At 55.6% G+C, this 68,555-nt stretch overlaps 3 protein-coding genes across 5 annotated transcripts in view; 2 read left to right on the top strand and 1 right to left on the bottom strand.

The window, feature by feature from the left end:
* Positions 1 to 8,106: 8,106 nt before the first annotated feature.
* On the top strand, positions 8,107 to 50,094 carry PAK4 (p21 (RAC1) activated kinase 4). Of its 3 annotated transcripts, none has more exons than XM_082712167.1 (10): positions 8,107 to 8,264; positions 39,360 to 39,433; positions 40,581 to 40,842; positions 43,658 to 44,107; positions 44,322 to 44,768; positions 46,132 to 46,265; positions 46,396 to 46,522; positions 47,622 to 47,747; positions 48,501 to 48,635; positions 49,073 to 50,094. In XM_082712167.1, the coding sequence occupies exons 3-10, from the start codon at positions 40,639 to 40,641 to the stop codon at positions 49,226 to 49,228; spliced, it is 1,779 nt and encodes a 592-aa protein (XP_082568293.1). In that variant the 5' UTR covers positions 8,107 to 8,264; positions 39,360 to 39,433; positions 40,581 to 40,638; the 3' UTR covers positions 49,229 to 50,094. The 3 variants fall into 3 exon arrangements, with proteins under 3 accessions (XP_082568293.1, XP_082568295.1, XP_082568294.1); XM_082712169.1 differs by having other exon boundaries at positions 8,132 to 8,204; XM_082712168.1 differs by lacking the exon at positions 8,107 to 8,264 and adding an exon at positions 30,602 to 30,794.
* A 12,556-nt stretch (positions 50,095 to 62,650) lies between these two features.
* On the top strand, positions 62,651 to 66,674 carry NCCRP1 (NCCRP1, F-box associated domain containing). The gene is made up of 6 exons (XM_082711229.1): positions 62,651 to 63,185; positions 63,827 to 63,889; positions 63,975 to 64,026; positions 64,618 to 64,713; positions 65,307 to 65,445; positions 65,570 to 66,674. Exons 1-6 carry the CDS (start codon positions 62,888 to 62,890, stop codon positions 65,708 to 65,710), a joined length of 789 nt encoding a protein of 262 aa, XP_082567355.1. The 5' UTR covers positions 62,651 to 62,887; the 3' UTR covers positions 65,711 to 66,674.
* Positions 66,675 to 67,118: 444 nt separating this feature from the next.
* The window catches only part of SYCN (syncollin), a 1,592-nt gene continuing 155 nt past the window's right edge, over positions 67,119 to 68,555 (bottom strand). The window contains exons 2-3 of the mRNA XM_082711230.1: positions 68,128 to 68,555; positions 67,119 to 67,287 (exon numbers count right to left, since the gene is read on the bottom strand). The exon at positions 68,128 to 68,555 is cut by the window's right edge and continues 9 nt beyond it. Coding sequence (XP_082567356.1) covers positions 67,278 to 67,287; positions 68,128 to 68,522 — 405 coding nt within the window. The 5' untranslated portion in view covers positions 68,523 to 68,555 and the 3' untranslated portion in view covers positions 67,119 to 67,277. The remainder of the gene's footprint in view (positions 67,288 to 68,127) is intronic.

Genomic DNA, 68,555 nt, shown 5'->3' on the forward strand with positions numbered 1-68,555 from the left:
CTGGACAAGGCCAGGGACACGCCAGGGACAGCGATGAATCAGCCCTAGCCAGGCCCTGTAGGAGTTCATGGGCGAGCAGAGCAACGTGGTTACCTAACTCAGGTGACCGGCAATGAGGGCATGCCTCACTGAGGCACCCTGCCTGTGAGGTCGCCAGCCGCGGAGTCCTGCATCGCTCACGGCAGCCAAAGCCTGAGCTGGTCCCCACGTGCACCTGGCATATTCCCTCCCAGGCCGGGGAGGCTGCGAACAAGCCTGGGCCTGGGGGAGGGGGTCCACAGAGAGCAAAGGCCTGGCACTGGGGCTGGACAGAAATGGGGTTTGAATCTCAGCTCTGCCACTTACTGTGGGATGTGGAGTTGGCGGCCTGCTCTGAATGTCAGTTTCATCATCTGTCACAAAAGAATGATCATCCTTTATGGCATGGCCTTGGGATTAAATGAGGCTGAAAGCCTTGATGTTGTCCTTGACTCTTCTTTTGCTCACATCCTGCATTTAATCAGCTAGCAAATTCTGTTGACTTTGTAAAGTCTATCTAGAAGCTGTCCCCTTCTCCCATCTCCAAGGCCTCCTATCCTGGTCCTGTCGACCTGTCCCTGGCCTCCTACCTGGTGTCCCTTCTGCGCTCCCTCCCCCCCATCCCCAGTCTGCTCTCTACATGTAGCCCAAGGGACTGGTGGACACTTGTGTCAGATCGTGTCCCTCTTCTGCCTCAGCTTTCCTGGGGCTGCATCTCCCCTGGGGAGACAGCCAGCGTCTTCCCCGCAGCCCACCCCACAGGATCTGCCCCCGTCACCTCCCTGTCCTCATCTCCCACTGCTTGTCTCTGCACACTCTGCTCCAGCCACACTGGCCTCAATGGTATCAAACAACTGGCTGTTTCCTCTGCCTGGGACACTGCCTCCGGGTACCTGCATGGCGCTCTCCCTCCCCTTCTCCAAGCCTCCGCAGGAAGCCCTCCCCTGACCAACCCGTTTGAAATAGCATCCCACCCCCGACCTCCCATCACCTTTCCCTGCTTTATTTTCCTTCAGGTCACTTCCACGTTGTGGCCTGCTAAGAAAAGACATGTTTCATGATGTATTCTGTATCTCCTCCATCAGAAAGTGAGCTCTGGGGGTGTGGGGGTTCCTGGGGGTTTTGCCCGTTCTGTTTAGCCCCTAGTTCCAGAACCCGGAACATGGTGGTTGCCCAATAAACACTGGTTGAATGGATGAGGGGAGGCGGAAGAAATTCAGACAAAATGCTTAAAACAGGGGCGCCTGGGTGGCTCAGTGGGTTAAAGCCTCTGCCTTCAGCTCGGGTCATGATCCTGGAGTCTTGGGATCGAGCCCCGCGTCGGGCTCTCTGCTCGGCAGGGAGCCTGCTTCTTCCTCTCTCTCTGCCTGCCTCTCTGCCTACTTGTGATCTCTGTCTTTCAAATAAATAAATAAAATCTTTATTTTAAAAAAATGCTTAAAACAGCACCTGCGTCAAAGGAGCAGGTCAGAAAAAGTAGGAATGATGGTAATTTGGGTGAATCAGATAAAAGCCCAGCCCCTGGGGCTCCCCCTGCTGAGCACGCAGGAGACAGGCTTGTCCGGCTGACTGCAACACCTATGATGCGTGACAGGCTCAGGAAGTGACGGGTTGCTGGACTGAAGACCGTACAGCTTCTGGGAGGCAGAGCCGAGCACGGCTTTAGAAGGCTACACAGATAGCTGCCTGGTAGGCTGGTATGATTGCTCCTGGGAGGGGCAGCTGGGTCCCTGGGATGGCCTTGGAGGCCGTTTGCGGTCTATGGAGAGACCAGAAGAGGGGAGCTGTGGGTCTCAGGATTCATTCATTAACAAATTTTTTTTTTACTGAAATCCTTCATTGCTCAGATCAGCCAGAAACAGGTTTTGCTGGCAGCAGGTAAGAACCAGGAAAGAACAAGGCACCCAACTATGATCCACCTGTTATAGGTACTGTGGTGGCCAAGATGACATTTTGGCCTTTGTGAGGCTGATATTCTACTGGGGGAGACAGAGAAGGAACGGTGAAAACGAAAATACTATCACCTGAGAATCCCGGGTGGTGATCAGAAGTGTGGAGAAAATGCAGAGGGAATTCAAGGTGGGAAGGCAAAGAATGCTATCAGTATGGCGCCAAGGAAGGGCCTCTCAGAGGAGGTGACATTTATGCCAAAGGGCAGGGAGCTGGTCAAAAAAAAGACCTCTAAGAGTGATCCAGGTAGGGAAACAAGCAGGTGCAAAGGCCCTGAGGCAGGACTGAGGCTGCCTGTCTGAGAGACCGCCATGAGGCCAAAGTGACTGGTGTGGAGTGAGAAGGATTATCAGATAAAATACAATGCCCAATTACATTTGAATTTCAGATACAGTATATACATGTTTAGTCTAAATATGTCCCAAATATTACGTAGGGACACGCCTATACTAAAAAATGACTCGAGGTTTATCCGAAATTCAACACTAGCTGGGCATGCGGTATTTTCATTGCCCAAATTTTTGTTGTAACTGTAGGAATGAGCAAGACAGGATGTGGAGGAGATGAGGACACAGAAAGGACAAAAAGTTCCTTTCTGAGTCCTGCGCACATGCCTGAGGAAGACAGGATGTTCTTGGAGTTCTTCGGTGGACCTCTGTTACTTGGCATCCCTATTCCCTGGTGCATCCTCTCAGTCTTCCTTCCCCATCCTCTCTCCAGATCTCTGTTGCTGCTTTTCAGCAAATTTAAAAAAATAATAATATTGTCCTTTTACTTCAGGGGAGAAAGTTATTATTAAAAAAAAAAAGATCAGGGGCGCCTGGCTGGCTTGGACAGTGGAGTGTACAACTCTTGATCTCGGGGTTGTAGGTTTGAGCCCCACATTGGGCGTAGAGATTACTTAAAAATAAATTCTTTTTAAAAAAAGAAACTCAGGGGCGCCTCGGTGGCTCAGTTGGGGTAAGTGTACGACTCTTAGTTTCAGCTCAGGTCATGATTCAGTGTCCTGAGATCAAGCCCCAGCATGGAGCCTGCTTAAGATTCTCTCTCTCTCCCTCTGCCCCTCCTACTTTCTCTTGGCTATAAATAAATAAATAAATAAATAAAATCTTAAAAAAAGAAAAAGAAGAAATTCAAACCATGCAATAAAGAATAAAGTTGAAGAGTAGAACCAGAAATTTCCTAGCTGTCCCATTCCTAACAGCTTGTAACTTTCAGTATTTTCCTTTTTCCCTCATAACCCCTGATTTCTTTTCTTTTCTTTTTTTTTTTTAATGAAAATACTATCATATGATATGGGTAGTTTGTACCTTGGTTTTTCTTTCCCGTATAAATTAACATTGGCATAATATCTTCTCTGGTCTCTCTCTCTTCCATTTTTAAAAGTAAACTTCAGGGTGCCTTCAGTAGGTTGAGCACCTGCCTTCTGCTTGGGTCATGAGCTCAGGATCCTGGGATCAAGCCCTGCATTGGGCTCTCTGCTCAGCAGGGAGCCGGCTTCCTCCTCTCTCTCTCTGCCTGCCTCTCTGCCTGCTCGTGCTCTCTTTCTCTCTGTCAAATAAATAAATAAAATCTTTAAAAAAAAAAAAAAAAAGTAAACTTAAGTTGACAGTTGGGAATTTCCAGAAGAATTGCAAAGACAGTATAGACTTCTCAAAAACTCCATGCCCAGTCTCCCTTATTATTAAAATTTTACCTAAACCTGCTACATTTCTCACAGCTAACGAACCAATATTGACAGAGTATTATTAACTAAAGTCCATATCCATTCTACTGCATTTAAAAAACGTTTAAGTTGGGGCGTCTGGGCGGCTTAGTCAGTTGAGCATCTGCCTTCAGTTCAGGTCCTGATCCCTGGGTCCCAAGATGAAGCTGAGTCAGGCTCCTGCTCTGTGGGAATTCTGCTTCTCCCTCTCCCTCTGCCCCTTCCCCCTGCTCCCTCTCTCTCTCAAGTAAAAAAAAATATATATATTTTTAAACTTTTATTTATTTATTTATTTATTTTAAGGATTTATTTCTTTGACAGACAGAGATCACAAGTAGGCAGAGAGGCAGGGAGAGAGAGACAGAGGCTTTAACCCACTGAGCCACCCAGGCGTCCCATTAAAAACTTTTAAATATAATTCCAATTAATACAATTACCTGGACCCTTTTGAAGTGTATAATTTCATGAGTCTTGACCCATGTATATTCGCACGAAACCACAACCACAACCACAGTCAAGAAATGGAACATTTCTACCACCCAAATTTCCCTCCTGTCCCTTTGCAATGCACCTTCCCCTCTGTCCCCGAGCTTCAGGCAACAACTAAATGGCCCTCTGTCACCATAGATTAGATTTACCTTTCCCAGAATGCTAGGCAGGGAACCACAGGAGACTGGCTTCTTTCTTGCAGCCTAATACATTTGCAATTCATCCACGAGGCCCCGCTTATCAAGAATTCCTTCCTTTTTATGCTAAGTAGTGTTCCTTGGAATGCTTATACTGCTATCTATTTATCTTTTCACTAGTTGATGGACATTTTGGTTGTTTCCAGCTTCTGATGATTGTGAAAAAAAGTGCTGTAGCAAAAAACCCCACAAAAAACAAAACAAACAAAACCACACCTACACCCACACCTCAAAAATAAAAAACAAGCTTTATGGACATTCCTGTACAGGTCGTGGTGGGAATATATGTTTTCATTTCTCTGGAGTAAATACTTAGGAGTGGGATCACTGGGTCCTGTGTCTTCCGCATTCTCTCTACGACTGCATAGCTGTATTCTGTGACACACTTCGAGCTCTGCTCATCACCTTATCTTATATTATTTATTTATTCATGTGTTTATTGGCTATCTCCTAAGCATTTGTTCTCTCAAAAAGAAGAGAAATGGTTAGAAGCCTAGACCTTGAAGCCAGGCTGCCTGTGTGACTTTGGAGAAGTTACTTAACCTCTCTGTTTCTCTCTTTGCACACTTGCAGAAGGGGACTAACAGTAGTGATTGGGTGGTTGTGGGGATTAAATGAGGTTGTAGAGGGGTGGCTCAGTCAGTTGAGGCCTCCTGATTCTTGATGTAGACTCGGGTCATGGTCTCAGGTTTGTGGGACCTAGCAGCTTCTGGATCCGTGCCCAGTGGGGAGTCTTCTTGAGATTTTCTTTTTCCCTCTTTGTCTGCCCCCACCCATGCTCGAGCTCTCTCTCTCTCTCTCTAAAATAAAATACATAAATAAATATTTTAAACTTTTGATTTCCTTAAAACTTAGCTACTCATAGCCTTGTGTGACCAGAAGTCTAACCAGTAACATAAATAGTAGATAATGCATATTTCATATGTATATGTATTATAGACTGTATTCTTACAATAAAGTAACCTGGAGAAAAGATGTTATTAAAGAAAGATCATGGAGAAGAGAAAATACACTTGTAGTACTGTACTGAATTTACTGAAAAATATCTGTTTATTAGAGGACTGATGCCATTCAAACCCGTATTGTTCACCTACACGCTTACACCATTGTCTTTTTTTTTCCCTTTAAGAACAAGTCCTGGGTGCCTTGGTGGTTCAGTGGGTTAAGCCACTGCCTTTGGCTCAGGTCATGATCTCAGGGTTGTGGGATGGAGGCCGGCATCGGGCTCTCTGCTCAGTGGGGAGCCTGCTTCCTTCTCTCTCTCTAGTTGTAATCTCTCTCTGAAAAATAAATAATTAAAATCTTTAAAAAAAAAAAAAAAAGAACAAGTCCTAGGGGTGGGCGCCTGGGTGGCTCCGTTGCTTAAGCAACTGCCTTCAGCTCAGGTCATGACCCCAGAAACCCTGGATGGTGTGCCGCATCGGGCTCCCCATCTCCGTGGGGAGTCACCTTCTCCCCCCCACAAGTAGATAAATAAAATCTTAAAAAAAAAAATAATTACTGGGTGCCTGGGTGGCTCAGTGGGTTAAGCCGCTGCCTTCGGCTCAGGTCATGATCTCAGGGTCCTGGGATCGAGTCCCGCATTGGGCTCTCTGCTCGGCAGGGAGCCTGCTTCCTCCTCTCTCTCTGCCTGCCTCTCTGCCTACTTGTGATCTCTCTCTGTCAAATAAATAAATAAAATCTTTAAAAAAAAGTAATTACTAAAGAACAATTCCTAGGGTGCCTGGGTATCTTGGTCAGCAAAGGCTGCTCTTGGCCCTCCTCCCATCACCGGGACCTGAATAAAGTGCTGTCATCTCAGCTACTGGAGTTGCTTTTTAAACCAACAAGACTCTGTGAAGCATACAGATTTCAAAAGAGCACAAAAACAAGAACGTTTAATGCTGGCGAAGATACTTTAAAAGTGCCTGTTCCCCGGAAAGGTGGGGAGTGTGAACTGGATCTGCGTAGCACAATTGGGCAATGTGCGTCCCAGGCCGCTGGGAGGCAGCAGAGGGCAGTTAGCGAGAGCCTTGCCTAGGAGTCAAAACTGGGGATGAGCCCGGGCTCTGCCCTATCGGCTTGTGCGCCTTGAGCAAATAAAGTTACTTCTCTAATCTTTGGTTTCCTCTGCGAAGCCGGAATAATCATAGCCCTTGTTAAAATTACACAGCTTAGCTCCCTGCATGGGAACTGTTACTATTATTAAATCTTAAAGTTGTACACATATACCCATTTCCTTTGACCTAGCAGTTCCATTTGTGGTAATCTATTTAAAGAAAATAATTAGAGGTGTGCACAAATATTTAACTGCTTGAATTTGTGGGGCAGGGGGAGGTATTATTTATAATAGCAAAATGTTTATCACAGCTTAGATGGTCAATAAGAAACGGTAGTTAAACTAGAGTTCATTGCTAGAATGGCATCTATGCAGTGGTGAAAACTAATGTTCTTGAAGAAAATGACGTGCAGGGATATTGGTGAGATTTCTGACCTTGTTTTTAGAAACATGTAAAATTCTTTATAAATGTGTGCCCCTCGGTTAAAAAACAAAAAAGGAAGGTAAATGTACAGGAAAAAAAGGACTCATCACTCATTCATTCATTGCTTCCCCAGACATTAATTAAATGGCTACTATGTCTTAGACACTGTGCTAGGGAGCGGCATGGGGGGTGGGGATGCACTTAGCATTTAACAGTATCTTTGAGGAGGTGGAATTAGGCCTCATCCCAACCATCCATTCAACAAATGTTTGTTGGCCATCTACATGCCAGTAGTGCAAGGGCACTGGGCACGCACAGTGAACAAGACAGACAAAAACCCATGCTCTCATGGAGCTGACATTTCAGTAGAGGAAACAACCAAAAAAACAAATTACAATGAGCTAATCATCTAGTTTGTTAGAAGGTGATCAGAGCAGGAAAATATGAAAAAAACGATAAGGGGTGGGGGGAGTTAGTAACTTGCAAGAGGGACGTTTGCCTCTGTAGTTCAAGTGGGAAGGAATAAACTCACTGATAAGGTGCTAGTTGAGTAAAACCCCCGAGGGAAGGGAGGAGCCCTGAGGATCCAAGAAGGAAGAATCTGTCCCAGACAGAAAGAACAGCCAAAGACCTTAAGAGGTGGGAGAGCTCCGGATATTTTTTCTGGATGAACAAGGTAGCTGGGACCCAGCGAGTGAAATCATAGGAGAGGATGTCTGGGTTTCATTTATGGATTTTGTTGTTTCCTTTTTTTTTTTTTTTTTTAAACGAATTAATTACTTTTTAAAAAACTTACAGAAAGGATTAAGATCAAATAGTGTCTTGGTTCCAGGTCAAGTTCCTGGACTCAGACTGTTGTTCAAAACTCATTTCGACTTCCTGTAATCCTGAGGCAGCCAGTTCATGCCTTTGAGCCTCAGTTCCTTTATCTGTAAAGTGGGTATTGATAATACGATAGAGTTTTAGTGAGTACTTAGTGAGACAATGCAAAGAAAGCATTTGGCCAGGTGAGCGGCACGTACCCCACAAACTCGTTTTGGGGTAAGGTGGGACTCCTACACGAGGATAGTCATTTCCCCTTTAAGAACCCGATTGGGCGGGGAGCCAGCGTCCCCCCGCACCCTTTCCAAATTTTCCAATCCCCGCTTGGCATTTTCTACCCGAAGGTCTCCGATTGGACAATCTGCGCCAATCAGACGCTGGAGCGGGCTCTGCCAATGGCCCAGCTCCGCCCCTGAGCGGGCCCTGCCCCCTGCCCGGTCAGCCCCGTTGCTATGGGGACTGGTGGGCGGCGAGGGGGGAAAGCCCCGGATGTTCGTTGGGGATTTAACATGGCGGCGGCAGTGGCCGCGGTGGCGGCGGCGCAAGAGAGCTGAGGGCGGTGTGAGTGTTTGGAATTCCCGGTCAAGCAGCTAGGCCGCGAGCGACTGCAGCGCCGAGCCGGTAGGATCACCGGTCTCGCCAGGGGATTGGGGAGGGCCGGGAGACGGCGGTGGGAGAGCGTTCACGCAAGTAGGGGGCGGGGTCGGTGGGGTCAAAGTTCACTCGCAGAGGGAAGGGTCGCCTCGGAAAGGTCAGAGGTTAGTGCTGCTGGGGACGGTGGTGTAGAGGAGATCCGGAGGTCAAACTAGCGAAGGGGGGCGTGGCGAAGGGGACCACAAAGTTCGAAATTTGAAGTGGGGCCCGTTCGAGGGGGTCGGGGCGAGTGTCAGAAAAGGGAGTCAAAATTAATTATTTGAAGGGAGGGTGCACTTCCTAGAGTCAGAGTTCGAAACCGTGGGGGCGGTGGTATGGAGGTTTACCGAAGGCAGCCAGCGGAGCAGATGCATGAGATTTGGGGGTGGGGGTGTACCTTTTGAAGGGATCAGATGTGGGGCGTGGCCAAAGGGGGCAAAGGTCCCAATCTGACAGACGTTATACTTGAGGGGTCAATAGTTAAAACCTTAGCGGGAGACTTTGCTGCGGAGGACGGGAGGGATGCCCCAGAGAGAGATCAAGGGTGCTTCCTGGCGGGGCAAAGGGGAGCCCTCTCCCACACATAGTGGAAATAATGGCAAACACTGATAAATCACTGTGTCAGGTCATTTCAATGCTTTACATATATTTAATCCTCATTGCAACCTTATGCGGTTGGTCCAGGATCATCTAATGAGTAAGTTGTGGGGTTAGGATTCAGAATCGAGTTCTGGTCCCAGAGACGTACTATGCTCTACTGCCCCTCAAATAATCACAATTCTGGCTAATACTTAATGAGGGCTAACGTTGCACTCAGCGCTCTTGTTTCATTATACCACAAGTTTGTGAAGTGGGTACTGGGTAGACCCACTTCACAGACAGGAAAACTGAGGCTCAGGTCTATCTGCAGAGTAACACAATTTCCAACCTGGGTCTGACGGATTCCCGAGCTTCTAACCCCCTGTTGTTACACTGTAGCCTGGAAGATCTGTTCCTGGAAGCAGGGGCCTTGGGCAAGGCCGAGCCACTCCCTGGACTGGAATGGATTGTCTTTGGGCTCCATGGAAGGGTGTGATCTGGGACCCATGGGAGTAGGGTGTTTGTGGGTGGCCCAGAGTCCAAGTGAGTCTGATGGGCTTCTGACTGGGAAGAGTGTCCCTGAGTGGGATCCAGTACAAAGCCTAGTGTTCTCTGTACTTAAGACCCCAGTCTCTACTGATGGTCCCAGATTGCTCCCACCTCATTTCCTACAGCTCTCCTTGTCGCTTCTCAAGTTTCAGCCCCACCGGCCTGTTTGCTGTTCTTCAACTCTGCAGGCATATACCACCCTCTAGGTCTTTGACCTTCCTCTTAACTCTGCCTGGAATCCTCTCCCTGGCCCCAGCCCCATACTCACCATCACCCACGTGCAGCACTTCTAGCATCACCTGCCTCTCACTGTCCCTCACACACTCTTTATCTCCCTGTCTGGTTTTCTCCCCAGGCCCTTGTGCTTACCTTGTTTGTCAGGGCACCATGTGTTGTCTGCCTCCCCCCACCCCAAGAATGTTGACCCCATATGGCAGGAATTTCTCCATGTTATTTCTTCCCCGAATCCCCCCTGGAGCACTGTGGGGCCAGTGGAGGGTGTTTGGTGGTTGAATGTTGGACACTGGGCTGGGCGCTGAGACTCCGGCAGCAGATAAGACACAGAGCTGCCAGGCCTCCAGGGGCTCTTGGTGTCCCTTGGTGGGAGCAGACTGGAACCAGACCCCCAGCCAGTGATCCACAGCTACATATGGACCCCTAGGGTGGCCGGCCTGGGGGTGGGGAGAGCCTGGGGAGTCGGAGCTGAGGGGTAGCTGCCCATATCGGTGGGGCAGTGCTAGGGACTGGTTCAGACCCAGCTCCGTCACTCCCGGGCGGTGTGACCATGGGCCAGTTTCTTTACTTCCTGGGTCTCCATTTCTTCCTCTGCAAAATGGATATGACAGTGACCCCAGACTGGCCCCCGCTCTGTGCTATGTTGGCATTAGTCCTGCCGCCTGGGGAAGACCTCAGAGATGGAGGAGGGCCCGTCTCCACCTGCTTCCTGGTGCTCCCAGGCAGCCACACCACCCCCTGCCACCTCTGGCAGGGTCACCGGGTGGGCACACTGCCAGGCAGTTCTGTGAGGCCGGCCCAGCCTCCTCCTCGTGGTGCCAGCTTGCTCAGCATCCCGGGCTTGGTGCAGATAAGCACAGCTACGGCTTTGCCATCGGAAACCCGAATTCAGGTCCCTGCCCTGTCCCCAGCCTTGGGACCTCAGGCAAGTGCTTTCTTACTTGCCACTTGTGTTCCTTAGCATACATTTTAGATCGGGGGAAAAGTAAAGCCTTCAGTGAACAGGACCCCCCCCCCCCCCACACCACGCCTCCAGCATCTGGCCCAGGATGGGACTCGGGGTGGATGGCATTCAAGGCCCGGCTCCCTGCCTGCTCGCCCCGGTGCTGGATTTGGATTTGGTGTGTCTGTCTCTCTGCAGGTCTTCCTACCGTTTGGACCTCTGAATTCATTCACAGATGATAGAGCCATAGCACTCAGTCCCGGCTCCCCGCTGCTGTCAGAACTTTTCAAAACTGCTCCAGCCCAGGCCCGCTAGGGAGCTTCTGACTTGGTCGGGGGTAGGGCGGGCCTCAGTACATGGTTCGTGGTTCTCGGGGGCCAGCCAGGCAGGACCACCGCTGTTTGACAGTTTGATGGGTGATGGAAGCGGTGTCTTGGGAGACAACTTGCTCTTTTCCGCTCAGCATTCGAGTTTGCATTTCTCTCTGTGAGGACGTGTGTGTAGCTCTAGGATTCAGTGTCTCTGCTGTGAGTATGTCTTTTTGTGCTTGCGCCACATAGGACTTATTTGGTCACCTTTTGGTGGACATTGGGGTGGTTTCCCATTGAGACACTGTGACAAGGCCACATTGAGCATCTTAGAGCATGTCTCCTTGTATACTGTGGCCAGAGTCTGTCTTGGGCCTGTGGCTCACTGTGGACATGCCGGGCCTTCCAGATTGTTCTCCTAGGCAGTGGTACCAGTCTGCTGTCCCACAAGGCTCCAGGGCTCCCCTCACTCCATGTCCTGCTTTGGGGCAAATCCATAGGCCTTGCTGAAGTGTTCTACTCAGCCATGAGATGGTGGGCTTATGGCCCCTCCAGACTGGCTGGGAGCGACTGGGAAGATGGTTCATGTGTTGGGCTTGGCGGAGACCTGACACCCACAGAGAGCCCACACCCAGGCTTCTGCCCTCAAGGACATGTAGGACAGTGACCACAGCTTTGACCCAGCTTTCCTTAGGAGGCATCTCTCAGCACTGACAGTGGGTAAGGAAACTGTACTGACTTGAAGTAGGTACCGAGGCCTGCCCCACCCCTGACCAAGTCAGAAGCTCCCTGGTGGGCCTGGGCTTGAACCTCCTCAGGAAGGGGGCAGGAAGGAGGTGGAATGTGGAAAGGGAGGGGCAGAGTCTTGTTATACTCTTTTCGTGTGTGACCACTGGTCCCATGGGTGACCCACACAGCCCCAGCCCTGCCTGCATGGATTTAGTATACAAAGGCAACAGACCCGTCCTGAGACAATGACAGCCCAGCAGTGAGCCAGGCCTAAGAAAAGGAGGTGGAAAGAATAGAGCAGTGCAAAGTGGGAAGTGCAAAGGTCCTGAGGTCCAATTGAGCTTGGGATGGTCAAGTACTATCAAGGAGGCCCATGTGGCAGAGTAGGCAGCGAGGTTGGGAAGGTGGGGAAGATGTGGCAGATAGGCCAAAGGCTGATAGGCTGAGGTAAGGAGCGTGGATTGTGTTCCATGTATAATGGGGAATCACTAGAAGGCTTTCAGCAACATCTCGTTTCCTTTTCATAAGGATCACCCATGTTGCCATGTGGAGAGCAGATCATGGGGGCAGCAGCAGGGAGACCCATAGGGAGGCTGCTCCAGCGGTCCAAGCAGGAGACGAAGGTGGATAGGATGACGGGGGCAGTGATGGAAAACAGATCTGTGTGCTGCCAAGATTGTGAGGTCTTAACCTATAGATTTTTTTTTAGGATTTTATTATTTTTATTTGAGAGAAAGCATGCACGCGTGTACATGGTGGTGAGGGGCAGGAGAGAGAGCATCTTAAGCAGGCTCCATGCCCAGTGCAGAGCCCAGCAATGGGGCTTGACCTCACAACCCTGAGATCATGACCTCGGCCACAATCAGGAGTGGGACGCTTAACCAGCTGAGCCACCCAGGCGCCCCAGCTTTACCTGTATTAACCCATTTGATCTCCACAACAACCTACAAGGTGGGTACTGTTGTTATCCCCATTTCAGAGATGAGAAAACTGAGACCCACAGGTATGTGACGCGTCTAAGGTTACAAAGCAGGCGAGCAGGAGAGGTAGGACTTAAACTCCAGGCTTTCGGATTCTAGAGTCACTGTCTGTGGTGGCTGCCCCCAGTGATTTGGAAATGGTTTGGATAAGACAAGGCCACTTCCTGTCCAGTTGGTTCTGACCCAGGCTCCTCTTTTAGACAGAAGCTCCTTGGATGTCTGGTCAACCTGGGGTGTTTCTGGGCGCTGGGTCCTCCCCTCCCTTGGGTGCCCCCCCCAACAGCCCCTTCACTTTCTTCTCCACAGCCTCACCCCTCCTTGTCCGGCTGGCTCACAGTAAACCAGACTTCCTGGCCAGACGCCGGTCGGGGTGTCCCCAGCAGCTGTTTGTCCCATCACCCGAGCCAGGAGGCCACAGATGCTGCCAGCAGGAAACAGTCTCCTTCCAAGTCACAGCCGGGGAAATGGGACCCTTCCCGCCCCCGCCACCCTTTCCGGGGCTGGGGCTTGTTTTCTGCCAGATGCCTGGGCCCAGAGGAAGGTGTTGGGGGGGGGGGGCGGGCAAGAAGGGTCAGAGGGGAGCTTTCCCAGGTCCCCGGGGGAGCCGGCGATGGCAGATGTGACGGAAGCCACTACTCACAGCAGCCTGTCTTCCAGGGCCCTCTAGTCCTGCCCTGCCTTTCCCTGGGTGCTGCTGCCATCCTTAGGGGCAGTGGTGAATTCTCTGCAGGGGCCACGCAGCCTACTCATGTCCCCAACCCACTAGCTGGGGTCCATGGGGTGGAACCAGAGCCTCCATGGGTTCACATTCCTCACCTGTTAAATGGGCCGTCCAGAGGATCTTAGATTGTGCAGGGAAGAGCTCCCCGAGTCGCCTGGCACACAGTAAGCTTGTGGTAACAATTTAATAATTCAACAATTTTAACAATTTCCATTTTCTCGTGCCATATCCCCCCTGGGCTGCAACCTTCCCTTCGCCAGCTCCCAGCCTCTAGTGATACTGTACTCACCCGTGGCTCACGGCCTGCCAGGCGTGGGCTGTGTGCCCCGTGAGCATCAGCTTGGTGGCTCTGCCCAGAGACCCTGAGGAGAAGGTGTTATTAACCTCATTTCTCTTTCCCAGCATTTTCGTTTCAGGAAGGCACATTTTTGCTCTGTGCGCATGCATTACCTAGTCCCCTAAATGATAATTGCGCACAGCACAGAAGGTAGTATCCAGCGACAAGGACATCCCTTCCCCAAGACAGCCATTGTTCCTGGCCTCTCTTCTGTTTGTCCCCACGCTCTGCCTCCTTTTGTTTCTACCCAGATGGAGCCCAACTTCCCATATTTGAGCCTTCGCCTTTGCTGGCCACGGAAGATTCTCCCAGTGGGGAAGTGGAGCAGCTTTGTGGTGTGGAAAGCCCCCTGGGCTTCCTTTCACCGGAGCTGGCCATCTGTGGGATTTGTACTTGCCCCAAGAAGGGGAAACCGGGGAAACCAGGGAACGGGCTGGAAGCCCCTCAGGCAATAAGGGGCAGATCCAGGCCTGGGACCCAGGCCTGCAGGGCTCCAGACTGGGGTTCCTAACCTGTGTGACACCGTGGAGGCCTTGCACTGGGCTCTGGGGCCAGCTGTGTGGCTCCAGACCAGTCAACGTCACTGCTCTGTGCTCTGGTGTCCTCATCCACAGGATGGAGATGCTAATGGTGCCTCCTCAGGGTGGCTTTGAGGCTATATGGCATCATCTTCAGGCAAAATGCATAGTAAGTGCTGACACTGCCTTATTCTGTGTAGTAGCATTTAACAGGCCACCTCCTGTGAGCTAATCCTCCAGCACCCCAGAATGTAGGTGTTACTATGATTCCTCTTTCGTGCAGGGAGGGGGGCAGATTGCAACCCTGGGTGTCTTGCCTGGGGTCACTCCCTCTGCCACTCCCAAACTAGCCTGAGGAATTAGAAGGCTCTCCCTCCCCACGTCGCCCCATTGTCTTCCTTCCAGGCTTTGGTAGGGAGCACCTGACAGGTGGGGGTGTCAGGGCTGGGTCCCAGGACAGAGAGCTCCCTCGAAGGCCCTCCCTGCCCCCAACCCCAGGTGGCCTGCCTGGCCCTGGAAACTCCTGATAAAGGAGCATTGTGCTTCCAGCAGGCTTCCCCAGGCTGGTTTCAGCCACTCCTACAGGATGGGAAGGCCCCTCCTCCTGCTTGCCTCCAGCCCTCCCCTCTCCTCACTCCCCTCTCTGTCCTGCCTTGTGAAGAAGAGGGAGAAAGTAGGACATGCGGGAAGGCAGGGCGTTTCAGCATATCTCCCCCAGGGTGGACCCCAGGCACTTGTGCCTCCTCTCTCCCTAGGTTCCCCTCTGTGGCCCACTAGGGCGTCCACAGCTTAGTCCTCTTGTGAATCTTCCATGGGCAGCCTCCCCCCAGATGATCTGACTCTGAGATGCCCTATTGTGTATATATGGTTGTGTACACTGATGATTCTTCTACTTTTAAACCTTTATTAACTGCGGAGTGTAACGTACCTCCAGAAATGGGCCTAAGTGCACTTGTTGGTTTAACATCAGTGTGGGATGAACAAACACTCGCCCCGCTTAGGGGAAGAGCAAACACTGCATGCACCCTGGGAGTTGCATTCCCCCCCTCCCCACCACCCTCTTGATCTTGGCCCCAATAGTGATCACGACCCTGACCTTGGGGGTCACCGTGTCCCTGCCTTTCTGGAGAGTCCCTGCCAGGCGTCCATCCTTGGTTTACAGAATACCACCTTGCCTGCTTTTGAACTTCACAGAAATGGCTGTCTTCTTTGATCCCTGGTCTGTGGGGTCCAACCACATGGCCGAGGGTGTCCGTAGTCTGTCCCCCCTCGTTGCTGTGTACTCTTCTAGTGTGAAAACAACCCAGAGCTGATCTCTCTGTCTCTTGCTGTGCGGGTGTCAGTGTCCTTGAATGTCCTGGCCGTGTATGCATACATTTCTCCAGGGAAGCCGGGGTGGGGCACACAGGTGCCCTTCTGTGAGCTCTATCAGGCAGGAGACCGAGACCCTGCTCCCAGATCCACACGCATATAGGTAAAATGAGCCGGACTCCCAAGCCCCCATCCCCCCCCACTGCCTGTGACCCTTTCTCATTAACAGGCACCATCCATCCTCTCAGTGGGGCCAGCAGTCCCGTGGCATCCTGACTCCTCTTGTCCTCTTCCTTCACAGCCACCATGTCAGGAAAGCCACCTGTTCTACCTACAGAGCTCCTCTGGTGGCAGCCACTGTTTAAGCCAGCCTCCTGTCTGTCCAGCCTGGACTGTCTCCCCACTCATCCCCCCCCCCGCCCCGGTTGCCTCCCCCCTCACCCCAGCCTGCAGTCTGTCCTCTTATGAAGCCAGAGGGAGCTGGGGTCAGATCGCATTGCTGCACTGCTGGGACCCTCCTGTGGCTTCATCTCCCTCAGGGATGGGTCATGAGATCCTGGCCCAGCTTTCCTGCCAGCTTCCCCTCCTCTCCTGCCATGCTGTTCTTGGAACATTCCAGGCTGGGGCCTGCCTCAGGGCCTTTGGTTCATGCTACCTGGTCTGGGACTGGTCACTCTCCGCTTTCCACCTTCCCAGACTTGATTTTCTTTGTGGCTCTTACCATTGCTACTTACATTATGTTAAAATTTGTGGGTCAGTTGGCTTCTTGTCGTCCCTGCCCCTCATAACTTGGCTCCATGGGGTGGTGGGTAGGGGGGGCCCTTACTGTGTTCCTTGGTATAACCTCAGCTTGATCTATATGCTCCAGGGTAGCCCAATAAACACTGGCAGACTGAACGTGACGGGGAGGGGGTATGAATGAGCCCGTAAAAGCCCTGAGTGTCGCTGCCACGGTGCATGGTAGGGGACCTGCCCCGAGTGAGGAGGGATGCCACTGGAAGGGTAAGCAGGAGTTGGCTGAGGGAGAGGAGGGGAGAGTGCAGGGGCCTCTGCAGAACTGAAGGGTAGCTAGCATCGCCCTCGACGCTGTGGTTCTGTGGTCTGGATTTGAACGCAGACAGCCGCTTGGGGCCTCTCCATGTCTTGCTTGTCCTTCTCTAGAATCGAGGCCACTCCGGTGTTCTAGGGCATCTCTAAAGCTCTGCTCCTAACATACTTACACCAGGGCCTGCGGTATAAACATGAACGTGATTGTTTTCGTTTTTCTCCTCTGCACACTCCGGAGTGCCTGGCCCTTCGTGGCCTCTGGGGACACAGCGGTTGGTGGGTAAACAGATCCAGTTGCTACCCATTTGGTGTCTGTCTCCTGGACTCTCGGCCTTCTGGGGCATCCCTGCTCCGAGGAAGGGGAAGACCTGAAATGACCTTGGGTCTGGGGAGTGATTATTCCTTAGGCTGATTAGTAGGGAAAACTAATGGAAGGTTTGTACCTTGCCAGGCCCAGTGCCCCACATAGCACTCCCCTGTGTCTGCCCAGTCCCACCTGGGATCCCAGAAGGGGGCTCTGAGCATTCAGCCCATTTCACAGACAGGGAACAGTAGCACCCGTGGTGAGTGGTGAGTGCTAGCCTGGGCCTGGTGAGAGCAGATCTGGCCAGATGTCCTCAGGATGCCATTTGTATTTCGCTGGTGGCCAGGTGGTCACTGTCATGTGGAGCAGCTTTTCCCATCTTCCTGGAACATCTGGAGCTCCTCCCGAAGATGAGAGCCCTTTCAAGTCACTTGCCTATTTCCCATCGGGCTGTTTGCATTTTTACTTGTTACTTCGAGTTAAATCCTAGGTTCTGCGTGAGAGCCTTTGTTTCGAAGCTGCTGTCATTCTCCCTGTCTGCTGCTCGTCTTTTCAGTTCCTTTATGGTGGCTTTTGATGAATAGAAGCACTTAATTTTAATGTGGTCAAATATATCACTCATATCCTGTAGAGGTTTATAATTCTGCCTCTCACCTTGCTTTATTCTAGAATAGTGTGTGTGTGTGTATGTATGTGTGTGTGGTGTGAGGTAGGCATCCAATTTCATATTTGTCACCTGGATCCCCAGTCATCCAAGGACCATGTAATGAAAACAGACTGACTTTTCTCCATGGCTACCCTTATCATAGACCTCATGTCTGTGTAAGTGGTTCTGGTGCTGGATGCCCCGTCGGTTTCTTTCTCTTCGGGCATGTTCACGTACCACCCCGCTCTCGCTTCTGTCCTTGATACGAAGCTTTGATCTTGGGGAGAGCAAACACTCCTGCTTATTCTTCTTCCTGAGTGTCCTGGCCATTCTTGGCTCTTTCAGTTCTACTTCAATATTAGACATGTATCTCGTCATGTGCCCAGAGCAACACTGAGTCTCCCAGTTGATGGACATGGTGTCCCGGTCGATGGACATGGTCCATCTCTCCATTTATTTGTCTTTTCTGATGTCTCAGGAGAGTGCCACACTTTTCCAGTATCTTCCTTGCCCACTTGTTGGTGGCTTAGTGGCTTTATTCTGAGGTAGTTTGTGACGAGGCCGGCGTGGATTCTGTGCCTTCTCTTCTCACGAGGCGCCTTGCTCCCTGGGTTGCCTTTGCCGGGTAAGGCTCACATGAGGGGCAGGAGCCCCCCACCCTCCCCCCCCAGCTCTGCTTCCTCTTTGGCACCACTCCTAGTCCCTGGCAGAGGGTGGGCAGGGTGCCCGGAGAGGAGGTTGTAATTTTCCTGAATGATTTCAAGGGCTAATTAAAGGTTTTCCTTGACTAATCAGCTTACGGTTTAATTATCGGGGAACAGGCTCAGGGCTGCAGGAAGCAACTCTGGTGGGGTCTCCCCACAGCGTGGCAGGGAGGAGCCAGGGCCAGGCCCTACCCCACGGGGGTGGCAGGACCTGGGGATCCCCGGCACTTTTCAGTGGGCCAGCTGGTGTTCTCCATCCCCGTGAAAGAGGAAGGGTGGAGGGCAGCATGTGTGGCCAGAGTCAGCACATGTGGGGTGGGGGCCCCTTCTCTGCTTGAAATCCTCCCATATTCCCCACTGCCTGGGGAGAGGACCCAAACCTGGTCCCTCCCCTGCGAGACTCGGCCCTGTCCCGGTGGTCTGTTTGCACTTTAGCCTCGCTGACCTTCGTTAAGTGTTCTTCTCTCATGTTTGCGTCTTGATCCTAAGGGTCACCTCCTCTGAGAAGCCTTCTTGGGTCATCCCTGCCCACCGGAGCAGGTGGTAAGCTCTGCGGGCTCCTTGTGGGCTGGCAGGGTCACTCACTCCACCACTGGTAAGCATTCAGTGAAGGGGACCCCTGGGCAGGGCCCTGTGGTCCAGCATTTGAGGTGGAGGGGACCCAAAAGGAGAAGGGGTTCAGGACTGGCACTTGGAGGAAAAGGCTAGGAGTGGGGATTTAGGACTGGGAGACCTCAGCCAGCTGATGCCTTCCCAGGGGAGGCTTCTGCCTGGACCAGACACAGGATGGGCTCCTGGGAATTTGTGAAGGGGGAGGGGACCCAGAGATGGCTGTGCCAGGCCCAGGCTTCATTCCTTGGATTCCTCAGCAGCCCCAGACTCCTGGTGGCCCGAGGTGGGGGAGGGTAGGCAGGCAGAGGGGCCCCTGCCCCTCCCCGTGGTGGGGACCACCATACAGAACCCCAAGCCTACACATTTGAAGCCTAGTTTCTGGCTGTGGGGGCCTGAGCATTGATCAGGGGTTTTGGGTTTTTTGGGTTTTTTTTTTAAGGCATCCTGTGTGACTAGCTGGGATGAGAGCTCCTGGCCTCCAAAACCAGCATAAGTGTTCACTTTCACAACGTTTGGGGTACTTTTTGAGGGGTACTTCTGACATAGTGTGACGGAACCACATCACCCCCACAAGCACATGGTGGCATTGCAGACAAGGCAGCTGGGGCCCAGAAGCTTCCAGGGGCCACGCAGCCTCTGCCGCTGTCCTGTCTGCCTGGGTCCTCCAGGTTCCCAGTGGGCCGCCTTCTCTGTCTCCCTCCTCTCCTCTCTCTCTCCATGTCTCTGCCTTTTGTTTCTCTCCCTTTTTCCCCTGCCCCTGCTTCTCTCCTGCTCCCCCCGCCCCCGCCCCACTTCCCCTGTTAGCCGGGATCCTGCTGTGGCCACAGAAGGGGATGGTTCCCACAGACCCCAGGACAGGGGGTGAGGGGTGGGGAGGGGGTGGGAAGGATGCTGGTGTCACCTTGCCAGCCTCTCTTGCTTCTCCTGGCACCTGGAGTGGAGGCGGGGGCATACCTCCCGCTGACATTTTGGGGGCAAAGGGGCCAGCTTTGCGACCTCGAGGGAGGACTGTCCACGCAGGCAGACCCTGACATGACAGATCCTGTGACCCAAGATCCTTCCGTGGGCCCAAAAGTCTGTTGGCATCATCTGTGAACGGTCACCATCTCAGGCTCCCGTGGGGTGGCCGAGGGTTTAATCTTGGCGGAGGCGCACGCTGAGATGTGAATATTGCATTGCTGGAGCCGATACTGTGGGAACGAGGGGGAGTGAGGCCGGGGCTTCTGGTTGTCCCTGCTCGCAGGGTTCACTGGCCTCCTCTCCCACACACGCTCGGGGACAAAGGCTGCCCATCGGGGCCTCTCCAACCCTGACAGAGCGCCTTCTCTGACCTCGGGCCAGGCCTGGGGCCGCACATTTCTCAGCATTGGTTCCCACGGGTTCCTGCCGCCTCCCGGGGTCGCTGGGAGGAATGAGTGAGTCAGTGGCGTGTGTGACGCTCAGCACAGTATTGCCATCATTATGTCATTATCGTCACCTTGACTGTGATCACTGTTCGTTATTAGAGGCAGGACCTGTGTTCGGATTCAGTAACCAAAATTCACCCTGTGAGTGATCCATAACTCTTCGCTGTTAGAATTAGGTCACATTTCCTTTTATGAAATGTTGAAAACGTTCGTATAAATGGAAGTGTTCATTCATTCTTGGGAGAATGTCTCATGCCTTCCCCACATCCGTGTCCCTCTCCCCATCCCCATCGCTGTCCCCAGTGTCCCACAGTCAGCACTGATAATCAGGCTTTTTCGTCTGTAACCCAAGCCCCACCTCCCTGATTATTTCAGAACAATTCCCATACATCACGTACTTGAGCCATGAATTTTTCAGATTTTTCTTCTGTAAGAGATTAAAGTCTAAGAAAACAAACCCCACAATACTTTTGTCTCGGGAAAAAAAGAACTAGTGATTCCTTAAGATCGTCAGTTTCCCCAGTTGTCTTATCATCCTTTTTCAGCGTGCTTTTTTGTTTTGGAATCTAGACAAGGTCTGTGCGGGGTGTTTCTGGTTGATGGGTCCCATAAGTCTTCTGTAGGATTTCTTGTGTCTGTTTTTCTGTGTGCTTGCTGTTCGCCTTGTATGTCCACCAAAGACCCTCATACTTTGTCTCCTTGACTTTTCCACCGTCAGGACCCAGGCAGTGAATCCTTGTGTTGTCATTCAACTTGTTCCTCTGTCCTCCGTGTTTCCTATAAACAGGGACTCAGGTCTGGAAGCTCAATCATATTCAGGTGCTGTTTCTTTTATGGGTGGTGCTGTGTGTATGAACCTCAGGACAACATTAGCATCTGGGTCACTTTTGAAATAAATGTAGGTGGAGCCTGGCTGGCTCTGTTGGTGAAGCGTGCGACTCTTGCTCTTGAGGTTGTGAGTTCAAGCCCCACATGGGGTGTCGAGATTACTGGGAATAAATAAATAAATAAATAAAATGTAAAGTAAGATAAATAAAGTAATAAATAGTAATAATAATAATAAATGAAGTAAATTCCATTAAATTTAAAAAATTCAGTAGATGGGGAAAAATGCTTTCCTTGCTTACGATCAGACTGGTACCAGACTGAGCAGCAGGGGCTTGAGGACCGAGGGTTGGGAACTGGGGGGGGTGCCCAGGAGGCATGGGTGGAGTGTCAGCCTCCAGCTTCCAAGAACCGTCTGTCATAGGAGTACATGGCTTTGGGCTCCTGCTTTGTTGGGATTGTGGGCCCTCAGCCATGAACCCCCCCACCCCCTCAGCCACCCCATCCTTGACTCCAGCCACTTCAGCTGGCCTAGTAGTTATCCTGCAGGACAGAGCTGCTCTCCTGCCCGGGCTGTGTCTTTGGCCAGCAGAGCCGCCCTAGGGAGCTTTCCCCTGCCCCACCCACTTCCCCCTCTGTACAGTGATGGGGGCAGCACCTCCCTGGGAGGGCTGTGGTCAGGACTCCAGCAGACGGAGACCGGACAGAAAAGGGCGTGATGAGTGGCGCGCGCTGTTCCTCCACATTTAGCACAGGCCTCTTTTGACCTCAGCTCCACCACTTTCCCCTCCTAGCCTCCCTCCTGGCCACGCTGGCTGCTTGCACATTCTGGCACGTGTCGGGCCTGCTTCAGTCCTTGGGCCTTTGCGGTGGCCCTTCCCTCTGCCCTGATCGTGCTTCCCTGGCTCGCCACTCGGCTTCCTCATGGCCCTCTGGTCTGACTCCAGCATCACGCCCCTTGGGGCCTTTCCAGTGCTCTCTGTCCTCTCCCTCTGGTTGCACACTCTTCTGTTGACTTGTGTATTGTCTCATCTCCCCCACGGGAATGTCAGCTCTGAGAAGGAGCCACTGTCTCCTTTACTGATCTGTCCCTGGTGTCTAAAACCATGCCTGGCACACAGCGAGCGCAGAATACAGTCCTGGAGCGTGTGGACAAGTGAGACAGGAACATGGTTAAGTGAGCGGACTTGGGCCCAGGTCCGACCTACCACGGACTCCTGGCTCCAGTACACACTCTGTGTTCTGGGACCGGCACCTGCCCTTGCTGAGCCTTGGTCTCCTCCCCTGCCACATGGGATTGTTCACAGCCCCCTGCTCGCTGCCTTGTTTGGCACCAGCACGGTTGCCCTCAGGAAACACTGTAGCTGGTCTTCCCACCATCCTATGTCTCCAGCGTCTGGCCCAGCCGAGCCAGCCAGGGGCCGCCCCTGCTGTGGGGACACTTTAAATCTTAAATAACTCCTTCCACTCTGTATGGTGGGCTGCTGGGGCCCTGGGGCTGGTCGGGGCAGGGCCACCATGGATGGGTATGTTCCTGTGGCCAGACAGGCTCCTTGAGGAGTGTGGTTCCCATAGGACACAGGAGCGCCCAGGATGTGGAGAGGCATGGGGCTGTGGCCATGTCGGAGGGCTTCAGGGCTGCCTGCTTCCAGGCCTCTGTCTCCCTGGTAGGAGACAGGCCGAGAGCTGTGCGCATCCAAAGAGGACTGCTGTTCTGATGGTGGTAGCAGTTCGTGGCTCTCAGCTGTGCATGTGTGCGTGTGTGTGTGTGTGTGCTGAGAGATAGGGCTCAAAAGAGAGACTGAAGGTACATGCGTATAGAGACAAAGCTCCCAGCTGTCAGAACCGCTGCCCCCAGTGTTTGCTACAAGTGTCAAGTAGGACACACGTGCAGAATGTATGTAACTCCCTGTTGAATTTCATGAATGAGTATCACGATCAAGCATATACCCATCTAACAACCACCCAGATCAAGAAGACAGGCATCACCAGCACCTCAAAAGCCCTCTACTTCATGTGCTCTTTCCAGCCTTGGCAAATAAATTCAGCGCCCCCTTTTTTCCTTTTAATCGTTGCCTCTGTTTTGGTGACTCATGAGAGATGTCCAGTGCCCCCAGGGGGACAGAGAGTCACCTGACGGACCCCACCTTAGAGGCTTTGACCAGTTTTGAATCCCTCCTTATGCACTCTGCCCAGCTGTGGGAGAAAACACTCCTGCCCTGGTTAGAGCCCTCCACTCCTGCCCTGGTTAGAGCCCTCGGTGCCCATCTGCAGGTGTGAGCGCCTCCCCCCCGCCCCTGCACTTCCCTAAACCAGCTCCCACGTTTCTCGGCTTTTGATGGTACCAGACCATGAGCACTTGGCTGTCACTCGCTCTGTTTTTCTCTCAAGGTTTCTCCAGGTGGATAACGGAGCCAGAAGTCCTGTGCCCTTGGGAATGTTCCCCAGCGTGGGTCAGAACCACATCCACCCAGCAGCCAGATGAAAGCAGCCTAGCCCTGGTGGGGCGTCAGGAGGGCGCTCTGGGGGGTTGAAACCATCGCCTCATGTGACAATGGGCATTTTCTGCCTGGTATAGGGTACTACTAGCTTCCCCAGTCGCCAAAAGGGATTCAGTCATAGGCCCTTGATACATAAGGGGTCCTCCCCTGAGCACCTGTAAGGGATAAAGGGGGCTCTGGTATCATCCTGGGTCTGCCTGTCCCTCCACATGGGAATGGATGGGGGCTGGGGGCCAGATGATTTCTTTCTAGCCTGCACCCTGGACCCCTCTGCTTCCCCTCTTAGCCAGGCTTGTCCAGCCTTTCATGGAGAGGCCCTCCAGGATGGAGAGCACTTGCAAAGGCTCTGTATGTAGAGGCCTGGGTCTGCTTCCTGGCTCTGCCACCTACTAGCTGGGTGACCTTTGGCATGTGGTGGCTTCCTGCTGTGGGCCTCAGTTTCCCCATGATAAATGGGATTGTATAAAGGTTATTTCATTCATGTAGAACACTTAGAAGAGAGTGGCACTTAGAAACCTCATGAGTGCTAGCTGTGGGTATTACCGTCCTTACTGCCATTCACTCGTTCGTTCCTCTGCCTCCAGCCCTGTCCTGGCAAAGGGCTGGTGGCCTGTCAGCCTGGTCTTCTTCCCTCATGGAACTTGAGGTCCAGTGATGGAGACAGACAGACACAGCACCAGTCATGACAGCCCAGAGCGACCTCAGGGGGAGCACAGACCCCTGTCACAGCTGTGATGGAGGAAACCCAGAGGACTGGGCCTCGGAAATCAGGGAAGCCTTCCTGGAAGAGGAGACAGCTGAGCCCAGGGCAGAAAGAGGAGCAAGAGTTAGTGTGTGGAATAGTGTTCCAGGGAGAGTGAATAGAGTATTCAAAGGCTAAAAGGTGGGAAAGGGTCTGGCGTATTTCATAAATTACTACTATTTTAAGTGAAAGTTTTTATTTCAAGATAACTGTAGATTTGCTGGCAGTTTTAAGAAATAACACAGAACGCCCCTGTTTCCCCCATGGTAACATCTTGCAAAACTCTAGTTAGTATGAGACCACAACTAGGATAATGACATTGATATAGTCAAGAGACAGAACATTCCATCACAAGGATCCTTCCCAATGCCTTTTTATAGCCACGTCCCCTTCCTGGCATGTCCCTGACTCTTGGCAACCACTCCCCATTTTCATAATCCTGCATTTCAAGAATATGATGTGTTATGGAACAGTTTTCACAACCATAATGTGAAGAACTATAACAATAAGGAGAATTTAAGATATAAAGCATAAAAAGCTTAACATTTTTAAAAAATGGTATAAAATGGAGGCTTTTTTTTTTTTTTTTTTTTTAACTCAGCTTCATTGTCTGGAGATTTCATCCAGGTCATTGCCCAATTCAATAGTCAGTCCTTTTTCTTGCTGAGTAGTATTCCATGGTAGGGACGTACCACAGTTTAACCATTCACCAGTTGAAGGACATCTGGGCTAGCTCCCTGTGGGGGGCGAAGCAGATAAAGCCACCATAAACAGTTGCGTACAGGTTGTTTGTGCGAATATAGCTTTTTGTTTCTCTGAGACGAATAACCAGAAATGCAGTTGCTGGTGTAGAGAAATTGCCAGACCATTTAGTTGTACCATTTTTCATCCCCCGCAGCAGCATGCAGATGAGCCAGTTTCCCTGCACCATCACCAGCATTTGGTGTTGCCAGTGTTTTTTATTTTAAGCTGTTCGACTGGGCATGTAATGATAACTTATTGTGGCTTCAACTTCTGTGTTTCTCATGGCCCGTGGTGCCTTCCATCCTTTCATGGGCCCTTCTGCCATCTGGGCGTCATCTTTGTGAAATGCCTCCTCATGTCTTCTGCCTGTTTTCTACCTGGATTTTTAGGGGTTTTTACTATGGAATTTTAAGAGTTCCTTCTCTCTTCCAGATACTAGTCCTTTGTCAGATAAGTTTGCAAATATTGTTTCCCCAATCCATAGCGCTTTTTTCCCCCCTCTTCTCGTGGACTTCTGCAGAGCAAAAAAAATTTAATTTTGATGAGGCCTGCATTACTAATTTTTCCTTTTATGGATCTTTTTGTATCAAGTTGAACAACTCCATGCCTAGCCTTAGACCTGGACGGTTGGTTTGGTTGGTTGCTTTCAGAAGATTTTTTAGTTCTATATTTGATTCTGTGCCTCCATCATAAGTTCACGTTGGTACAAAGTGTGCCGTTTAAGGTCAGGGTCTGTTTGGGGGCGTGTGGATATCCATGCTTCCAGGACTCTGAAAAACGCTCCTTCCTCCATCCAGTTGCTGATACCTTTTTTTTTCTTTTTTCTTTTTCTTTTTTTTCTTTTTTTTTTTTTTTGGACGAAAGTAAGTTACCACAATGAGATACCACTTCATACCTACCAGGATGGCTGTTCCCCCCAAAAGGGAAAATCACAGATATTGCTGGCAGCCTTCTACATCGTGGGTGGACACCTAAGCCGGTGAAGCCGCCGTGGAAAACAGGCTGGTAGTTGTTCAAACGGTTCAATACAGAACTACCCGATTACCTAGCAGTCCTCCTCCCGGGTGTACCTCCAGACGCATTGAATACAGAGACCTGAACAGACCCTTGTACCGGCGTTCGTGTTGCGTTATTCACTAGCTAAGAGGTGGAAGGAACCCAGTGTCTGTCAACAGATGGGATGTGACAGACACGGCGGAGCATCATTCAGCCCCAGAAATGAATGGGCTTTTGAAAAAACGCTACAATATGGGGTGGACCTTGACGTTATGCCTGGTGAAATAAGCCAGACAGAGGAGAGAGATTCGTAAGCCCTCACTTACGTGAGATAGCTAGAATAGGGAAGTGCACAGAGTCGGGAGAACAGAGGTTGGGGCGGGGGAGAGGGGGTTCCTGGGAGCAGGAGGGAATGAGGAGTCATTGTTCAGTGGCTGCAGGGTTTTTGTCGGGGATGCTGAAAAAAAGTCCTGGGTGTAGACGGTGATGTGCATGAACCCGCGGCTGTGCCGCGAATTAGGCCGTTTACCGATGGTTAAGATGATAAATATTCTGTATGTTTTAAGAAAGAAGAAAAATCAGTGTTTTTAAAACCAGCGCGTATATCTGTGGGGGTCTGTGGGCTCTCTCTTCTGCTCATTGACCCGCGGGTTTATCCACACTGTGTCATTACTGTGGCTGGGGGAGGGGAGGCAGGTGACACCTCCACCTTCTGTTCCTGAACCGAGCTGTTCTAGGGCCCGGGGGCCTGGCTTTTGGAGTTCCTCGCAGGCTCCCTCGTGTGGCAGGTGGTGCCGTAGGTTTACCCGGTTTCAGGGTCACCCACCTCGTCCTCAGCCCCCATATCTGATTCATCAAGTGTTGCTTTTCTTGGCAGACAAAGACCTCTGGTCTGTCCCCTACCTCCCTCTCTGTCCTGCCGTCCTGGCTGCCTTCATCATTTGCGGGGAGCAGTGCTGCCTCCTGTCATTTGTCCCTGCACCCACTCAAGCCACCTTGATCTGGTCCTCTGCGGACAGGACAGCCAGAGTTCTGTTTCCAAGTGCAGGCATGTCCTCAGCCCCTTCGCTGGCTCCTGCCCCTCTCTGGCCTTGATCCCCCACACCCTCGTCCCTCCAGCGAGCCCTTCTCTGCTGGGATTTCACACTTCATTGGTGCGATCCTTGACGAGAGGCCCCGCCAGGCAGGGACAGAGCTGCACCCCCCGCCCTGGGGGCATTTGGTGGCCAAACATTGGAGTTTCTGTGGACAGTATGGGTGGGGTGTGGTAGGAGAAGGTTACATGCCACGGGCATCCAGAACCCAGGGAAGGGAAGGTGACGGAATGAGCCCGGAGAGGCAGGGAGAACTTGGGGAGTGGGGGTCCCTGGAGAGGAGATGGCTTTAGCTGTGCAGGCCCTGGTAGGGTTTCAGCAGGAGAGGGACATCAGTTGGATTTTACAAAGGTCTCCCTGGTCCCTGGAGGAAACTCGGCTTTGTGGAGACACTTGGCAGGCAAGGACGTCCTAGGCAGGGAGGCCAAGGGGCTGGGGGTGGAGGTGTGGGGGCAGGTAGCCCTAACTTGGGCAGCTTGGCAGTCACGATCCTGGCCCCAGCAAGGCCATTTCTGGGCCCGTGGCTGTGCTGGCCCACCTGTGAGGTGACATCTGCGCACAGGTGTCATGGCCATGCCATTTGTGAGAGCACAAGGCTGGAAACCACCTAGCTGGCCCTGTGGGGACCCGCTCCAGGCACAGTGGCCCCTCCACGCTGCTGCTCAAGCAGTACCAACAAGCGCTTTCAGAGACGGAGTAGGCTTGGAAAATCACTAAGACGTAGATACTTTTTTCTTTAACATTGTAATTTTAAACTGTTTGCATGCACTTTGAGTATAAAGCATAATGTGCAGCATGACTGGTTACTCTAGAGAGAAAACCCACATAGCCACCTCCCCCCAGGTGAAGAAGCAGGGGGTGCCAGCCCCCCCAAACCCCCCCCCCGACTCTAGAGGACCCCACTGCCTTGCGCTTCCCCTTGGTCTTGTCAGCTCTGTACGCAGCCCCAAACAGTATGTTTCATTTCGTTAGCCTTGAGCTTTTTCTAAACAAAGTCCTTTCACGTTTTCCTGCTTCCGTTTTGGTTTCATTCACCTGTAGCTGTGGGTCGTCTGTTCTCACTGTCGTGCACCATTCGGGGGAGCCAGGAGATCCCCAATCATTGTCGGTCCACCTTGGGCCAGCACTTGGCTTGTTTTTCAGTCTTTCTGGCTGATTCAGCCCAAGTCCCCATGCATATCCCTGAGGCAAGCAGGCTGGATCTTTCGGCTCCATACCCAGGGGGGCACTTTTCTAGGTCGAGGGAGTTGCCTGGGAGAGCATTCCCGAGGTCCCCAGTGTGTGTCTTCCCCTCCACTGGAGGCTGCTAGGCTCCTCCCTGGGCAGGGGTGTGGGGGAGCCAAAGACTGTTTGGAGAAAAGTGAGGTCAGAATAGTATTACATGGCGTGCTGCCATTTATGTACTTAGAAGAGGTGTGCAAGCATGTGTGTGCACACACACCCATGCACACGCATGTGTAGGCTCTCTCGGAAAGGAAAGAGGGGAGAGATGGAGCCCAGATATGGCGGCTTGTTAATAGTTGAGAAGCCAAGTGACCAGCTTTACATGGGTTTATTGGTTTAGTCTTGGTTTGGGGGTATGTTTACAAAGTTTCATAACTGTTCTGGTGTGAGATGATCCTAGGGCAAGCTCTCCTCGCTCCCGAAGCCTGGCCCCCAGGAGCACCCCTCACTTGTTTCCACTGCGACTTCTGGGGAAAGGGTATTTCCTCCTCCCCCCCTCCCCCATCCTTCCCCTTGGGACTTGGTTTCCCTTGGCTCAAAACTGCCCAATCCTGACTGCCTCCCCAGCCAGAGCCCAAACCTGCCTGTCCGGTTTGGGAAGGTCTGGGGGCCCACCCACTTGGCTCCTGTGCTGGTGATTGCCTGACCAGCGCTCTCCCCCCAAGAGAGGAGGGAGTGGCCTGGGATCTAGGACTTCTGGGGTCTCCTAGACCGGCCATGCTGTAGCCCCAGGCCCACCCTAGGCCTGGTGGGGAGCCTCTGGTTGGATGGGCAGGTGGAAGGCAGGAGGAGGATTTCCAGGACCTTGGAGCCGGGGCTCCCAGGTCCCAGTGATAAAGTCCTCAGGGAGTTGGCTGCAGTGGGAGTGGTCTCCATGGAGGTGCCAGAGCCAGGGAGGGGGAAGGACACGGGCGTCTTTATCCACCTGCCTGCCTGGGCCACTTGCTGCTTCTCACGGGCTCACCGTCAGCTGGGCACCTGTCCTGGGCCGCCTGTGAGAACTTGAGAACCTGGTCCCTGCTGCTCACAGGAGTTCTGTCTAGTTTGCTCACTGCTGAACTGTCAGGGCCTCCCAGCGGGCTCGCCCGGCAAGTGCTAGGAGCACAGGAAATATGTGACCGAACAGGAGAGCCAGACATCAGGAGGGCTCAGCCCTGGGATGGAGTCTAGAGGAGGTACCAGACCCAGCCTGGTGTCAGGGAGGGCTTTCTGGAGGAGAGGGTGCCTGAGGCAGGCCCTGAAGGGTGACTGGTGATGAACCAGGGAGCCCTGACCTGGGCCCAGGAAGACTTTGCCGAGGAAGTAAGATCTGGAGGGGGAGGGAGGTGTGAGGCAAAGGGGCGGCACCCCTTCTAGAAGACTCCTGTCTGAGCATCTTTTTCCTCTGTCTGGAATGGGGGTTCTGGGCAGGCTAGCCTCATGCTCAGAGCAGCTGCCTGGGAAGCCTGGTGCCAAACCCCCCCTGCAGGGTGCCTTGGGCAAGTCTCTGGACCTCTCTGGGCCTCAGTTTCCCTCATTGTAAAATGAGCCTGTTAAAACACCTGTCCCTTAAGGACCCTGCTGGGGGGAAATGGCTTAAAGCAGGTCAGTGCTAAGAGCAGGGCCTGGCCCAGGGAAAGTTCTCTGCGGAGTTGGGCCCCTCACTTTCAGGTTAGTTGCATCCTGGCGTGGCTGGCAAGACAGAGCCAGTCCTCCCCACCTTTCTTCCTCCCCGTTTCCACCATTCACCAGTCCCACTTTCACATCTGGAGATGGCTATGTCTGGGGTCCACTGTGACCTGCGCGCGTCTAATGAGAGAGTGAGATGGAGTGGGGAGAGGCCCCCTTCATGCACCCTCTTGGGGTTCTGGCTGGAATTACTGGGTGGGGGGGCCAATCCGGCAAGCTCCAACCACCCAGCCTCATCAGAGAGCCCCCCCAGCTCCCTCCCTCCGTCCAACCCCCCCAGCCCCAACTGTCATTTCAAACCTGGCCGCCCTGCCAGCCACTCTCACCCACTCAGCCCCGTGTGGTGTGGCCCCTGCTGTCCTGTCTCCTGGTGCCAAGTCTGGCCCTGGGGGTGCATGGGTGCTGGCAGCAGACGGACCCTGTTAGAGCAAGGGCTGAGGTTTGTGTCCCCTGCTTCTGTGTCCCTGCCCAGCCTTTCCCTCTGCCAGGGCAGTGGTGGCCCGGTGGCCAAGGCTTTCCGGGCTCAGCCCCTCCTTCCCTCTGTTCCGCCCTCCGCCCTCGCCCTCCATGGACTGGAGCCACAGGCAGCCCAACTCCTGCCAGGGCAGGGCCAAGGCACCACCCACAGCCAGGGAGGCCAGAGTGCGGGGCCAGCCAGCTCCCCTAGGGGGTAGCTCACATCCAGGGCCAGGGGAGCCCCTTGCTCCCCATTCCTGCGCTGCCAGCTGGAAGCCTGTCAGTCCACTGCCCTCTCCCACTGACGGTGGCCCCAGGACCGGGGAGGAGGATGGCCGAGGTGAGCTGACCCTGGCCTCGGAGGGGCAGAGGGGGGAGGAGGGAAGGAGAGGGGAGGACTGCCCATGGGAGGGTGTCAGCCTATGCTGGGGGACCACCCCTTTCTTGGTCAGAGCCAGGGGCGAGGTCACTGTGTTTCCATGTGTTACCAGACAGGTGTTTCGTCTGCTGGCACTTACCACGTGCCTCCTCCCAGGTCCCTGAGTGCCTCCGGGGGAGCTCAGTCCTGGGGTCTGGTTCTAAGGGGGGTGACTTGGAGGGGCTGTGCCTCACTGAGTCACCCTAGATGACCCAGGAGTTGGTGATGGGTGTGCCAGGGTCTGTTGTGGGGTCTCCTTTCCTCCTGTGTATGGATCTAGGGTGTGTGGGTCTCGTGGTCTAACACTGTGGCTGGGGGAGTGTACCCGGGTGTGTGTGTGGGGTCCTTTTCAGGCATGTCAGGCGGTTAGGGAGCATCTGGGGTTGGCTGTATGCACGCATGGGCCTGTGTTCTGAGCTGGTGGCTGGTGTATATCATGTATATTGCCGGTGTGTGTTGCGGGTCTCTTTCGGGAGTCCCTGCATCAAGGGGGTGTGTGTAGGTCTTTACACCATTTGTGGAGGGGGTCCTGGGTCCACGGCTTCTCCAGGGACCCAGCTGTGGGCCCCCGATTGTTCTGGCCTTTCTGTTGGGAGAGGTTCCTCTGAGCCGGGCCCCTCTTTTTGACTGCTTCCCCGGCATTCTCGCACTGAGGCCACAAGGCTCCCGCGGGCTCTGCCGGGACTGGTATTCCAGAGGCGGGACCTAGGGCTCAGGGTGTGATGTCTTTTTCTGGGCCAAGGCTGCTGTGGCTGCGGTGGCTTCTCATGTTTCAGAATTGAGGACTCCTCCGTGTGTGTGTGTGTGTGTGTGTGTGTGTGTGTGTGTGTGTGTGTGTGTATGGAGCAGGGAGTTGCGTGGAGGGCTGTGCCTCTTTCCTGTTACCCCCCTCCACCTTCCTGCCCTGCTTCGGGAAGAAAGAATGGAGTCTGATCTGATTTTCCTGGTCCCTGGGGGCTCGCCCACACTTTCAGGTTTGTTGTGGCATCCATCCCTACCCTGGGCACCTCTGGGGGGTGACAGACGCCAACAGTGCCCTTTGTGTCTGTTTCCTTTTGGGCCTGGCTGGGAGGGGAGGAGGCACCTGAGCCCGAGGCTGCCGGACTTGCCACCCGGCCTCCCTGGGGACTCGGAGCACCAGCCCAGCTGGCTCCAGGAAATATCTTCTCTTCATTTAGCCACACTGTCTGAGCTGCGCCCCACCCTGTGTTGGGCAGGGCTGGGGACACAGGGTGGCTGGGATGGCCCCAGGCGCTGCCCTCTTGGGGGCTCCCAGACAGCACAGCCCATTCTGCTCTGAAAAAGTAAGACAGCAGAGACTGTAAGGCTGGACCCTTGCACTGGGCTGGAGAGAAGTGTGTGCAGCACCTTCTTCCGTTTATCTGTTCCTGCCCCTGTGCATTCAGCAGCAGCAGCAACCATGGCCATGGTAGTGCCAGCGGGGTAAACTGTAGTGAGGACCCACTTGGTGGCAGCACATCTCTCTGCCGAGTCCTTACCCTGCACGATCTGTGCAAAGGCCCGGTGCAGAAAGATGGCGCATATCTGGCCAGAACATGAAGGGCAGGGCTGCTCCTCACGCCCCAGACTGCCGATGCCAGCTGCTTCCCAAGGCCAGGGTGACCCATGGATCTGTGTCATCCTGTGGGATTTCACACGTTACGGGGACCAGTGGATTGCCGGCAGCATTTCTTGCCATGTGACTTGCCTCTTTCCTGTAGCCACAGTGGGCTGCCACATCCTCACATTTCCAGCCGAGGCAGCATGGCTGGAGTGGGCCTTCCTGGGGTGGGGTGGACCCAGAAATAGGATCAATGGGGGGCACCTCTTGTGGCATTTGGTGCATAGGCCAGCTTACTCACAAAGAGCCAGATTTGGTTTCGCAGGACTGGAACCGGTTCCTGTTTAGGCATGAAGGTCCGACTTCCAGGCTGTGTGGGACAGGCGCTGGGGGTGCCTATCTGCCCTCGCCCCCACCTCCCTTGTCTGTTCCTCCTCAGGCTCCAAACTGCTCACTTGGCTGTGGCATCATTCATTTGTGCCACAAACACTTGCTGAGTGTCTGCTGCTCTAGATGCCAAGGATACAGCAAGAAAGACAAGGGCTGCAGCTATCAGGGAGCCTTTGCTGGGGGCCAGGGAGGAGAGGGGACCCATGGTCTGCATTTATGTGATGTCAGATGGTAATAAAGGCCACAGAGAAGTATAAAGTGGGGGTGCAGGTTTTGTCAGGATCCACGAAAGACCTCTTTAATGAGGTTTTATTTCTTAGAGATTTTAATTTATTTATTTGAGAGAGAGCACACGCACAGAGGGAGAAGGAGAAGCAGACTCCCCACTGTGCAGGGAGCCTGATGTGGGGCTTGATCCCAGGACCCCAAGATCATGACCCGAGCCAAAGGCAGACGCTTAACCTACCAAGCCACCCAGGTGGCTCTCTAGGAAGGTTTTATTTGCACAAAGACCCAGATATCAGGAAGGGGTGAGTCATGCAACTCTGGGCAGAGGGAGTAGTAGGTGCAAAGGCCTTGAGGCTGGAGCAAGCTTGAGGTGTCCACGACTAAAATGTATGAGGCCAGTACAGGTGTAGTGAAGTGAGAGGAGGGGTGGGGTCCCGAGGACGGCGGAGTGCAGCTGGGCAGGGCCTTGGTAGGGCACAGTGGGGAACTTTATCCCAGTCCGAAGCCCTGGAAGAACTGTTTATTTAGCTAGCGTTGCTTCTGGTTCCGTCCTAACCAAGGCAGCCTTGCTGATCTTGGTTCTGGTCATTGACAGTACAGTTTTTTCTGCCCTTGTTCTTGTCCCATGAACTTCTGGGATCCTTCATCTGGAGCACAGGCCTTGGCTGGTGCTGGGGCTGCCAGCAAACCGGGAATGGAGGGGGCAGCGATAAGGCCGCCTCTGCACGGGTGCTTTGGTGACCTGGTGGTGCTGGGCAGCCCTGGGCAGTGAATTCCCCTCTCTGGGCCCTGTTGTTCTGGTTTGGGAAACAGGAAGGAAGAGGACTCTTCCCCGCAACCCAGTCACCTAAGAACGGTCGAGAGGGCTCAGGGTGGCCTGGTCTGCACGTCTGGCCTGAAGCTGGGCTGGAGTCAGCACCGAAGCACACACACCCCCCCCTACACCCCCCGCCGGCGCTGAGCCACTGACTTCGTGGGAAGCGTGAGGCACGCTCATCACTGTGGGATGCATCAGGGGATATGAAGGGTCAGGAGAGGGTAGACGGGACGAACCAGGCACTGGGGGTACGGTGATGGGCAAGACCGGACCCAGCGCCCGCCCCCGTGGTGCTCTTGGCTGCGGCTAGTATGGAAGATGGTGTCCGTTGTCAGCAAGTCCTGTCACCTCGGCCGTTCCAGCATGCCCAGAGCCTGCCCACTTCTCCCTTCAGAGCCCCCACATGGTCCTGCCTGCCCCTTGGCTGTCATGTCCTCCGCCTCCCTGGGCTCCACATGGCCACAGTCCAGCCTCTGGCTGCCTGAGTCAGGCCACGGCCCTCCGCTGCTCAGAGCCCTTGTGTGGCCCCACCTCCCTCCAGGAAAGGACGGAGCTGTCCCCGTGGCCCATAATGCCCTACATGATCTGCCCCCACCACTGGGCCTCCTCTGCTCTGACCACATCAAGCACGTCCCCACCTGGGGACAGTTGCACTGAATCTTCCCACTCCTGGGTATCCATGTGGTTCCCTGGCCCCTCCCCCACTCGGGTCCCTGCTCAAGGGTCACCTTCCCAGCCAGGCCTTCCCTGACCTTTTCACTGAAACTTGCAGCCTCTCCTGGCCCTCAGCACTCTCTTGATCCTTGCTTAGTGTATGTTCTCAGCATTTACCCTCTGGCTCACTAGATATTTTTCTGATTTAGCTCATTTATCGACTGTCTCCTTTCCCCTAGAACATGAGCTCTGTCCACAAGGGCTGGGATGCTTCTGGCCATTCTGACCGCTGCTAGGAGCCCCAGCCCCGGTCTGGCAGAGAGCAGCCCTCAGTAGCCACGGACAGTACGCAGGTGTGTGAGTGTGATGGGGTCCTTTGGGGTATTTGCCAAGGAGTGGGCTTAGGCACGTGTTTGGCCCAAAGCTCAGGATGGTATCTGGGATCAAGATCCCTGGGGAGAAACTAGGCTCGAGGCAGCGGGGCTGGGAGAGAGATTTGGACTGGGGAGGGCGGGGGCTGTACAGATGGGCACCTGAGAGCTGAGCAAAGGTGTGGAGGTGGGATGGGTGTGGGGGTGGAGGGGGACAGGATTCTGCTGGGGGCCGGTCTCCCCTCCTTTGTCAGAGCCCAGCCCTGACAGTGAGTAAACTGAGGTGGGAAGCGGCTTCCGTGAGCTAGTAGGTTAAAGTCTTATTAGCAGGGGCGCCTGGGTGGCTCCAGGGGTTAAGCCTCTGCCTTCAGCTCAGGTCATGATCTCAGGACCCTGGGATGGAGCCCATGAGAATCCCCGCTCAGCAGGGAGCCTGCTTCCCCCTCTCCCTCCTGCTTGTGCGCTCTCTTGCTATCTTGCTTTTTCTCTTAAATAAATAAAATCTTTAAAAAATAAATAAATAAAAGTCTTGATATGAAAGGGGGTGGGCGCTGGTGGTGGCAGCCCTGAGTGCTGGCTGGGGACAGTGGCCTGCCTTCATGGTCCCCTTCCTGATTGAGGGTTTCATTTTGGAGACTGATCTTGGCACATCCCCTGCTCTTTTCTTGGGCCCCTGGGTTCCCCTTCATCAGCTCCCCGAAACTGCAAGGGAGCAAGCTTGTTTCAGAGGGGTGGGGGGAGGAGGGAAGGAGACAGAAGGTAAGGAGTTTTTGCACACACGTGCACACACACACATTTCCCGGATGACTTTGTGCTACAGGTGCATCTCGCTCTTCCACCAGAGTGGATTTTCATGGTGGGGAGAGTCAGGCGTGGGGTGGGGTGGGTGGGTATCATTTTCTTCTCATGAAAGCTCAGGAGGATGGAACCAGCGAATGCAGGGATGTCTAGAAACTTGGCAGCTTTGGCTAGGACAGGCTGGAAACTGTCCTGTCCCCCATGTCGAATAATTCAAAAGCTTTTTTCTTCATTGTAGTAAACATTTGAGAGTAGGGTACGGAATGTGCCTGCATTCGTGGGATCAGACACAGGGCTTCAGAGGCCTCTGTGGCCTGGCTGGTGGCTGCACGCTGTCCCACCCCACCCTACCCCCACCACCACCCCGTTCCCTCTATCTAAGGTTGCTGCTTCACCCTCTCCTGGAGTTTCCCCAAGGACCGCCTGAGCAGTATCGGAGGTGTCTGAGCAGGGGTGTAGTGTAGCGGGTACAGATGAGTGCATTCATTCACCGGCGGGTACAGATGAGTGCATTCATTCACCGGCGGTTCCTTAAGTGCCTGGTATGGGCTGGGCCATGTTGTAGACATTGGGGTATGGCAGGGAGCAAGACGGATGAGAGGTGCAAATGGAAAGATGTAGAGGGGGACAGGACTGGAGCCAGGGATATTTGAAGACAGACGTGGGTAGAGGGAAGGAGGGAAGGAGCCATGTGCAGATCCGTGAGAATGAAGTTCCAGCAAGGGAGTGACTGCCAGTGCAAAGGCCCTGAGGTGGGGACGTGTCTAGGGTTTGCAGAAAAGCAAGGAGGTTCATGTGGCTGAGGCAGAGCGAGCAAAGGGCAGAGGTGACAGGCATTTCATATGGGCCACAGGGCCACGGGGATGGGTTTTGGGGTCTAGCAGAAGGTTTAAGGAGGTCGATGCTGTAGTGGATCCAACTGGCTTCAGGCCCAGCTCTGCTTGGTAACCTGAGCAAGAGATTTCACCTTCGTGGTCCTCAGTTTCCACATCTGCAAGATGAAAATGAGAAGAGCTGCTCCCCCCAGGTCACAGGGAGTCCGTGAGCTGAGGGTCTGCATCTGGGCAGGGTGGTGGGGTCCCTCGCGTCAGTACTGGGGCTGAGCCTCGGAGAGGTACATTTGGTGGCGGGGATGGATGTGTGGCCATCTTTTCCCCTGCAGATTGTCTTGCTGAAGGGGAACAGGAACCCCCACTCTGTGCTGCCTCCCATTACCCTTGGGGGGCTGGGACAGGTCAGATAGGAGATGGGGACCCTGAACCCCAGGAGGGGTCAGGGCAGGACCAAAAGGGCAAGTGTGGGGTGACTGGCTGGCTCAGTCGAGGGAACATGTGACTCTTGATCTGGGGGGGGGGTAGAGATTACTAAAGATAAATAAATAAATAAACTTGAAAGAAAGAAGGAAGGGCAGGGTGTAGGCTTGGGAGGGAGGGAGGAAGTTGCCCTGGAGTCGAAGGGGACAGAAGCAGTGGCTTCCCCGGGGCCCTTGGTGCAGGCCAGGCAGGTAAGAGCGTGGGCTCTGGTGCCCACCTTCTGGAGTTTGAATGCTGGGTGCCCTGGACAAGGGGCTTCCTCGCTCTGGGCCGCAGGCTCCTGGTCTGTGAATTGGGGTTGGCCAGTTGTGAGGGCAGTCAGTAGACTGTGGGGCGCAGGGTCCTCTGATCGTCGCTGCCTTTATTTCTGAGGACTGGCCTGGAGCCGCAGGTGCACTCTGCTGCCAGGTGGTGGGCCCCGGGTGAGTGGGGTGTCTTCCCTGCACCTCGTTCCTCCTTGGCTATAATGTGGGGCACACGGTGGCTGCATCCTCATGGGTCATGTGTGCGGGTGAGATGAGGGGCTCTGGGCGGGGTGCTTGGAAGAGGGGCCAGCACACAGTAGGTACTCCGTGGGTGACTGTGAGCGAGTGCCTGGTGTTCTGTGACTCGGAACCCCAGGGAGCACAATCCGGCATTATCCTAACAGAAGAGGAAACTGAGGCATGGGGTGGCCCAGGCTGCACGGTGAGCTCCCAAGGTGGCTTGGCTCCCAAGTACAGAAGGTGAAATGGCCGGGACACAGCAGTCAGACTCCTGGGTTCCAAGCTCGCTGGGGAGCCCCTGTGCCCCCTCTTTGCCCACCTCCATGCTCCTGGTGCAGGCACCTAGCTTTGTGTCACAGCTGCCCCACCTTCCCCGCTGTGGGCTCCTGTAGGGTCAGGAGCCAGGGGACTTGGTGGGGGTGCCGCTGCGGAGCTGGAGGCTGCCCCAGGGTGGAGCTGGAGCCCGAGCACTATAAACACGCTCAGTTCCTCTGTTTGTCCCTCCCTCCGTGCTGTGCCCAGAGGGAAGGGGTGGCCCTGGGCAAATATCCGGAGGTGTGTCCCTCCATCCCCTTCCCCTGCGGGGTCACATGCCCTGAAGGCAGGATACACTAGGGGCTGGCTGCAGGGTAAATGGATGCCCCTTGGGTTTTATGGGGGCGAGGGCTTTAAGGAGGCAGTCCGGGCGCCCCCCCCCACCCGACCCTGTCTGGGTGCCGAGCTCCTCCCACTGCAGGGTCGCCCCGCCCTCTCCTGGGCTTAGTGAGGGGTCACTGGTTAATCCTACTCCCCGGAGTGACTTGGTGCCTTGGGCTGTGGGCTACAGGGTAGAACAGGGCCGAGTGAGAGAGGCCAAGGTGAGGGCTGAGGCCAGGCGTGCCAGGTGGGGACCCCTCTGGGAACCCTGCAAGGAGGTGGAGGTGAAGCTGTGGGGTATCGGTGGGAGGATGGGGGAAGGTCTGACTGTGGGGACAAGGCGAGGACCTGTTTGAGACAGGCTGACGGCTGAGGGCAGCAGAGAGGCTTGGGAGCCAGAACAGGCTGGATGGGGGGCCAGGGATGGAAGTTGAGGTGGGAGGGAAGGGCTGGAATGGGGGGAGACACTGAAAGGGCTCCTGGCTTGGTTGAGGGCAGAGGAGGGACAGAGGCAGAGGCAAAGGGACCTCCATCCTGGCCAGGGCCGCCGTACCCCACATCCGAGCAGCTGGGGACCCCGGAGCAGCAGGGAAGCTGGACCTGCTGGGGGAGCCCTGGCAGGACCTGGCTCTGGCCTCCTGCTGCCCAGGAGGCCCTGACCAGTTGAGACAGGTTGTCTGCTGGGTCCCCACCCCCTCCCAACTGGGCGCTGCTGCCGGACCGGTTCTCCTAGATGGCTACCCACTGATGGTCCTGCCTCTGGGCCAGGGCTGGCTGCAAGTTTTCCCGACCTCACACAGCTGCCCCAGTGGAAAGGCGGAATGGCACGGGGAGGAGGAGAGCCAGGTCTGGAGGGCAGCATCCCAGACGCCTGAGAGGGTCCTCAGGTCACAAGACTCACTGCACTTGGGGCCGACCCTGTGTTGGGCACCATGCCAGGCTCTGGGGAGCCAGCCTGAAGCCAGCAAAGAGCCCAGCCAGATGCCTTTCCCCTCATCCTCTGGGTCTTAGCTCACACAGCCTCTCTGTGAGAAGCCTCCCCTGCCCCCCGGCCCTACCATCCCTCAGGCTGGGTCTGGTCCTCCTTGACCCCAGCCTTGACCACCCTGGGCCGTCGGAGGCAATCTTGGCCTCAGTCCCCACCGTATCCCGAGCAGCCACCAGCACAGGGCTGGGCGCAGAGAAGCGAGGTGTTAGCGGATGAATGCATGCGTATTTTCTTCCCATCTTCCAGATGAGTAACTCGAGGCCCCAAGAGGAGCCGTCACCTGCCGGAGGGCACGTCTAGCACAGCCAGCATCAAACCAGGTCTGTGGGACTCCAGGGCCTGGGCGTGGGATGGGGGTACAGGACCCGGGTTCCCCCTCCCCTAGACGCCGTTAGGAGCACTCTGGAGTCACCGTGGTGGAGCAGGGCCCGCGCTCCGTGCCCTGCTCTGCTCCTGTTACCCAGTCAGTCCTCAGAGCAGCCCTGTGAGGAGGAGAGAGGTCACGTCACTCGCCCACGGTCCCACAGAGTGAGTGGCAAAGAAAGATCGTTCTCTTGCCATTTGACTCCCCATCCCCTCACTTCCCTGGTCTCCCTGGGGACACACAGTGGTGCATCTCTCCGGCAGTCCCTTTGGTTTTCCAACTGGCTTTCAGTGAGCATTTATACGGTGCCTGGTGCCAGCCGAGGTGTCACCTGGAGACCACAGAGCCTAAAGGCAGGGGTGGTTGTGCTTGCTAATATGCGCTGCACCTTGGAACTTTCCCCACTGCGCAACCCTGGTGAGGAACTCCCTTCTCCGAGCCTCAGTCTCTTCATCTGTAAAGTGGGAGTGTTAGGGTGAGGCTCCCAAGGGCCGTGCATAGGACAGGGACTAGAAGCAGTTGTTGAACAGTCGCTTGGTCACTGAGTGTGGGCTACAGGCCAGGCATTGTACTGGGGGTGGGGTAGGATACAGGCACACTGGGCAGATGAGATCTGGCCTTTGGTGCTGATAGTCTAAGGGTTGGGGGTGGGGTGTAGACATCCAACTGGTAAACTCAAGAATGAACAGTAGAATTTTCAGGAGTCAAACGTGCTGTGAAGCTTTGTGACGGAAAGCTAGTGGGACACTTCCTTCACTTGGGGCGGTCGGGAAAAGATTCACCAACCATTCTGAGACCTGAAGGAGGGGATTGGAGGGAGCCATGAGTGGATACTAGGGAAGAGTGTTCCATGAGGAGTCAGTGCAAAGGCACTGAGGTTTGAAAACCATTGTGAGCAAAGGGGGCATGAGAGCAGAGAGGGGATAGGTGCAGGTCATGTCGAGGGGACTCCGAGGGCTGAGCAGGGGAGCCTGTTCACGGGTCCCTCAGGCCACCTGTGGGGGAGGGGAGACCAAGGAGGAGATGAGGAGGGACAGGACTGGGGCAGAGCCCAAGGAGCCCAGAAAAATGGGCGGGTTCTGGTGAGCGGCCCCCTCCCACAGGCCTGCTGAGAGGAGCCCCAGTCTGCGCCCTTGCGGCGCTGAGAGCATCAGCGCCGCCATGTTTGGGAAGAAGAAGAAGAGGGTCGAGATCTCCGCGCCATCCAACTTTGAGCACCGCGTGCACACAGGCTTCGACCAGCACGAGCAGAAGTTCACGGGGCTGCCCCGCCAGTGGCAGAGCCTGATTGAGGAGTCGGCTCGCCGGCCCAAGCCCCTTGTGGACCCTGCCTGCATCACCTCCATCCAGCCCGGGGCCCCCAAGGTATGCCAGCGCCCACTGTGGCCTCTCCTGCCCCATACCAACCCCATACGGCACCCCCAGGCCTTAAACCCACGCTTGACCCTAGGGCCAACACCTCCTTGCTGACCTCCTCCTACTGACAGCCAGACAGACACCCCAACCCTCTACCCTAATCTTCGCCCCAGTCCTGACATTTCACCCCTCCACCCACCAATCCCTCCCCATGCCTCTCAGCACTGACTCCCACCTTGACCCCAGTAGCAGCCCCCCACGCCAGCCTCTGAGTTGTCCTCCTCTCCCTGGGCTCCGTGGCCCCATCCCGAGTACCAGAAACTTGTCCTTGGGCGAGGGACAGATCCCCATGGTAGGACCGACCTGGGGGCGCCCAGAGAGCTGCTGACCCGGCCTCCCCTGCCCCTGTCCCCCAGTCTGGGCCAACTTTGTGGAGGAGGGGGACACCTGAGCTGTGCCCTGAGAGGGAGGAATCCTGTGGCAAAGAGAGCCTTTTAGCAGAGGAAAGAGTCCATGGGAAGCCTTGGAGGCTTTTTGGTTTGGAGGGTGGTTTTCTGGCCATCTTGAGCAAAAGGGAGGAGTTGGGATTTGAACCACGGTCTGTTTCCACAGCCCAGGCTCTTAGACCCCTTTGCCATCTGTGCAGTCCCGGCGCCCAGGCATGGCACGGTGAGGCCGGCTGGTTGCAGGGTGTGAGCCTGCCCGGCCTGGGAAGCCCGCCTCCAAGGCCAGACTTCACCTCAGGGGCAGTGGGAGCCAGGAAGGGCCCAGGGCCAGGGGCACGCAGCCAGGGTTGTTCTTGGGCTGGAGATGGAGATGGGTGTGCCGGTCAGCGGGCCCACGGTTGGGGGACAGGCCTTTGGCTGACTCATCATCTCCGGGGCCTGGCGCGAGGACACTCACCAGGATGGGCTCCATCTTGCGGCCCCGCTGAGGTCTCGGTGCCTCTCCTGCAGGCCTTTTGAAGACTTTGAACTCTTTCCTGCTGCTTAAAGCAGCAGAGACTTCACATCCAAGGCTGTATTTCTGGCTTCTGCTGACTAATCGCAGGGGCTGAGGGGGTGGCAGCTGCCTCCGCGGGCCGGGGTGCTGGCTCCTTTGTCCCTGCTGGCCCCACCCCACCTGCTTCGCTTCCATCCCCCAGCTGGCCCTGGGGCTCCTCCATGATGCCTGTGGCTTCCCTAGGGGACCCCCGAAAATCTAGCCCCTGCTTGGTCCGCCAGCCGTGAGTCCTGTTTGGGCCCATGCCTGCCAAGAAGGGCCAAACAAGGGGCCATGGGGACTAGCAGAGTCTTGGGGCCTGTGTGGGTACGTGTTTGCTGCCCCTGCTGGGAATCTCCCCTTGGCTGGGTCTTCCCAGGCCCTCCCGCAGCCCCCAGTCTTCTTGGGGCTAGGGCATGAGCAGGTGTCTGTCTGCCTTGCTTCACAGGGTGCCCAGGCAAGGAGGTAGCCAGGCCCCCAAGAGGCGGGGCGTGGGAGGGAGAGACAGGGGCCGGCCCCTGGGGGCCCTGTGGGCTGGAGGTGGGTTTCATGCACAGTGGAGGCAGGCAGTTGTGGCTTGAGGATGTGTGGCAGCCCTGGGCCCCCATTGCCACTGGCCTGTGAGTGAGAGCAGAGGGCCAGGGTTGCGTGTTCTGCTCTTTACAGCCTCCTCCCAGCCTGCCTCCCTCCCCCGCTGGCTCAGCCCATGTTTCTTGAGCACGCTGTGCACACATACCTGACACGGTGCTAGGTACTGAGATGTAGCAAGAGCAGATCAGCAGGCAAATACAAAAGTCCTCATGGATGTCACAGGAGGGGCAGGTGACAGTCAGCTGACAGTTGCATCAGGGCAGCTGGTTTCTAGGGCTCCAGAGAAAGAGAAGGCAGAGAAAGGGAATGGGGATGTTAGGGGCTGGCATTTTAGACTCTGGGTAGTCAACAGAAGCTTCCCTCTGAGAAGCTGAGTTTGGGCAAAGGCCTGGAAGAGGAGAGTAGGGAAGGAGCTGAGGGCATACTTGGGAGAAGATGTTCTAGGAAGAGCAAACAGCCAGTGCAAAGGTCCTGAGGTGGGCCTTTGCCTGGTATGTTTGAGGAGCAGTGAGGAAACTTGTGTGCTCTGAGCTGAATGGGAGATGAGGAGGTATTCCTGGAGGCCTTGACTCTGTTTGAGGGAGGAGGCGGCTGTGACCAGGATCAGGGTGCTGGGCTTGGCACGCGAAGCTTGGGTGTATTCAGGGCACATGTTACATTCACCAGGCCACGTGGGAATTCCCATTTGCCACCACTGCTCCTGGACTTCAGGCCCAGTCCTTTCTGACTCTCCCTGTGCTCTGTCCTTGGCTTCCGGGGGACAGAGCATGGGTTTAGGGTTAACAGCCCCAGCGGGCAGCAAGGGAGGAAGTCCAGGCTGGGCCCTGTGCCCAGCATCCTGTAATTTGCGGCTCTCCAGGACTGTTGATGGGGTGGCATGGGCTCTGTGCTCCTTCCCCTCCCGCCCACAGGGCAGAGACCTGCCCCCAGGCTGGAAAACAGGAGAGAGACGGGGAGGGTGCTTTATAGGGGGACTGGCCAGCCCAGGGGCAACAGCCTGACCCGTGGGAGGTTACCCCTTCAGCTTTCTTCCTGCACCAGACCACGTGGGGGTGTGGGAGGGACTGCAGGGGCCCCTCTGGTGCCACCCCCACCCACCCTGCCCCTTCATCACCCCATGGCATTTCTTCATTCCGTCTCTGTCTTGTCTCTGTGTGTGTTTTGTGTTGTCCTGTCCTTGTGTGTCGGATACACGTCCTGTGTCCTCCTCTTCCTTGCCCGGCCCCCATCCCGCCATTGCCCTGGACCCCAGACCATCGTGCGGGGCAGCAAAGGCGCCAAGGATGGGGCCCTCACGCTGCTACTGGACGAGTTTGAGAACATGTCGGTGACGCGCTCCAACTCCCTGCGGAGAGACAGCCCCCCGCCACCTGCCCGTGCCCGCCAGGAAAACGGGATGCCCACAGAGCCGGCCAGAGCAGCCCCAGAGAAGGCGGGCAGCCAAGGCCGGGGTGCTGGTCGCAGTGAGGCGGGTGGCAGCGGTGGTGACAGGCGGCGGGTGGGGCCAGAGAAGAGGCCCAAGTCTTCCAGGGAGGGCTCAGGAGGACCCCAGGAATCCTCCCGGGACAAACGCCCCCTCTCTGGGCCCGACGTCGGCACCCCGCAACCTGCCGGTCTGGCTGGTGGGGCCAAAGCAGCAGCTGGTCGGCCCTTTAACACGTACCCGAGGGCTGACACGGACCACCCGGCCCGGGGTGTCCAGGTAACCAGTACCCCTGCCCCGGGACCTCCCACCACCCCTTTGTCCCAAACGTCCCCTGTTCCCTGCCCACCAGCGCCAGCCTGTGCCCAGCCCACTGTCCATCTCCATCCTGACTGCCATGTGTCTGTCCCACAGGCAGGGCCCCTCTCCCACACAAGGAGCAGAGCTGGCCCCCTCCCCCTCCACTAACAGCTGCCTGTCTTTTCTATTGCAGGGGGAGCCTCATAGCCTGGCCCCCAACGGGCCATCGGCCGGGGGCCTGGCGGTCCCCCAGTCCTCCTCCTCCTCCCGGCCTCCCACCCGAGCCCGCGGACCCCCTAGCCCAGGAGTGCTGGGCCCCCATGCCTCTGAGCCCCAGTTGGCTCCTCTAACTCGCCCTGTCACTGCCCCTACCCCCGCCGGGCCCCCGGCCCCTGGGCCCCCCGGGCCCCGCTCGCCACAGCGGGAACCCCAGCGAGTGTCGCACGAGCAGTTCCGAGCTGCCTTGCAGCTGGTAGTGGACCCTGGCGACCCTCGCTCCTACCTGGACAACTTCATTAAGATCGGCGAGGGCTCCACGGGCATCGTGTGCATCGCCACTGTGCGCAGCTCAGGCAGGCTGGTTGCGGTCAAGAAGATGGACCTGCGCAAGCAGCAGAGGCGCGAGCTCCTCTTCAATGAGGTGGGCCGAGGGCCCATCCCTGTCCCTCCTAGCCCCTCCCGGCCCCGCCTGTGCCCTCCCGGCCCCGTCGTCCCCCCTCCTCCTGCTGCCCTCTACCAGCTGGTCTGGAGGCCCATGCTGGTCCGCATCCTGTAAGGGTGAGGATGGGAGAAGGCCATTCAGCACCAGGGTCCCCAGGGCTGGGTTTGAGCCTGTCTCCTCTCCTTACTCCTCACACTTCCCCAGGCTGTCACCTCTCCCCTCATTGCCCCATACCCACCCCTGCCTCCCTGGAGCCCCAACTCCAGAGCCCCTCAGCCCCGCCCTCGTGGGACTTCCAGGTCCTTCATACCCACCGAGTCCCAAACTGGTCCCCAGAGTCTCTCGAGATCCCAGCCCTGCCCCTCCCCTGGTTCTATCTCCCATGGTAGCCCGTTAGCTGCTGTGCAACCCCATCCTCTCCCCCCGACTCTGCCCTGGCGTCCCCTCTTGGGTAACCCCTTGGCGTCCCCCACGCAGCCACTCAAGGGCTCTTTGGGGCCTGCAGGCCTGCCCCTCTGCCCCCCTTACTGACCCTTGCAGTGTCCTTGTCCTCGGGACACGGGCCTGGCCTCTGGCAGGCGTTTGAGGTCTGGCTCCCATCTAGGTCCTTGGTTGTGTCCAGCCTCTGGCTGGGGTTCCCAGTGGCATCTGCCAGCTTTTTACAAAGGCCAACTCCTGGCTCCTTCCCCAGAGGAATCCGGGCTGGCAGCAGTCCCTGGACTCCAATGCAGGAGTCCTGGGATGTCAGGTGTGGAGGTGGTCGAAACTGCCTCCTTCTGGTCTCTCAGCTGTCCCTATAACCCCTCCCCCGGCCCCCTAATCTCCCCGCACTGCAGCCGCACCGTGGGCTCTTCAGCGGAATCCCAGTGAGTGTCCCGTTCCCATCTCCCCCGGGCTTTGCTGCCAGGGCTTTTCTTCCCTGAACCCATCCCCCCAGGCTGTTACTCTGCCCTTGGCAGGTACCTGCTTGTCCCACGGACTCAGCCCCATGCTTAAGACATTCTCGTCCCCGCCCCTGTCCCTACACCGGCCTGGTCAGTAGGGCCATTCAGAGACCAACCAGCTCATGACTGGTGAGAGAGCAGGATCAGAAATGGGGTTTGGGGGCAGGGAAACCCCCACAATGCAGGCATCAGGCCTCAAGCTGCCTTTGGGGTCTCCTGGCCTTGGCACAAGGGAGGGCAGTGACAAATGACAATGACAAAGAGCGGGAGTGACAAGTGGGCTGGGCCTTTGGTGTGGCAGGGCCCCAGCCCAGGCAGGAGGGGAGGCGGGAGGCAGGCTGGTGGGGTGACTGGGTTTGCGGCAGGGACCAGCAGTGCTGACCCCGCCTGGTGCCCAGGTGGTGATCATGCGGGACTACCAGCACGAGAACGTGGTGGAGATGTACAACAGCTACCTGGTCGGGGACGAGCTCTGGGTAGTCATGGAGTTTCTGGAGGGCGGCGCCCTCACCGACATCGTCACTCACACCAGGTACTGCCAGACCCCAGGGTCCCTGGGGCCACTGTGTCCTCTCAGACCCCTCGGGGTGGGGGCCACGTCTCCGGGCCAGGAGGGCAGCATTCCCCTCGGGCCTCCAGTCGCTGACCCCCAGCCCACACAGGATGAACGAGGAGCAGATCGCCGCTGTGTGCCTGGCCGTGCTTCAGGCCCTGGCCGTGCTCCACGCACAGGGAGTTATCCACCGCGACATCAAGAGCGACTCCATCCTGCTGACCCACGACGGCAGGGTGAGGAGCAGGGTGGCTTGGGTTCCCTCTGCCTCTCCCTGGCTCCCCTCCATCCCTGACCCGCAGCTCGGCGGCTTGAAGAGCAAGAAGTTTGTTCACTCCTCAGGCCAACAGCCCCGAATCAGGCCCAGTCAGCGGGGGGCTCTGCACACACGGTCACGGGGAGGGGGGGCCAGGCCGGAGGAGGCTGCGCCTTCAGCCCAGGGTGCCGGGAGCTGTGGTCGAGCACTGGGCCCCAGGAGGCCGGGAGACAGCTGGGGTGCTGGCTGTGGCTCTTCCTCCACCAAGAAGCTGTTCCCAGCCGAGCACGTGGCCGTGGGCCGTGGACCCCGCTCCTGTCTCCGCTTCTCCAGATTGAGGCTCAGACTCATGCCCACGGATGAGGCCCCCCAGTGCCCAGAACCTGTATTTCTACTCTAAGAGTGGACATGATTTTCAGTGGGAGGGAGTCCTTGACTGTCCCCAAGTTCTCATTGGTGATTCGCCTGCCTTCCCCCAGGGAAGTGAAGCCATTCAGCAGGGATAGGGGTCGTGGTGGGCTCTCTTTCATGGGGAGTCTCAGCTGGAATCCCCGAACGCCTGAAGCTGTCCACAGATGTGGTTGGGGGACATCTGTGAGCCTGAAGTTGTGTGCACGCCGTGTGCATATGTTTCATGGGGGTGAGAAGATCCGCACATATCCTTAGGAATCGGAAGGGGACCCATGGCTCCCAAACAGGTGGAAATGTGTGGTTCTGGGCACGTGGTTGTTAGCAAAATAAGTCACGGCTGTCATCCTCTCCAGGCCAGGGCTGCATTCAGGGATGCCAGGGCCCAGGCAAGGGCTTTGGGAGCCAGCTGGGGTCTCAGCACCCCTACGCAACATTTGGAACCTGTAGGACTCAGGCCACTTCCCCCAAAGGCCCCAGGGCAGACCCTGTCAGGAAGGCACATGGTGTGATCTCCCACGGGGAGGTGACACACCTAAGGGCCCCCTGCTGGGAGCAGGCAGAGGGACTCCGTGGTCTGGCTCTAACCTCTAGGCTGCCCCGTGTAGTCCCCGAAAATCCAAGGCCAGGGAACTGAGTAGGTAAACACCTCTGCCTGCGCCCCGCTGCAGGTGAAGCTCTCGGACTTTGGGTTCTGCGCGCAAGTCAGCAAGGAGGTACCACGGAGGAAATCCCTGGTCGGCACGCCCTACTGGATGGCCCCAGAGCTCATCTCTCGCCTTCCCTATGGGCCAGAGGTAAGCCGGCGGTGGCCCGGTTGTCCTGTTGTCAGCACAGGTTTACACTGTGACCATCTGGAGCCGCAGGAGTGCTGGGGGTGGAGTGGGTCTCAGTGTGGGAGATGGGTCACTGGGGATGGTCCTATGGGAGAGGAGGGAGGCATGCGTTTATGCACCTATCCCTGATGAGCCCAGCCTGGTGCTGACAAAACCCACTCGAATTTAGCAAAACCTGAAAGCGCTGGGTCCCAAGAACTGTGATGTAGGGGCGAGTGACAGGCTTCAGGCCTGGCATTCCTGTGCTCTGTCCCTCCCCAGTCCTGACTTGGTCCAGGTAGTCTTCACCCAGGCAGGTGCTCCCCTAGTCAGGGCAGAGCTGGCCTGGCAACTCTGGGACCCCATGCCCCTGCCTGTGAGTACCGGGTGCTCCTGGTAGCTAAAGTCTTTGTGCTGGCTCTGATTGGCTCAGCTCCGGTCACGTGTCTGTTCATGAGCCAATTACTGTGTCCCAACCATGCTGCTTAGGCAACTGGCCACCGCACCCTGAATGCTCCCTAGAGTGAGGGAAGGAGGGTGCTGGGTAGGCAGAACCCTTCTCAGGGCTCCTTGGGGGAGGAGCTTGTGGGTCTGGGAAGTTGGGTGTCAGGGTGTTTGGGGCCCAAGGACTCCAGGAGGGAGGAGGCAAAGGCAGAACCAACCACCCCATTGTGGCTTCCCCTAGCACGGGCCCAGTGAGTCCAGCTCAGCCCTCCTGTCCCTTTCCCGCTGCAGGTAGACATCTGGTCTCTGGGGGTGATGGTGATCGAGATGGTGGACGGGGAGCCCCCCTACTTCAATGAGCCCCCCCTCAAAGCCATGAAGATGATTCGGGACAACTTGCCACCTCGACTGAAAAATCTGCACAAGGTGAGCCCCCGGCGGGCAGGTGGTGTGGGGGAGGGGACACTCCCTCTGTGTTGGGCTCCCCGCCCCCTCTGCTACAGGTTCCCTGAGCCCTTACCGTCCCCCAGTGGTTGAGCCTCGGCTGGCTGGCATAGCCAGGTCTGGGAGAGGAGCCTTCCTGGTAGATGGTTCGCCTGGCAAGAGAGGGGTGCTTCTGGGGCCCAGCCACTGTCACCTCCTTGCAAACCTTGAAAATGGAGAAGAAATGAGCCCCTGGGGTCTTTGATGTGTTTCTTTCCTTGGGGCCAAGCTCTAGACACCGGGGCCCTCCTGGCCTCTACCCCCAGGCAGCGGATGTTGTCGGCCCATTTTACAGAGGCGGAAACTGGAGCCCAGTGGCAAGTGAGAAGTGGAGCTGGTGCTCAAACCCATTCCTGACTCTCTCCCCCACCTCCCCACAGGTGTCACCCTCCCTGAAGGGCTTCCTGGACCGCCTGCTGGTGCGTGACCCAGCCCAGCGGGCCACAGCGGCTGAGCTGCTCAAGCACCCTTTCCTGGCCAAAGCGGGCCCGCCCGCCAGCATCGTGCCCCTCATGCGCCAGAACCGTACCAGATGAGGCTCAGTGCCCTATCCCTGAACCAAAGAGCCCCTTGGGTCACCCCGTCTCACCACGGGCCAGTCGGGGGGAGGCCCCCACTCCTCCCCACCCAGGAGACACTCCATGTGGCACCGCCATCCTTGTCGGCGGTGGGGGAGCGTGCAGGACCCTACTACTGAACTCCAGGTTTGATTTTGTGACTTTAAAACAAAACAAAACACAGGGATTTGCGGGAGCAAGTGAGGGTTCCCAGCCTCCCCACCCTCTGGGATGGTCGCTCCCTGTGTCTTCCTGTCTTCCAGGAAGGACAGACAGCCCCCCTATCACTGGAAATCATCTGCAGTGGGGGCTGCTGTGGATGGAGAGAACACCACGAGAGGCGTGTGTGTGTGTGTGTGTGTGTGTGTGCGCGCACGCATGTGTGCACACACACCTGTGCAGACGGTCCAGCTGCTCTGTCCTCCAGCCTGGGAGTGGGTGTCTCTAAGGCCTTGCCTGACATACAGCGCAGCCCCCTGCCCCCCCCCCGAGCCATTGTGGGGGTCGATCATGAATGTCTGAAGAGTGGCCTTTTCCCCTAGTCCTGCACCCCCTCTCGGTGGCTTGCTGGGGAGATGGGGGCCAGGGCTTCCTGCCTATCCCCAGCCTCTGCAGATGACTACTGCACCTGGACAGCCTCCTCTTTTCTAGAAGTCTATTTATATTGTCATTTTATAACACTAGCCCCTGTCCCAACCTGGGGACAGATGGTTCCTGCCCCCTAGGGGCGGCACCAGGGACAGAACCACTGCTTGAAGAATCAGGTTCCCAGCCCTTTGGTGCGGCCCCACTCTCCCCTCCCTTCCCTCAAGTTAGTTTTACAATTAAAATGTTTTCTTGTTTTGCGTGTGCGTGTAGCATGGGTAGCGCGCCTTCCTGTCCAGGTCATCTTGGTGTGGGACTTGGGGGAGGGACTCAAGGATGGAGAGAGGGCGGGCTGGCGAACCCCAGGATTCCAGTCCATCTTAGGCCAAGGGCCATGTCTTGGGGGGGTGGGGAGCCCCAGGTCAAAGCCAGCCTGTAGTGCCCCCCCCTGACGGGACCCAGACTCACCCCCTCGCCTGCAAACAGCCAGTCCCCCAGGGTCTGTATGCTGCAGTGACCAGTTTGCCAGATTGGAGATTTGCTGGAATCTTGTTTTAAAGGTTTTTTGTTTTTGTTTTTTTTTTTAATTTGACAGAGAGAGATCACAAGTAGGCAGAGAGGCAGGCAGAGAGAGAGGAGGAAGCAGGCTCCCTGTTGAGCAGAGAGCACGATGTGGGACTCGATCCCAGGACCCTGAGATCATGACCCGAGCCGAAGGCAGCGGCTTAACCCACTGAGCCACCCAGGTGCCCCTGGAATCTTGTTTTAAAGGTTGTTTGTCTTGAGCATGGTAGGTGGGTAGGAAGGATCCTTGATGAGCTGATGTTAGTAAATGGGTCATTCAGAAAATCGGTCAGTGGGCAGGTGGGCTTTTGAGGACTCAACAGAGGCAGATGGATCTGGAACAGCCAGCCTTAGGGATACTCCACTGGCCAGATCCCTCCCTTCAAATCGGGGTCCCAGGAGGCTGAGCCTGGGTCTCTACAAGGGGAGAAAGGAATTGGCTGGCATCTTCAGGACGGTGCTGCCTCTGTGTTCTGGGCACTGAGCGCCCCAGGCTGGTATGAGCTTGGACTGTGTGCGTCTCCCCCAGAACCCAAGAGGTGGGGGTGGGGGGAACCAGCAGCTCCCTGGGGACAACTGCAGCGTGAGCAGCAAACCCCACCACCCACTGGTACCAGGGACCTCCGCCTGCTGTGTGGGTGGGAGACGTGTGGAGATGCTGGCTCGGGTACACTGTCTGCACCCACTCCAGAGCATGCCTCTCCACAAGCCCTGGGTCCCCAAGGCTGGGGTACTGTGTCTGTGCCGGCCACCAACAGGCACCATCTAGATGGGGACTCAGAGGTCTAAACATCCCCAGGGAAGCAGCTGTTGCCATGTTGAATGTGTTGGGTGCCTGGGTGGAGTTGTTAAGCTCTGGGAAGAACTCTGCCAAAATGGGTATAAGGAGAAACAGAAAACAAGAAAAGACCAAAGTAACATTCCCCCCCTACACACACACCAAAGAAAAAGCCCTGGGCTTGAATGCTTTTACAAATGAGTTCCACCAGACTTTGAAGGATCACACAATTCCTACCTTGTACAAACTGTTCCAAAGAACAGGGAAAGGATAGCAGCCCAACTCATTTTCGGAGGCTGGTACGCCCATGATTCCACAACCCAGGAAGAACAGGGTGGCACAGAGCCACCGCCCTCCCAACTGGAGGGCCTCGCCTCCCTGGGCCCCTGGGGGCGCTCCAGGACCTTCCATTGCAGGTGAAGGATCTTTCCCCTCTCCACCCCCCCCCCCAGGGGGGACAGGAGACCCCTTGCCAGGTCATTACCTGGTGGAGGAGCCAACATTCGGCTTCATGGGGACTCTACCATGATTGTCACCTTCCATCGTCGTCACTGCAGTTTAAAGGATGGTTTTGGGTGGCCTCAAGAGAGCTCTCCCGGAGGCCCCATACCCCCTCCTGCTGCCCCTGCCCATCAGGAAGGGGTTCCCATGGCATACATGAAACCCCTCTAGTTGTTTCGGATGGGAGATTGAGTACAGGGGGTTGGTCACAAGAGTACCTGGAAGGCTCAGGGAGCCAACAGGGTCAGTAACCCGGCCTAGAGGCTAGATGCACAAAAGTGCTCAGGGGCACCACTAAGACCCCGGAAGTCGGCTCGTGACCCTGCGGCAGCGGAAGCAGGAAGGTTCTTCCAGCTTCCCGCCCCACCTGCTCCAGCGCCTCCTTCAGGCAGGACCCCACTGATCCCAGCCAGCGAGGGAGTCCACGTCAGGCGTCGGGGGGACAAGAGCGCACTCAGAAGGGCAAGTGTGGCGGAGCAAGAGCAGACACCTGCCCCAGCGGCGATGTGGCCCTGGGGACCGGCTTTGTCCAGATGGTACTGACCGCACGGCGTCCCACACGAAGTTGAGTGTTACCTCAGCGGCAGCAGGGGGCGCTGTGCTCCAAGCTGCAAAGGCCCAGGAGGGGAAGCCCGGGAGGTACTAACCTGCAGATCAGAGGTGTGTTTACAGAGACTCAAAATGAGTAAGTGAAACAAGTCAGACCAGTGGTTTTCCCAAGCGTGGTTCCCGGACCAGCAGCATCCCTGGGAACTTTATGGAAATGCAGATTCCCAGGCCACACCCTGGGCTGAATCATTGGTCCTGAGGACGAGAAGAGACAGCCACGCCCCCCTTAGGGACATGACCCGGAGGTTGCGCCGTTGTCTCATTGGCCAGAGCTTCGTCACGTGACTGCACCCAGCAGCAAGGGAGGTTGGGAAACGTAGTCTTTATTCTGGGCGGCTGTGTGTCTGGCTAAAAATTCTAATACTGGTAGAATTGTGATTCTCCACCTCTGCTAGACTCTCCACCTTCATTAGGACTCCCCGGGCTTCTCTGAAGAGCCCAGAGGAAAACCCAAGTATATTCAGGATGAGCTTTATATATGACAAGGCTGGCCCCAGTGAAACAAGGAGGGAAAAATAGATTGTTTAATAATAGTTTTGGGGAAATCGGTTCATTTTTCTGGAGAAAAGGAAAACGGGCTCCCTACCTAGCATCACGACAAAAGAACCTTAGTTCTGTGCTTCCCGGGAAGGTAGCCACCAACCACATGTGGCTATTTAATTTTAAATTAACCAATAAAATGAAACAGTTCGGTCCCTTAGTAGCACTAGTCACATTTCACAGCCTCCACTGTCACATGTAACCAGTGGGTACTAACTAGACTGTTTAGATATGAGAACTTTTCATTATCTAAGTTCCCCTGGACAAAGTTTCTCTGATGGATTAAACATCCTCTAAAAGACAAACTGTGAAGGTGACAGAGGAACATACTTGATGACCAGCAGCAGAGAGGGACTTCTTAAAACTCCAGTGGAACAAACTATCAAAAAAAAAAATTAATTGAACTTGTGAAAATGTAAAGCTTTTGTTCAAAGAAGGACATCATGGCCGAATGTAATAGGCTTCAGAAAGGGGAAAAATTTTATTTTCAGAGTCTAACATGTATCAGATTTTTTTTTTAAATGAGAAAAGAGCAACCCAAATAGAAACATGGGCAAAGAATATAAACAGGCAACTTACAAAAGAAAAAAAACCCAAAGACCAATCAGGGTGTGCACAAGGGCTCAAACTTACTGGTAACCGGAGGAAGGCACATTTCAACATGCTGTCCTTCTACCACGAGTCTGGTAAAGATTCAAGTCTGGTTTAGTCAAATGAATTATCGCATGTATGCATCTCACAATAATTCCACCTCTGAATCCCTTCCCAAAGAAATCATGGGACCCTATGGGGGAGCACACACGGGGTTGTTCACTGCAGCAGTGTTTATGGGGTGGGAGCTGGAGGTGGCCTGTGTGCCATGTGTCCACTCTAGGACAGCAAATGGGAGACACAGGGGCCACATGCCAAGGACTCCCGTGAAGTCCTCAGGAGCCAGGGACCAAGTGTGCCCATGGGGAGAGAGAGCCAGACCAGTGATGGGGAAAGTAAAGTCAGGATCTATACCAGGCCACGTGTGTCGATTACAAATGAGGAACATAAAACTGTAATACCTGTTTTTCAAGATTTAAAAAGGTGACTCATTTACATAATAGAATGGCTCCCTGTGGGGAAGGAGGAGAGAGAGGGAATGAAGAGGAAGAATAAATGAACATGAGAGGAGTCTCAGGAGGAATAAAAGCCTTGAAGGTCATGCTTAAGGTCTGTCCTATGAAAAAAGGGTGTGGATTGGGGCAAGGTCACAGGTATTTAAAGGAAAACTCTCCAGGTGATTTTTTTTAAGACTTTATTTATTTGACAGACAGAGATCACAAGTAGGCAGAGGCAGGCAGAGAGAGAAGAGGAAGCAGGCTCCCCGCTGAGCAGAGGCCTGATGTGGGGCTCAATGCAGGGCTCAATCCCAGGACCTTGAGATCATGACCTGAGCCGATGGCAGAGGCTAGCCCACTGAGCCACCCAGGCGCCCCTATCCAGGTGATTCTAATGTGCAGCTGAGATTGAAAATGGAAGCGTGGCTGTGGGGGCCACCCAGAGCTTTGTCCACCACCACGTCACTGTTGGACTGGATTTTTCTTAAGAAATCCCCATTTTCTTTCTTTTTTTTTTTTTTTAAGATTTTATTTATTTGACAGAGATCACAAGTAGGCAGAGAGGCAGATCCTCTCTCTAGAGGATTTGAAAGCAGGCTCCCCGTGGAGCAGAGAGCCCTATGCATGGCTGGATCCCAGGACCCTGAGATCATGACCTGAGCGGAAGGCAGAGACTTAACCCACTGAGCCACCCAGGCACCCCAAGAAATCCCCATTTTCATGTGACAGTTCTTGAATCTTAAAGATAGGCAACCAACTCAGTGTGCCGAACAGTATCTGTGGGCCCAGCAAGATCAAGGGCAGAGCTAACATACCTCAAGATCGTAAGTGGGGGGAAAGGGGCCACCTGGGGGAGGCTCAGTCAGCTCAGCCTCCGTCTCTTGATTTCTGCTCAGGTCAGGATCTCAGGGTTGTGAGAGACTCCAAACTCAGTGGGGAGTCTGCTGGAGATTCTCTCCCTCTGCCCCTCCCCGCTTCCCTCTCTCTCCCAAATAAATAAATAAATCATTAAAAAAAAATAGTAAGACCGCGTCCAGGGCTTCGCTGAGCACTTAGTTTACCCCATTTAACCCTTTCGTGCTTTGAATGGTGCCCCCACCACTCCATGTGGAACCTGTAAATTCAAACCTAGGTGGATAAAAAGGACCCTTGCCTTGAGGCTGTGATGAAGGATTTTGTGATGTGAGATCACTCTGGGTTATCTGGCTGGGGGTGGGGCAGCAATGTCCTTAGAAGAGAAAAGCAGGGGCGTCTGGCTGGCTCAGTCATTAAGCATCTGCCTTCGGCTCAGGTCATGAACCCCGTGTCCTGGGATCAAGCCCCACATTGGGCTCCATGCTCGGCAGGAAGCCTGCTTCTTCCTCTCCCACTTCCCCTGCTTGTATTCCCTCTCTCACTGTTTCTCTCTGTCAAATAAATAAATAAAATATTAAGGGAAAAAAAGGGGGGGGATGCAGAGGGAGGTTTGCGACGCCCAGGGGAGGCAGACACAGGAGGGCTGCGGGGTGGATCGAACAGCGCCAACAGCTCCCAGCTGCCAAGACGCCAAGAAGTCTCCCCTCAGAGCTTCAGAGGTGGCTGACAAGACCCTGCTGGCACCTTGATCTCAGACTTGGGCTTCCAGGACCAAGCGACATCACCTTTTTGCTCCCCTAAACCGATGGGTTTGTGGCGATTCCTTAGGGCAGCTCTAGGAGACACACACCACCCGCCCTGCAGCTGTCCCTTAAGCAAGCACCTTCCTCAAACCCATTTCACAGCGGGGGAGACTGAGGAACGAACACACGAAGTCACCAACCTGAGGTCATGCAGCAAGCAGGGGGAAGAGGCTGGACTGGAACCCAAGCACACGCCCCCTCGCCCCCAAGTCTCTGCAGATCCTCAGGCTACAGCCTTCAGGACTGGGCAGGGCTCCCCTCATTACCTACCAGCCACAGGACCCAGTAGGAAAGTGTCAACTTCACCGGGCCAGGACCCTGAAAGGAAGCTCAGAAAAGGCTGGGAGTGAGTCAGGACAGCACCTACAGAAGTTTGGGGCCCTGCCAGGTTAAACAAAGGTAAACTCTCTCCCTTTCTTCCTCCTTCCTTCTCTTCCCTGTTCCTTTGTCTCTGACTTTCTCTGTCTCTCCCTTACTCTGTCACTTAACCACACTTAGTATTTGAGCAGTGAACCAAACCCACAGAGCAAAATGCAGAAGATTCCAAAAGGGTTAAGTTGCAAAATCAACCTCCCTCCCTCCCCCATTCCCTGCTTCTCTTCTCGGACCCCGGTCCCCAGAGGTGGCCCCTGATAGAAGTTTCTCCCATCTTCTCCCGGGAATGTATGCAGGGACCAGGAAAGACCTACATGCATATGCAGATTGTGTCCCACTTTGCACAAATGTTAGCATAATATCCACATCCTTCTACGTCGTGCTTTTTCCTCCCTAACACTGTGTCTTGGTGATGGTTCCTTGTTGGGAATGTCAACAGCAACTTCCCTCCTGTCAGTGGCTGGCGTTACCCTCCATGGGCATGTGGGCCCTGAGTTATGGAAACAGTCCCAGGCCACCGACACCGGATGCAGGGAAGCTGGCGGCTGCCGGCTGTTTTGACCAACGCCACAGTAGAGATCTTGCATATATTTTATATTTGGCACATAAGCAAATTTATTTGGTATACATCCGCCTTGTCTCCTCCCCCACCTGCCGCTGGACTCCGCCCTGCCCTCTGCCCCAGGTAATGCCCTCTCGGTATCTCTAACCTTCTAGAGTCTTCCCCGCCTCTAGTCAACCTCATCCTGGTGTCTTTCTCTTTCTCTTTCTTTGCTTTCCTCCACACCACCGTCCCCTCTTCCTCTTTCCCTCTAACCCCCTCCCATTTCCCTCCTTCTCCCCAACCTCATCCCTGCCTCTCTGTCGTCCCCTGTAGGATGAAGCTGGCTCACCACCTCCTCCACCAAACCCCTGTGATTCGGACTTAGGGAAGACAGCACCCAACCCAGCTTATCTTTCTTTCTCCCATCCCCTGCCTCCCGGCCCGACCTGACTGGGCTTCCTCACCCCACTGCAGCCCCGGTGGAAAACCCACTATTTGTTTCCCAAAGCCCCCAGGTGCCTGCCCTCCAGAACCCCGCCATTCTCTCTCTACCAGTAGGACTGGGTGCTGGCGGGGTGAGGGGCGGGGTGGGGGGAGAGGGGTGTGATATTGGTTTTGGAGTGGAAGTCATGGGAACTAGACTCAGGCAGGCTGGACGTGCTTTCTCAACCAGACAGAGCCTCCCCTCCTGCCTGGACCCGGCATTCTTGTCCTCCCTGCTCAGGAAACAGAGGAACCAGTCTTTGTCAGACCTGAGCTGGGGACAGACAAACAAACAAACAACAACAACAAAAAAACCCAGACCCGCCCAAGGCCCTGCCTGGCAAGGCTGACATTCTCATGGGATGACACAGTTCATGACCAAGTGAACAGATCTACATACTCATAGGTATTTATAAATCATACTAAGTTCAAGAAAGAACGAGGTGTGACACTAGAGAATAGCAGGAGGGTGAGAAATTGACCTTGGCTGGGATATATTTTTATGTATGGTGAACAATCGCAAGATTGTATTCTTGGGCAGAATAAAGCCAGAAGGGTGTGTGTTATGAAGAGGTGACATTTGAATGGAGATGAAGGCAGCCACAGAAGCATGGAGAGGAAGGCTTGGAAGGCACCGGGACAACGTGTGCAAAGGCCCTGAGGTAGAAAGGAAGTTGGAGGGTCAAGGACCAGCCAAAATTTGGGACACCATGAGTGAGAGGAGAGTATGGGTCACCGCAGGTAGCCCTGTGCAGGGAGGAGTTAGCCCCAGGTTATAGATGGGAAACTAAGGCTTGGAGAAGGAAAGCTCTTCCCCCAAAGGACACACAGGGTCAGGGTGGGGACTGTTGAGCTCAGGCAGCCTAACTTTAACCACCAGGACAGTGGTTCTTAGTGCAGGATTCCCAGACCAGCATCATCTTTTGGCCCACCCCAGAACTGCTGAATCAGAAACTTGGGGTGGGCGCAGGGTTTGGAGCCCAGATGTCTGTGATTAACAAACCTTCTAGAGGATTCTGACAGCCAGTCAAATTTGAGAACCATGGAGCCAGGCTCTTCTGCCTCCTCAAATGTTGCTCCCGTCCTTGGAGGGATCCGTGTCCAATGTGGGTTGAATGGTGGTCCCCAAAAAGATACGTCCACATCCTAACCTGCAGAACCTGGGACTGCTACCTTACTTGGAAGGATTCTAAGGAGAGCAGAGCCATGGCCAGATGGCTGATAAGAGGGATTACCCTGGGAGGCAGACATTAGCTTGAGGAGCCTGGACTCCAAACTGAGCTGCCCTGCCCAGGGATGCAGACTCTGGGGGGCCAGGCTGTCAGGGTTCAGATCCCAGTTCGGCCACTTCTGCACTGTGTGACCTTGGACAAGTCACTTTACCTCTCTGTGCCCCCATTCCCTCACACTAAAGTGGGTTTAATAATAACAATACCTACGATAGTGGGTCCGTTTGATTAATGCACATGGAGCACAGGTGCCCAGTTGGCTTGGTCAAGGGAGCAGGCGTCTCTTCATCCCAGGATTGTGAGTTCGAGTCCCATGATGGGGGGTAGAGATTACTTAAAAATATCATCTTAAAAAATAAAATCATGGAATGCATAGAGCGGTGCTTGGCCCAGAGTGAGCACTCCACAATTGTTATTATTATTGTTACTGTCATAGCTCATTCATTTCTTTACCTGGAGACGTGGCGATGCCTCCCAGGTGTGTCTCCACCCTGACCTCTCTCTCAACTCCCGCCACATACATCCAGTCACTGCCTGGCACTGTCCCTTTGGATGTCCTATGCTTAACACATCTTGGATGGAATGCTCAATTTCCTGTTCCCCCACCCCATGTGTTCTGCCCTCTGTCTTCCCCTCTTGCATAATGGGGCCACTTTCTGTCCACTGCTCAAGGCCAGTCAAGAGGAGACCCTGACCCTGAATCTGTCCTCTACCAGCCACTCCATGATCTCACTCTGGCCCTGGCCACCTTCTGGCTCATCACCTTCCTCACTATTCCCCAGACACCCTCTCAGCCAGAGATTAGTTATGTTTTCTCCTTTCCCATCTTCACTTAGAGTGCATTACACTTACCTACCTCCAAGATAAACCCAGGTGCTGCCCCATTGTCTCATGGATCTCAAGCCTCCCTGCTGTTCCCCAAACACACTAGGCTTGGTCCCACCCCAGGGCCTTTGCACTTGCTGTTCCCTGCCGGAACATGCTCAACTCTTTTGTCTTCTTCAGGTCTCTGCTCAGACATCACCTCCTCCGAGAAGTCCTCCCTAAGTACCCTAGCTAGCAGGCTTCTGGCTCCTTTTCTCTGTCCTCATAGCCTGTTCTTCACCTCCAAAGCATTGATACCATTTGTCAATTAACAAGTTGCTCCCTGACTTTTTGAAGTCCATCCCTCCCTACACAAGCCCAGAAGCCCCATGGAGACAGGAATCTGTCTGTCCTTTCACCATTATATCCCTGATGCACAGGGCTTGTAAGTAATAATATTACTTAATAAGTATTATTACTTATTATTCCTTAATACTTAGTATTTGTTTCAAGAACAAGAGGTATAAAGGCAATGGGAAACTTAGGGATCCTTGTTTTCTGTCCCTATTTTTTTCTCCACACAAATAGCAGCCTATGCGGTCCACTGTTGGACATCTTGCTCTTTTCACTTAATAGGCTTGAAGATATTTTCTTATTAGTATGGAGTTTTTTTGTTTGTTTGTTTTTCCTTATTGGAGGTATAACTTACATGCAAGAAAACACACCTGTTTCGAATGTATAGCTTGGTGAGTTTTGACAAATGTTTTCCCATGTAACCACCACCATAAAGCCAGAACTCCTGGGGCACCTGGGTGGCTCAGTGGGTTAAGCATCTGACTTTGGCTCAGATCATGATCTTAGGGTCCTGGGGTCGAGCTCTGTGTCTGTGCCCCATGTCTGTGCCCGGTGTCTGTGCCCTGTGTATGTCCCTCCCCTGCCCTTTCTCTCTCTCGCTCGCTCGCTCTCACTCTCACTCTCTTGCTCTCTCCTTCTTGAGAGCGTGAGAAAGAGAGAGAGAGCACGTGCGCTGGAGCGCAAGAGACAACGAGCCAGGGAGCGTGGTGGGGGGGCGGCGGGGAGCAAAGGGAGAAGAAGAAACAGATTCCCCACCGAGCAGGGAGCCCAACATCAGCTCCCGGTTCTCAGTTTGGCCCCGGTGGGGAGAAGTGTCGTGTGTGCTCCTCTGTGTGGACACAGACTCCCATCTCTCACTAAATCCAGGGAGCAATGGGATGGCCCCCATGGTGCAGGATGGGAAGGTATCTCTTTTGTTTGTTTGTTTGTTTGTTGTTTGTTTTTGTTTGTTTTTTTAGTTACTCTACACCCAACATGGGGCTTGATCTCACCACCCCAGAGTTCAAGGGTCACGCGCCCTGGATATCTGGTTTTATAGGAAATTGTCAAGTTCTTTTCCAAAGTGGTCCCACCATTGCTCATGCTCTGAATCCTTCGTGAGAATGGGTGGTGCTACGTTGGTTGGCCGGGCCTCAGCCTGTTCTGAAAACAGGTCCCCACACTAGGACCTTTGCCACTTGAAGCTGGAGAGGGGGGATGTCTGAGATCCACTTGGCTTTGCAGGGCCCAGGTTATGCCCCAGATTCCTCAGATTTAAATAACAATATTTCCCATAGTATGGCAGGTGCAGGAGAGGTGGCTTCTTAAGTTTTCCATTCTGGGGCCCAGAATGACCGAGGCCAACTCCAGGTGGTACCTGGGAAGACACATTTTGAGTGAGCATCCTGGGTGAGTCTGACATGCTGTAAAGCTTGGGACCACTGAGTCTGGGGTGGGGGGCATGTAAGTGAGAGGGAAAGTCATTCCAGGTAGAAAGAACTTTGGGAGCAAAAAGATGGGAAAGAACAGGTCAGGGAAGCAGGGACCAGAAACCCAGGCTTCCAAAGGCAGCCAAAGAGCAGTCCCCTGAAGGCACTGGGGAGCTGTACTGGGTTTTAGTGGGGCAGTGACTACTTGGGTTTGCCCTGTGACTGCATTCGTGTGTGTGGATGCGTGTGTGAGTATGTGCGTGTGTGTGTTTGTGTGAGATACAGAAGGGGGTGAGGACCCCAGGAGTTCCAGAGATGATGGGAAATGTGGTGTGGAAACCATGGCAGGCCGGGGAGGGGTAGGGGCCGGGTGGAGGGGTGCAGACCCCATTCTGCACACTCTTTGCTCCAGGCCACTCCCTGCCTTGGATTCTGACCTGGGGACAACTGACTCCCTCATCAGACACTGCTGCTCTGGTTCTGCCCTTCCTCCTCCTCCCTCGCCCCTCTTCCTGCTACTCTGGCTGCGGCTATGGGGAAGACAGGTGGGCTGGTGGCCAGCCATGGGTGTGTGTTTGTGTGTTTGTGGTGGCCGGGGGAGTGTCTCCAGTTCTGCATGTGCTCTGAGCTGGGTGAGTGGGCGTCTCCTGGGGACTTCCTGGGGCATCTGGGCTGCAGCCCTGGGGTGCATTGGGTGAGTTACTAAACCTCTCTGTGCCTGTTTCCTCATCTGCAAAATGGGTATGGCAATAGCATCTATTTCCTAGGGAGGATGTGGAGATGGAGGTAATTACCCAGAACCATGCCAGCCCACAGGGAGCCCTCAATTACATGAGCGGCATCATTCGGGCGTGAGCTCAACTCTGAGTGTCCCAGGCATGTGTCTGTGTCTTGCAGGAATCTGGGGCAGGAAGCGTGCCTGAAAGCAAAGGGGGTTATCTAGGGCAGCAAGGGAGCAGTCCTGCCAAGGTGGCCTCTGTTTCCTCCTCTGTGAAGTGGGAACAAAAGCAGCGCCCCACACAACCTTAGTGCGGGGGCACGCAGGACGCTGGAGCGCATGTTCGCACATGCCTGTCTGCTGTTACCTTTCCTTGGTCAGTAAAGTGTGGATAAGAGTCGTACCCACTTCCCGATCCATTGCTGGAGGATGCCTGGAACTGGGAAGCACCTAGAACAGCACCCACTGAGTACCCAGAAAGCGCTCACCATGGAGGTTGCTGTGGGTAATCCACGTGGAACCCCACACCCGTGTTTGCTGGGCTGGGTGTGGGATGTGGCAGGATGTGGCCCTGGGCATCTGGCCCTACAGGTTCCTGGTCACCCTACTTCCTCCGCACCCCGACCTCTTGCCCCCACCATTGCCCCATCCCTCACTCCCAAATCACCAGGACCTCTGAGGGCTGAGTCTTTAGCAGCTGTGCCCTCTTCCCCAGCCCCCCAGGGGGAGGGAAGGGGTACAGACACCCCCCAAAACCCAGGTGGGGTTACTGCTCCCCTATCTGCTGCTATCTCAGTGCCTCCCTGGGGGTCCCCCATCTCTGTGCCTCTGAGCGTCTCTCTGCCCTCCACTTGGTTTTCCAGAACAGGAAATGTCGGGGTCCCAAGGGCGTGTCCCAGGTGATGGCAGAGGAGGAAGCAGCAGAGACAGGACTTCCCCCCACCTCCTACCCCTGGATAAAAGTAGGGGTGGGGACAAGAGGGGGTCTTCCTTAATGAGTCTCTTAATCCTGCCACTCTGGATCTTAATGAGGGGGAGGGACCTCATTCGAGGGCAGGGAGCCCTGACATCAGTTCCTTGGTCACACCCCATCCCCCCACCAGTGCCTGAGCCCTCAGCGGGCCCTGGGGAAACTGGGGCAGGAGGCTTAGGAAACCGAACAGGGGCTGGGGACCCGGACTCCTGGGTCCTGGCGGAGGAGATGACCTGCGCTCCTGGTCTGACGGAGCAGGGAGCTGAGGACCCCGACTCCTAAGTCTGAGGGTGGAGGGCCTGGAGGCCCAGAGCCTTCCCCTAACACACACCCCCCTCCAACGCCCGCTGGTGCGCCCCGCCCCTCCCGCCTCCAGTTAACCCCAAGCCTGCGGAGGAGCCCGGGACAGTCGCCCGGAGCCCACGGATGGAGGAGGAAAGCGACCGACACGCGCTCGGAGGCGGGATGGAGGCCGACGAACCCGCCAGCCTCCAGGAGCCGCCGTCGCCGCCCCCGCCGCCGTCGCCGCCGTCCCCAGCTGCCCCCGACACCCCGGGGACCCCTCAGCCCGAGCAGCCGACGGAGGCCTACGCCCGGCAGCTGCTGCTGGAGGAGTGGAGGCCCCCAGGCGGGAGCCTGGAGCTACCCCCGCGCCTCACCTGGAAGCTGCTCTTCCTGCGGCGGCCGCTCTACCGCAACCTGCTGCGTTCGCCCAACCCCGAAGGTGCGGGAAGGGGCGGGAAGGTGCGGCACCCCGACCCACCGACCGACCGCTGCCCAGTCTCCACCTTCTGCCACGGGCAGTTCGCTCGGACCGTCTGTCTCCTCATCTTTCCGTCTGCTCCCTGGTGTCTGTTCCCTGGGATCAACCTGTTTCTCTACACCCTTTCCTGTCTCTTCTGTCATTGTGTCCCCCTCCATCTCCTTGGGGCTCTCTCTTCCTGCCCTGCATCACCCTCTTTCTCTTTCTATGTCATATGTCTCTGTCTCTCCCTGTCTCTCTCTCTCTCTCTCTCTCTCTCTCTCATCCTGTCTGTCGGCCTCTCTCTCCCTGCCTCCCTCCGCATGTATTTCTGTCTCTTTCTCTAGGTGCCTCTCGCTCTGTCCCACTGTCTCGGTCTCACCAGGACGCCCTCCTCCTTTTCCTCTTTCCCTCCTTCTTCACTGCACCATTCCTTTGCCCCAGGACATTCTCAGGACTCTCCCCGGCCCTGACTCACACATCCCTGCCAGGCAGGTCGGTCCTGGCACAGATTCTCGCCCTTCCCGCAGAGCCCTGGGGGGAGGTAGTCAGGCCCAGGCTGAAGGGCTGGAGGCAGTTTCAGCCTGCCTGAGGCTCCGCTCCGCTGCCCCGGCATGTTTCAGGCATCAACATTTATGAGCCAGCACCCCCTACTGGTCCCACCCAGCAGCCCCTGGAGACTCTGGGTAAGTGTTTGCGGGCTTGGCCCAAGGGGTGTGAATGGCCCTGTGGAATGGGCAAATTGTAACCCTCTGCTCCTCCACCTGCCAGGCAACTTCCGAGGCTGGTACATTAGGACCGAGAAGCTCCAGCATGACCGCAGGTGGGTGGCGGAGACCCCTGGGGCCCTGCCCCAGTCTCTCACCTCAGGGCCTGGAGAAACTGCCTCTGTGCCCCTCTGGGCCTCAGTTTCCTGCTCCGTACCCAGAGTTTGTCATAAAAGAGAACATTCCTAAAACACAGCGCAGGGTCTGGCTGGGCCCAGCTTGCATATAGTAGGTGCTCAATAAATAACAGCTGTCACCCTTACTCTTCTCCACCTCTTCCCTGGGAGGGGGAAGGCACTCAGGCCACCATCTGCCTTCCATTAAACTGAGCCCTGCTTCTGCAGGTTGGGTGGGACAGAGTCACACACGCCTGGGTTGGGAGCCCCGCTCTGCCACTTCTTTGCTGCTTGACCTTAAGCAAGTGACTTCCCTTCTTGAGCCACTTTGCTCATGTGCGTCATGGGGTTCAGACCATCTGGCATTCAGGGGGGAAAGGAGGGAGCTGAGGCTATAAGGGGGGAGAAAGCGCTCATCCCCCATCCATGGGTGCCCTTGGTGTCTCCATGAGGGCACCATGATCGAGGTTTCCTGTTCCCAAGAACCCTAGCAGCTCCCAGACCTCACCTTCCCCGTGCCCTCTCTCACAGCTGGACGGTGAAGCAGCAGTGTGTGGACCTTCTGGCGGAGGGCCTGTGGGAGGAGCTCCTTGACGATGAGCAGCCAGACATCACGGTCATGGACTGGTATGGCCCTCTGCCCAATCCGCCTGCCCCACGGGGTCATGCACAGGGCTCCCCAGAGCGCCAGCCTCACCTGTCCTCCCCTGGTGTGAGCTTGTCACCAAGACCCTCATGTCATGGCAGGATCCAGCCCCGCCTACTGTTCTAGCTCCTTCCCTCTGAGACTTCCAGTTTCTGAGGTGCACCTCGCTGGACATCGTTCCTTCTTTCTTGGATGCTTGTCCCCCTCTGCTCTCTAGACAAATTCCTCCTTATCCTTTGGGATTCTGCTACACGTGGCTCTGCTGGGAAGCCTTCCCAGACCACCCCCCAGCTGGCTCAGAAGCCGTATGCTCCAGGGCTCTGGGCTCCCCATATCCCAGCCCTTAATGTTCCGGATGGTCACTGTCTGGTGACAGGTCTGCTTCCCACACCAGGCTATATGACTCCCACAGGGTCGCCGTGGGGGGCCGCCTTGGTCAGGGCTGTGTTGCCCATGCTAGCCATCCTGGGTGCACAGAGTGGAAGCCAATGAGCATGTGTCACACGATGTTAGGGATGGGGGACGAGGACACGGGAGCTGCGGTGGCAGCTGAAGGTCTGGACCCTACCCCCAGGTACGAGGACAGCCGGCTAGACACGTGTGTCTACGAGCTGCACGTCTGGTTGCTGGCAGCTGACCGCCGCTCAGTCATCGCACAACACCACGTGGCCCCCCGATCCTCTGGTCGGGGCCCCCCCGGCCGCTGGCTCCAGGTGGGGCTCTGCCCTGGCCACCAACCCTGGCCACGTGTCCATGTCCCAAGACCTCAGAGAGGGCAGAGGTAGGAGAGAAGGGTTCCTGGGTCCCTGACCAGACTTCTCCCTGACCCCACCGCAGGTGTCCCACGTCTTCCGCCAGTACGGCCCTGGCGTGCGCTTCGTTCACTTCCTGCACAAGACCAAGAACCGGAGGGAGCCTGGCGGGCTGCGGCGGACAAGGGTGACGGACTCCTCCGTGTCTGTGCAATTCAGGGAGTGACTGGCTGTCCAACTCCCAGCCTGTTCTGACCCTTTGTCTCACTGGTCCATAACGTGTGATCCCTTAGCACCTCCCTGATCTCTTAGCGCTTCCCTGACCCTTTGCATCTCCCTGACCCCTTAATATCTTCTTGTTCCTTTATCCCTTTGGACCGCTTAGTATCTCTTTTACCTCCCTGACCCTTAGAAGTCCCTGGCCCTTAGCACCTCCTTGACCCTCAGGAGTCCCTGGCCCTTAGCACCTCCCTGGCCCTTTAGCTCTGACCTGTTGTCTTCACACTTTCCCGATGTGTGGAGAAGCAACCCCTGTTCCCTTCCCACCTTCATGACCCTTCAGCTTCTCTTTGGTCACTTACCACCCCCCTGCTTTCTGCCTTGCCCTTGATTTCCCACCTGACATCTTAACACCCCCTTGAATGACAGACTTTGGTTTCTTCTGCGCTCTCTGAGCCCCGTGAGGGCTGAGGGCAGCAACTGCTTCTTCCCAAGTTAGTGCTCCACAGACAGTAGGTGCCTCGTAAATCGTTGGTGCTTGGTGAATAAGTTAACAAGCGTGAGGATGCTGAGCATTTCCCTGGTCTTTGCTTCTCAGAATGACACCGAGCTCATATCCCACAGGCACGTCCTGTAACCCTTATCCTCCTGCACCTCGCAACGCCCGTGCCGTGTGCACCTCCCGCCACGACCTCTGGTCTCTTTACTTAGCCCCAGTTTACAGCCTCTTGGCCTTTCCACTGACCTCTCTGCTCCAATTCTGTCCTCTCAGATGCTCTCCACATTCCCCTTCCCCCTCCATCCCCAAATTCTCACCTCCCCCAGAGCTGGTCCCCATACCTCTCCTCCCCACAAGACCCCCCCCATTCCTCCCAGAGTCCCCCCAAAGCCATCAAGTTCTCCATCAAGGGCCATAATCACTGGGGATGGTGGTGGGACAGATGATAAACTTGAGCTACAATTTTTCTTCATGTGTTGGGGGAAGAGATTGAAAATCTGTAACAACTGCGAAGTCCCAGGCTCTGCCCACATCTAGCATGAGACCCTGGTCCTAGCCTGGGGCAGGGTCCTTGACTGCCTCTTGCTGTTCCAGGCCTGACTCCTGAGATGGGGCTGGAGGTCCCTGGTAGGCAGAACAGCCTGGGGGGAGGGGAGGGATTCAGGGATTCAGGGAAGGGCTTTCTGCCAAAACGTTCAGGGAAGCATTTTAGTGGTATCACTGCATGTCGCACACATGTCCCGTGGATGTGTATCTTTGTGCCCACCTAAACGGATGGCGGAATCTGAGTATGAACCCCTCTCCAGCATTGTCCCAGGTACGGGCTGATGCAGGCCTGACAGCCCTGCTCTCTCCCCCACCCACCCCTGTCCTGTGTGGACTTGGTTCCCAAGCACGAGTAGATGACAGACAGGGATAATGTCACAAGGGCTATATTGCAGGGAAGGCAGGTTTCGGGGGACAGGCAGAAAGTTCTCTCCTCCTGGGACTTGGGGACTTCAGCAGACCCCAGAGACAAGGCCAGATGACGAGCTCTGCACTCTTTGGGGGTTGGAGAAGAAGTATCCCTAAGGCATCAGTAACACCTGCAACAGAATAAAAATGATCATTTGGGGGGGGTGCCAGGGGCTCAGAGATCCAGAGTCGGGGGGCAGCAGTTCTAAAAGGCTGAGATGGGGTGGAGGGCTGGGGCTGGGCTCGAAGCTCATGAGCTGGGTGTCCTGGGGGCCCTTGGAGCTCTTGTGGAGGGAGAGGGACAGGTGACATGGTTTTGAAGAGTACTAGGACTAGATTTAGGGTCCCACGTTCTGTGAGCTCCCACATGTGAGTGCACAGTGGGCTGGGTGAGGGTGCCCAAAGTTGGATCTGGGGCTCCAGAACCTTAAACAGGGACTTTGGGACTGGTTGTAGGGCTGTGCCTGATCTAGGGAGTCTACGTGGGCAGGAACATGAAGGTAGATAGGATGTTCCTAGAACGGGGTCTCGGGGTGGGTCAGTTTGGAGTCTGGGAGTCTCAGAGCTGGCTCTGGTGGCTCCGGGATCTGGGACTGACTGGGTTTGGTTCTGGGGGCTTTGGGGTGAGAAGACTGGTGGCTCCCCATCTGCAAGCTAGGTCTAGGACAGCAGCTCTGGATGGGTCCACAGGTGGAGAATTCAGGAAGGTGGGAGGCAGATGCTCCCAGAATGGAGGCTAGAGGGCTAGAGGGTGGGGTCCCTTCTGAGTGTGGGAATCCCGGAGTTGGGTGCGAGAGCTCCGAGTGGTCATGGGCTTGGGGGAAGGGATGCGGGTAGGAGAAGGGAGATAGATCTCCAAGATTGGTCCCAGGGACCCCCAGTGGGGGTCAGGGACCAAGGGGTCTGGGGGCCGGGCTCGTGCCGCGGACGCAGAGACAAGGCTGCAGGCGGAGGCGGGGCCGGGCAGGCACCTGCAGTAGAGCGACGCGATGGTGTTGGACCAGTCGCCAAAGACACCCTTGCGGAACTCTTCCAGGCGCGGGTAGGCGCCCGCCGAGAACTTGCGCGTCTTGCCGGCCTTGCCGCGGCGGGACCACACGGTGATCTCGCAGCGCGGGGCCACCACCAGCGAGGAGGCGACGTTCGTCCAGTCAGAGGGCAGGAAGGGCAGGTCGGCGCCCGGCTCCAGCGACAGCTGGGCGCCCCCGCAGCAGTTCTGGTAGTAGGGGTCGCTCTTGTCGTACAGCCTGGCGCACGTGCGCGTCCCGTCGGGCTTCTTGAGGTCCGCGGGGGCCGGGCAGGCAGCTCGGCCGCCAGGGATGGCCGCCAGGGCCAGGGCCAGCAGCAGGGGGCAGAGCGGGGACATGGCGACACTGCAATGCTGCGTCCCCGCGCGCTT

The sequence above is a fragment of the Mustela nivalis genome (assembly GCF_964662115.1).
Source record: "Mustela nivalis genome assembly, chromosome: 18".
Taxonomy (NCBI): domain Eukaryota; kingdom Metazoa; phylum Chordata; class Mammalia; order Carnivora; family Mustelidae; genus Mustela; species Mustela nivalis.

Bases quoted from the DNA above. Each gene is read 5' to 3' on its own strand.
- NCCRP1 (XM_082711229.1), top strand. From the start codon at position 62,888: ATGGAGGAGGAAAGCGACCGACACGCGCTCGGAGGCGGGATGGAGGCC. The intron at 63,186-63,826 runs GTGCGGGAAGGG...GGCATGTTTCAG, and splicing joins GCGTTCGCCCAACCCCGAAG to GCATCAACATTTATGAGCCA. The intron at 64,027-64,617 runs GTGGGTGGCGGA...CCTCTCTCACAG, and splicing joins AAGCTCCAGCATGACCGCAG to CTGGACGGTGAAGCAGCAGT.
- PAK4 (XM_082712167.1), top strand. From the start codon at position 40,639: ATGTTTGGGAAGAAGAAGAAGAGGGTCGAGATCTCCGCGCCATCCAAC. The intron at 44,769-46,131 runs GTGGGCCGAGGG...CCTGGTGCCCAG, and splicing joins GCGAGCTCCTCTTCAATGAG to GTGGTGATCATGCGGGACTA. The intron at 48,636-49,072 runs GTGAGCCCCCGG...ACCTCCCCACAG, and splicing joins GACTGAAAAATCTGCACAAG to GTGTCACCCTCCCTGAAGGG.